Source organism: Hemiscyllium ocellatum, unplaced genomic scaffold, assembly GCF_020745735.1.
Source record: "Hemiscyllium ocellatum isolate sHemOce1 unplaced genomic scaffold, sHemOce1.pat.X.cur. scaffold_861_pat_ctg1, whole genome shotgun sequence".
NCBI lineage: Eukaryota > Metazoa > Chordata > Chondrichthyes > Orectolobiformes > Hemiscylliidae > Hemiscyllium > Hemiscyllium ocellatum.
This window is the reverse complement of record NW_026869275.1, coordinates 1-71,430: the sequence shown is the minus strand read 5'-3', so window position 1 is coordinate 71,430 and position 71,430 is coordinate 1. Positions and strand designations below refer to the sequence as shown.

The following is a 71,430-nucleotide window of genomic DNA, read 5'->3' as shown; positions in this document are numbered from 1 at the left end:
ATTCCTCCGGGTGCTCCGGTTTCCTCCTACAGTCCAAAGATGTGTAGGTTAGGGTGAATTGGCCATGCTAAATTGCCCATAGTGTTAGGTGCCTTAGTCAGAGGGAAATGTAGGGTACTCTTCGGAGGGTCGGTGTGGACTTGTTGGGCCGAAGGGCCTGCTTCCATATTGTAGGGAATCTAATTTAATCTAATCTGAAAGTAAAACTGCTAATGGAGACCATAGGTGGGTAAACATGGGTTAGCTGTAATGATAGCAGTCCATGTGATGACAAATTCTGGGATTTGGGAGCGGGTCAAGGACAAGGAGGAAGTTGTTCAGGCCTTAAAATAATTGAACTCGATACTGCAGGCTGTAGGGTGCTCAAGCGAAAGATGGGATGTTGTTCCTCCAGCTTTGCTGAAGCACTTCTGAGAAACAGGTTTTAGCCGGGGAACATGGTGGTGTGTTGAACTGGCAGGCAACCAGAAGCTGGGGGTCATTTTGTGGGTGGACTATAGGTGTTCTGCCAAGCGATCACCCAGTCTGCATGTTTGTGGGTGCCGTGCCAATCAAGCGGGCCTCTTTGTCCTGGACGGGGTCACGCTTCTTGGGCGTTGTTGGGCTGCCCTCATCCAGTCAAGAGGGGAGCATTCCATCGTGTCCTGTAAAATGGCGGACAGGCTTATGGGAGACAGGAGATGAATACTCTGCACAGAATTCCTAACCTTTGAGCTGTTCTTGTCACCGCATTATTTATATGGCTGGTCCAGTTCAGTTTCTGGTCAGCGGGAATTCCTAGGATTGTGGGGAATTCAGAGATGTTAATGCCATTGAATGTTCTTCAACGTGTGTCTCAGAGAGTTTCAGGAATGATTATGTTTGTTCTACATCTTTCGCTGCTTTTTTTGAAGCTTTGAAATGTAAAGATAAACAATTAATGAGTGACATGGTGGTTTATTGGTGGAACCCCACTGTTCGGGAGACTTGCTTACATCCTGTCTTCCCCAATCTGCCCTCATCCCCCAACCAACCCTCCACAAGCACACATTCCCAGTGGAGTCACTTTGCTCTGCTTAGATACCCATTGGTGCAAGGTTTGTGAAGGTTTTTTTTAAGATTAGATTACTTACAGTGTGGAAACAGGCCCTTCGGCCCAACAAGTCCACACCGACCTGCCACCCACCCACACACACATCTACCCCTTTACCTAACACTAAGGGCAATTTATCCTGGCCAATTCACCTAACCTGCACATCTTTGGACTGTGGGAGGAAACTGGAGCACCTGGAGGAAACCCACGCAAACACGGGGAGAACGTGCAAACTCCACACAGTCAGTTGCCTGAGTCGGGAATTGAACCCGGGTCTCCGGCGCTGTGAGGCAGCAGTGCTAACCACTGTGCCACCGTGCCGCCCACGAATAGCTCAGGTTGAGGTTTAGGGTGTAGGTTTGCTCGCTGAGCTGTAGGTTTGATATCAAGACGTTTCATTACCTGGCTCGCTAACATCATCAGTGGTGACCTCCAAGTGAAGCGAAGCTGTTGTCTCCTGCTTTCTATTTAGATCTTTCTCCTGGATGGGGGGTTCCTGGGGTTTGGGGTGATGTCATTTCCTGTTTGTTTTCTGAGGGGTTCCAGACAAAGACATGCCAGAGAATTCCTGGAGGCCTGGCCCTCCAACCACAACGCCATAAACAAACACGTAGATCTAGGTACCATCTATCAACCCCTTAGAAAACAAACAGGAAATGACATCACCCCAAACCCCAGGACCCCCATCCAGGAGAAAGATACAAATAGAAAGTAGGAGACAACAGCTTCGCTTCACTTGGAGGTCGCCACTGATGATGTTACCGAGGTAGGTAATGAGACGTCTAGATATCAAACCTACAGCTCAGTGAGCAAACCTACATCCTATACCCATTGGTGTCCTAACTCAATTTGCTCACCACCATTTCTAGCTTTGCTATTCTACTGCATGTGTCTTCACTTCCTCACCTCTCTATTCGTATGTAATTTGATTCACCAAGGGCTTTAAAAAAATTCACTCCTGGGACGAGGATGTTGCTGGCTGGATCAGCATTTACTGCCCATCTCTAATTGCCCAGAGAGTGGTTAAGAGTCAACCCATCCCTGCGGGTCTGCAGCCACATGTAGGCCAGACCAGGTAAGGATGACAGATTCCTTCCCTGTCTGATGACAATCATGAACCCCTGGCTGATTTCAACTGCATTCACCTCCACCCACTCCCTCCTAATCTATCGGAGGTACCCGAGGTCCAGTCTGTCAGAGTGTTTTCCCCTGACAGGGAATGAAGACTCAGGAGGTAGGCAGAACTCGGGCAGGTTGAAATGTATTCATGCAGACACCAGTTAAAGCAGGGAGAGGGCCAAAGAATCCTCCCCTGAGCACCAGCCCCCAAAGGGAGATTCATAACACACTCTGAATTTACAATAAAAAGCAATATTTTTATATACTTGCTGTTAACAATCACATGCAACATGGGTGGCACAGTGGCTCAGTGGTTAGCACTGCTGCCTCACGGCGCCACGGTCCCAGGTTCGATTCCAGCCTTGGGCGACTGTCTGTGTAGAGTTTGTACATTCTCCCTGTGTCTGCGTGGGTGTGCTCCGGTTTCCTCCCACAGTCTAAAGATGTGCAGGTTAGGGTGGATTGGTCATGCTAAATTACCTGTAGTGTTAGGTGTATTAGTCAGAGGGAAATGGTCTGGGTGGGTTACTCTTTGTGGGTCGGTGGGGACTTGTTAGGCCGAAGGGCCTGTTTCCACACTGTAGGAAGTCTAATCAATCTAAAAAAAACCTGATCACTATGTTCCTCCCTCTTACTTTGTACAATCAATCCTATGAGACCCCTAACCAATGATGGGCATTCCTGTGGACAGCCCCAATGATCTCATGGTGTTTAACAAACCCTATAAACCTTTGGGATTTTTCTATGTATCCGATTCATCCACATTCCAAAGTTAATAGTTCCTTTGGGCCTCTCAGGCTGGTTTTATCTTTAGGGATAGTTTGAATTCTGTTATTTATTCTACCTCATGTGCTGTCTTTATCAAATTCAGTTATTCCTCTTATATTTGAATTAAATTGAATTGAATTCATTATCACGTGTACCGAGGCACAGTGAAAAGCTTTGTCTTGTGAGCAATACAGGCAGGTCACAGTGTTAAATAATAGGTAAACAGCGGCAAAAACAAACACACAGGTACAGACAAAAGCACAGAAACAGGTGAATGTAATGAGTTTGTGAGTCCACTCAGTATTCTAACAACATTAGGGTAGAAACTGTTCCTAAACCGGCTGGTGTGTGTGTGTTCAGGCTCCTGCACCTTCTCACCCGATGGTAGAGGTTGGAGAAAAACATTGCCAGGGTGGGATGGATCTTTGAGAATGCTGGCGGCCTTTCCCTGACAGCGGGGCCTGGGAGATGGATTCTCCAGATGGGAGGTTGGCCTTTGTGACTGTCCGGGCTGAGTGCATCGCTCTCTGTAACCGTCTCTGATCTTGAATGATACAGTTACTACACTAAGTAGTGATACACCCAGACAGGATGCTCTCAATGGCGCACCTATAAACATTGGTAAGGGTATTCGCCGTCACGCCAAATCTCCTCAGCTGCCTGAGGAAGAGGAGACATTGTTGGACCTTTGTAACCAGTGCGTCCACATGAAGAATCCAAGAAAGCTGGTTGTGGATGACTACTCCCAGATGCGTGACACTGTCCACTCACTCCACCTCGGTGCTGTTAATGTGTAGGGGGAGCATGAGTAACATCCTGCCGAAAGTCAATAATGAGTTCCTTGGTTTTGCCGGCATTGAGAGCTAGGTTGTTCTCAGTGCACCATGTTTCCAGGTCTTCCACCTCCCATCTATAGTCTGTTTCGTCGCCATCAGAGATTTGACCCTATGGTGGTGTCATCAGTAAACTTGTAAATGGCAATAGTCTGGTATTTGGCGACGCAGTCACGAGTATACAGTGAGTACAGTGGTATTTCCCACTGTCCTAGTTATGTGTGTAAAAATGCTAAAGATATTTAGTTTTAACAAGTTGCTATAAGATTTGCAATATTGCAGATTAATTAAGAAACATTAATTTACTGTGAAATAGCTAACTGCTGTGGGAGTTATATAGGGAGTTTAGTGTGCCAAATCTTTCACCTGGTGATTAGTGGCCTAATTACTCTTTCATTCGTGAGCTGAGAATATTCGCTTATTTGTCTCGTAGGCATGTTCTTATCATAACTGTCTAGGATAGTTGCTGGCTTTGGAGTAGTTTTGTTCAAAGGTATCATTGTTTTATTTATTTAAAGGCTGGTACTGTAAGTCTCATTGATCTCCTTTCAGCCATCTTGTTTTTTTTAGTTCCAAGGCAGGCTGCCTCTTTCAGTTTGTCAGGCATTTTGTCTGAGCAGACACAGGGTCATTTTGTTATAAGTGGGTAGGGGTCACCCCTACAAGTGTCCATGCTTGATTAGCCCTTGTTGGGCACCATCTCTACTTCAGTGCCAACCCTGGTGGAAGGGTTAGAGGCTATTGGAACCTGGGATCTTTCTGGGCTTGTCTGTGTGTGCCTGTGTATAGGCCTCACTTCCATTACAGAGTGGATCCTTTTCTTCGAATTCCCATCATTCCTGCCCTAAACTCAATGATCTCTTGCCCTCATTCCTGCTATCCCAGGTTGGGTGGACATTGCCATAGTCTCCCACAACCAGGAGCCTCTCAGCCAACGAAAGTGGGTTCCAAGTATTGGCCTTCACCACACAAAGATGTTTTCCTCGATGCTGCTCATTTCTTCTGAATGCGGATTGTACCACTATGAGATCGAGTGTAACCCCAAAAGGTACCAAGAGAGATGGGAGTTTTGATGACTCTACAAACGGAAAAGGAAGTATTTCACTTACGTTAATGCAAATTGCAAATGCAATGGAATACACTTTCCACTTACCAACTCCTTTGTCCTGTGTGAATAACTGTATCTCTGTGGTCAACAACACGTGATTCAAGGTCGACCGGCCAATCGCAGAGTCTCTTGACAGTCGGTGTCATCATCCATCTGTGTTGCCTCATCGCGTGCATCTGACAGTTGACCTCGCCACTGACCTGCATGTCTCACCTTGATCGTTATGATATCCTCTTCCAGGAGCATGTCCCCAGAGAAAACTGCATGCTCTTAACAGGCTTTGCCAGCATGGTGTTTATGTTTGGTCCAAATGGACGAATATTGAAGTTTAAAGTAGGTTTATTTTGATGGTTAGACTCCCTACAGCGTGCAAACAGGCCCTTCAGCCCAACCAGTTCACACCAACCCTGACCCACTTCCCTCTGACTAATGCACCTAGCACTATGGGGTAATTTAGCATGGCCAATCCACCCTAACCTACACATCCCTGAACACTATGGGGTAATTTAGCATGGCCAATCCACCCTAACCTACACATCCCTGAACACTATGGGGTAATTTAGCATGGCCAATCCACCCTGACCTACACATCCTTGAGCACTATGGGTAATTTAGCATGGCCAATCCACCCTAACCTACACATCCCTGAGCACTATGGGTAATTTAGCATGGCCAGTCCACCCTAACCTACACATCCCTGAACACTATGGGGTAATTTAGCATGGCCAATCCACCCTGACCTACACATCCCTGAACACTATGGGGTAATGTAGCATGGCCAAGCCACCCTGACCTACACATCCCTGAACACTATGGGGTAATTTAGCATGGCCAAGCCACCCTAACCTACACATCCCTGAACACTATGGGGTAATTTAGCATGGCCAAGCCACCCTGACCTACACATCCCTGAACACTATGGGGTAATTTAGCATGGCCAAGCCACCCTAACCTACACATCCCTGAACACTATGGGGTAATTTAGCATGGCCAAGCCACCCTAACCTGCACATCTTTGGACTGCAGGAGGATACCAGAGCACCCGGAGGAAACCTACACAGACACAGGGAGAATGTGCAAACTCCACACAGACAGTTGCCTTGAGGCTGGAATCGAACCTGGGACCCTGGTGCTGGGAGGCAGCAGCGCCACCACTGAGCCACTGTGCTGCCCTTTGTGGTGGTGGAAAAGTTCATTTAAAAAACTATGAGTAAATGACGTGTGAAGCCAGTAGATTGCAGAAATATAAGCGAGCCATCATCTCCCTGAAGACCCAATGCAAGAGCAGCTCAGCTCGTCCTGCTCCTCTGCTCCCTCTGGATGGACCTGCAGCTGCTAATCTGATATATCCAGGCGGAACGTAGAAAGCTTACCGAGAATGCTGCTGTACAGGAAGCAGGGAACCGACAGCCGAGCAGAGCAACACGGTCTGCCCGGGACTCTGGGAATAATTGGCGGACACAGAAGTGACTCCCTGAGTGCAGCCAGCGGCATTCAGGGTGTGCCAGAGGTGTAGATCCAGAGTCCTCCCTGCAGTGTCACCAAGTACAAGGTGAAGCTATAGCATGGATCAATTGAAAAAAAAACAGAAATGTATACTTGCCACTCGGAATGGGAAATCATTTCCAATTCACAACGAGAGAAGATTAGAGCTTTATCCTGACATGTCACCAAAGGGTAATGTTGAACAACACACAACAATACACCGAAAATGCAATTATACTTTTCTTTCGAACAACACGCTTTGGACAGAGAGATTCGTTGTGCTGAAGGCCATTTTGATCAGTCGATAGTCATTTCTTTTTCTCTAAACTAGCAACAGACGACAAAGTAATTCGGATTGGAACAAGGATTGTTCCACAGGCCTGTGACCAGTGGAGTGCCACAAGGATCGGTGCTGGGCCCTCTACCTTTCATCATTTACATAAATGATTTGGATGCGAGCATAAGAGGTACAGTTAGTAAGTTTACAGATGACCCCAAAATTGGAGGTGTAGTGGACAGCGAAGAGGGTTCCCTCAGATTACAACAGGATCTGGGCCAGATGGGCCATTGGGCTGAGAAGTGGCAGATGGAGTTTAATTCCGATAAATTCGAGGTGCTGCATTTTGGGAAAGCAAATCTTAGCAGGACTTATACACTTAATGGTAACGTCCTATGTAGTGTTGCTGAAAAAAGAGACTTGGAGTGCAGGTTCATAGCTCCTTGAAAGTGGAGTCGCAGGTAGATAGGATAGTGAAGGCAGCGTTTGGTATGCTTTCCTTTATTGGTCAGAGTATTGAGTACAGGAGTTGGGAGGTCATGTTTCCTATCGGAAAGATGTTGTGAAACTTGAAAGGGTTTAGAAAAGATTTACAAGGATGTTGCCAGGGTTGGAGGGTTTGAGCTACAGGGAGAGGCTGAACAGGCTGGGGCTGTTTTCCCTGGAGCGTCGGAGGCTGAGGGGTGACCTTATGGAGGTTTACAAAATTATAAGGGACATGGATAGGATAAATAGACAAGGTCTTTTCCCTGGGGTGGGGGAGTCCAGAACTAGAGGGGCATAGGTTCAGGGTGAGAGGGGAAAGATATAAAAGGGACCTAAGGGGCAACTTTTTCCCCCAGAGGGTGGTACGTGTATGGAATGAGCTGCCAGAGGAAGTGGTGGAGGCTGGTACAATTACAGCATTTAAGAGGCATCTGGATGGGTATATGAATAGGAAGGGTTTGGGGGGATATGGGCCGGGTGCTGGCAGGTGGGACTAGATTGGGTTGGGATATCTGGTCGGCATGGACAGGTTGGGCCGAAGGGTCTGTTTCCGTGCTGTCCATCTCTATGACTCTATATTTCACAGAAAGAAAGGCACTCCTGAGGGCTGTGTAGGTACTTGGGGCCACACCTTTGATCTGAAGACAGCGCGAGAAATTAAGGGCGAAATTGTTCAAAATGAGGAGGAGCTCGGCCAAACAGAGAACAAACGTATTCACGTTCCCCACGACCACTTTCCTTTCTCTGTGGCACCTGCTTTCTGAGCTCCATCTCTGCCGATCTGGTCAGCCCTTTCCCTTACCCCCTCCCCCCCCACCCCCGCCCACCTCCTGTCTTCAGCATGTGGAGCATCCTTTCCTAGCCATGATCACTTCCAAAGAAAGATCGCTGGATTCCAAATATTTCTCTCCGCTGCCAGACCTGCTGAATATCTCCAGCAATTTCTGCCTTTGTTTCAAGATTTTCAGCATCTGCAGTTCTTTATTATATATTCAGAGGTGTGGACCAAAGGCAGGGAGACGGAGTTAGGCCAGAGATCAGCCATGATCTCACTGAATGGTGGGACAGGTTCGAGGGGCTGAATGGCCCACCTGTGTTCCTGTGTATTTTAGCTCCACATAGACCTGTGAGATGGCAACGTCGCAAATGAAAATTCAACTATTGTACCCATCTCCATCTGACTGTGTATGACGGTCTCATCGAAACCATAAATTTCAGGGCATCGGCAGATAAGAATGTAGTCATTGAGACTTAGTGAGGAGAGGACAAAATGAATGCTGAGTTTTAGATTTAGATAGCACAATTGGAGCAGGCCAGACACCCCCTTCAAATCATTTCAAGAAGGTTGACCAAACACTGACTTTGCGAATTGTTTCAAGTAGGTGTCAGTGGATACTCCAGGAGGGATACAGCTGGTCAAACCAATTGGTTTTGAACAAAACAGAATTTATTGACAATATCACCGAATGAAACACAAACAAGAGAGAACAGGACACAGAATATGCTCTGTGAAAATCCTTCAGACTATCCGAACTTAATGAAGGTGTTTGGAACAATCCCAGTAAACAGCCCTTGGCAAGAAAGGAAAAATAAAACTCTCAGATTCTTACAGGAGAGAGAGAGAGAGAGAGAGGGAGAGAGAGAGAGAGAGAGAGAGAGAGAGAGAGAGAGAGTTCTTACAGAACACTGTTTCTTGGAAAAAGCAGCCTCAAAAAAAACCAAACCAAACCAGAGAGGAGCTGAGCTGGGAGAAATGGCATCTCCCCTTTCATTACATGTGCACTTATTTAATTAGAAAGCGTTTTTCCTGAGCAATTATCTCTTAGGTATAAACAAACTGGCCCTCAAACCCGTCAAACGTAGACTTTACAGAGTCGTTACTTTTACAACAGGATAAAAAGACAAGGACAGCACAACATGATTAAAGGAGAAGTATTGACACATGCAGAAACTAAATAGTTCATATCAAACAAAAGATACAATACCTTCAGGGTTGTGTGAAAAATCAAGAGTGATGTCTTGTTTAAAAAGGTTGCAGACAACTGCAGTATCCCTCCTGATGTTAATCCAGCTCCCTCACACTGTCACTCAGTAACCCCTCTCACCCCAGCGCCCTGTGTTACTGACTGTATCTCTCCTGATGTTAATCCAGCTCCCTCACACTGTCACTCAGTAACCCCTCTCCCCCCAGTGCCCTGTGTTACTGACTGTATCTCTCCTGATGTTAATCCAGCTCCCTCACACTGTCACTCAGTAACCCCTCTCCCCCCAGTGCCCTGTGTTACTGACTGTATCTCTCCTAATGTTAATCCAGCTCCCTCACACTGTCACTCAGTAACCCCTCTCCCCCCCCAGCGCCCTGTGTTACTGACTGTATCTCTCCTGATGTTAATCCAGCTCCCTCACACTGTCACTCAGTAACCCCTCACCCCCCCAGTGCCCTGTGTTACTGACTGTATCTCTCCTGATGTTAATCCAGCTCCCTCACACTGTCACTCAGTAACCCCTCTCCCACCCAGCGCCCTGTGATACTGACTGTATCTCTCCTGATGTTAATCCAGCTCCCTCACACTGTCACTCAGTAACCCCTCTCCCCCCCAGCGCCCTGTGTTACTGACTGTATCTCTCCAGATGTTAATCCAGCTCCCTCACACTGTCACTCAGTAACCCCTCTCCCCGCAGTGCCCTGTGTTACTGACTGTATCTCTCCTGATGTTAATCCAGCTCCCTCACACTGTCACTCAGTAACCCCTCTCCCCCCAGTGCCCTGTGTTACTGACTGTATCTCTCCTGATGTCAATCCAGCTCCCTCACACTGTCACTCAGTAACCCCTCTCCCGCCAGCGCCCTGTGTTACTGACTGTATCTCTCCTAATGTTAATCCAGCTCGCTCACACTGTCACTCAGTAACCCCTCTCCCCCCCAGCGCCCTGTGTTACTGACTGTATCTCTCCTGATGTTAATCCAGCTCCCTCACACTGTCACTCAGTAACCCCTCCTCCCCCCAGTGCCCTGTGTTACTGACAGTATCTCTCCTGATGTTAATCCAGCTCCCTCACACTGTCACTCAGTAACCCCTCTCCCCCCCAGTGCCCTGTGTTACTGACAGTATCTCTCCAGATGTTAATCCAGCTCCCTCACACTGTCACTCAGTAACCCCTCTCCCCCCCCCAGTGCCCTGTGTTACTGACTGTATCTCTCCTGATGTTAATCCAGCTCCCTCACACTGTCACTCAGTAACCCCTCTCCCCCCCAGTGCCCTGTGTTACTGACTGTATCTCTCCTGATGTTAATCCAGCTCCCTCACACTGTCACTCAGTAACCCCTCTCCCCCCAGTGCCCTGTGTTACTGACTGTATCTCTCCTGATGTTAATCCAGCTCCCTCACACTGTCACTCAGTAACCCCTCTCCCCCCCAGCGCCCTGTGTTACTGACTGTATCTCTCCTGATGTTAATCCAGCTCCCTCACACTGTCACTCAGTAACCCCTCTCCCCCCCAGTGCCCTGTGTTACTGACTGTATCTCTCCTGATGTTAATCCAGCTCCCTCACACTGTCACTCAGTAACCCCTCTCCCCCCCAGCGCCCTGTGTTACTGACTGTATCTCTCCAGATGTTAATCCAGCTCCCTCACACTGTCACTCTGTAACCCATCTCCTTGGCATTCGCAATAAGAGGCATTTGGATGAGTGTATGAATAGGATCACTTCAACACTTCAACTGCATCGATGTGGACTTTAACATTTTCCTCATTTCCCCTTCCCCCACCTCACCCTAGTATCCAAACTTCCAGCTCAACACTATCCCCATGACTTGTCCACACTTGTCCTACCTGCCTGTCTTCTTTTCCACCTCCCTGACGTATCACCTCCATCCTCTCCCCCACTCACCTATTGTACTCTCTGCTACTTTCTCCCCACCCCCACCCTCCTCTAGCTTATCTCTCCACCCTTCAGACCCTCCACCATTGATCTAGCACATGCAAAAGTCCCATAGTGTTCAGGGATGTGTAGGTTAGGGTGGATTGGCCATGCTAAATTACCCAATAGAGTTCAGGGATGTGTAGGTTAGGGTGCATTGGCCATGCTAAATTACCCCATAGTGTTCAGGGATGTGTAGGTTAGGGTGGATTTGCCATGCTAAATTACGCCGTAGTGCTCAGGGATGTGTAGGTTAGGGTGGATTGGCCATGCTAAATTACCCCATAGTGTTCAGGGATGTGTAGGTTAGGGTGGATTGGCCATGCTAAATTACCCCATAGTGTTCAGGGATGTGTAGGTTAGGGTGGATTGGCCATGCTAAATTACCCCATAGTGTTCAGGGATGTGTAGGTTAGGGTGGATTGGCCATGCTAAATTCCCAATATTGTTCAGGGATGTGCAGGTTAGGTTGCTTTGGCCATGATAAATTACCCCATAGTGTTCAGGGATGTGTAGGTTAGGGTGGATTGGCCATGCTAAATGACCCCATAGTGTTCAGGGATGTGTAGGTTAGGGTGGATTGGCCATGCTAAATTACCCCATAGTGTTCAGGGATGAATAGTTTAGGGTGGATTGGCCATGCTAAATTCCCAATATTGTTCAGGGATGTGCAGGTTAGGTTGCTTTGGCCATGATAAATTACCCCATAGTGCTCAGGGATGAGTAGGTTAGGGTGGATTGGCCATGCTAAATTACCCATAGTGCTCAGGGATGTGTAGGTTAGGGTGGATTGGCCATGCTAAATTCCCAATATTGTTCAGGGATGTGCAGGTTAGGTTGCTTTGGCCATGATAAATTACCCCATAGTGATCAGGGATGAGTAGGTTAGGGTGGATTGGCCATGCTAAATTCCCAATATTGTTCAGGGATGTGCAGGTTAGGTTGCTTTGGCCATGATAAATTACCCATAGTGCTCAGGGATGTGTACAGCTGCAAATGTGTTGCTGGTCAAAGCACAGCAGGTTAGGCAGCATCTCAGGAATAGAGAATTCGACGTTTCGAGCATAAGCCCTTCATTTTTACTCAGGGATGTGTAGGTTAGGGTGGATTGGCCATGCTAAATTCCCAATATTGTTCAGGGATGTGCAGGTTAGGTTGCTTTGGCCATGATAAATTACCCCATAGTGCTCAGGGATGTGTAGGTTAGGGTGGATTGGCCATGCTACATTACCCCATAGTGTTCAGGGATGTGTAGGTTAGGGTGGATTGGCCATGCTAAATTACCCCATAGTGTTCAGGGATGTGTAGGTTAGGGTGGATTGGCCATGCTAAATTCCCAATATTGTTCAGGGATGTGCAGGTTAGGTTGCTTTGGCCATGATAAATTACCCCATAGTGTTCAGGGATGTGTAGGTTAGGGTGGATTGGCCATGCTAAATGACCCCATAGTGTTCAGGGATGTGTAGGTTAGGGTGGATTGGCCATGCTAAATTACCCCATAGTGTTCAGGGATGAATAGTTTAGGGTGGATTGGCCATGCTAAATTCCCAATATTGTTCAGGGATGTGCAGGTTAGGTTGCTTTGGCCATGATAAATTACCCCATAGTGCTCAGGGATGAGTAGGTTAGGGTGGATTGGCCATGCTAAATTACCCATAGTGCTCAGGGATGTGTAGGTTAGGGTGGATTGGCCATGCTAAATTCCCAATATTGTTCAGGGATGTGCAGGTTAGGTTGCTTTGGCCATGATAAATTACCCCATAGTGCTCAGGGATGAGTAGGTTAGGGTGGATTGGCCATGCTAAATTCCCAATATTGTTCAGGGATGTGCAGGTTAGGTTGCTTTGGCCATGATAAATTACCCATAGTGCTCAGGGATGTGTACAGCTGCAAATGTGTTGCTGGTCAAAGCACAGCAGGTTAGGCAGCATCTCAGGAATAGAGAATTCGACGTTTCGAGCATAAGCCCTTCATTTTTACTCAGGGATGTGTAGGTTAGGGTGGATTGGCCATGCTAAATTCCCAATATTGTTCAGGGATGTGCAGGTTAGGTTGCTTTGGCCATGATAAATTACCCCATAGTGCTCAGGGATGTGTAGGTTAGGGTGGATTGGCCATGCTACATTACCCCATAGTGTTCAGGGATGTGTAGGTTAGGGTGTTGTCGGACGCCATTACACATGTGGCCTCCACAGCGCCCGCGGCACCAAAGGCCGCCGCCGACCGTGACGTCACTTCCTCGGAGCACCTCGGAGCCCCCGCGATCGCCGCCCCTACAACTGCCCCGGTGACCACCACACACACAACCGCTTCCACGATCGCCGACGGACCCGCGACCCACGCGGCCACCGGGAATGACCACCACTCCTCCGTCGCCGCAACCATTTCCGCCCCTCCGGTTGCCGTCGACGCAGCCACTTCCGCCCCCACTGACATCACTAACCTGCGGGAGCACAAATCCTCAGGTTTCCCCGCCCCCACGCCGTCTTTCGTCACTACGCATAACCCCGCCCCCACGCCATCTCCCGTCGCTTCACGTAACCCCGCCCCCACGCTTATTTCCGTCACGACGCATGACCCCGCCCCCACGTCGAGCAACGTCACCACGTCTAACTCCGCCCCTACTTCGATCTCTGTCCCCGCCCCCAGCCCCAGCCCCAGCTCCAGTCCCACACCAGGTCCTAGCTCCCACTCTTGCCGGATCTTCACCATCCTTCCAGACCTCCCCCTCTCTGAGGATGAAAGATCAGTCCTCAGCAGGGGCCTCACCTTCATTCCCCTACGCCCTCGGATTAATGAGTTCAACACGCGGCGAGATATTGAACTATTCTTCCGCTGCCTTCGCCTCTGGGCCTACTTTCACAACCAAGACTCCCGCCCACCCTCTGACGACCCCTTCTCCCACCTCCAACACACCCCATCCACCTGGACACCCCACCCTCCAACACACCCCATCCACCTGGACACCCCACCCTCCAACACACCCCATCCACCTGGACACCCCACCCTCCAACACACCCCATCCACCTGGACACCCCACCCTCCAACACACCCCATCCACCTGGACACCCCGTGCTGGCCTCCTACCCGCCCTCGACCTCTTTATAGCCAACTGCCGCCGTGACATCAACCGACTCAACCTGTCCACCCCTCTCACCCACTCCAACCTCTCACCCTCGGAACGTGCAGCCCTCCACTCCCTCCGCTCCAACCCCAACCTCACCATCAAACCGGCAGACAAGGGAGGCGCGGTGGTAGTTTGGCGCACTGACCTGTATACCGCTGAAGCCAAACGCCAGCTCGCGGACGCCTCCTCTTATCGCCCCCTTGACCACGACCCCACCTCCCACCACCAAACCATCATCTCCCAGACCATCCATGACCTCATCACCTCAGGGGATCTCCCATCCACCGCCTCCAACCTCATAGTCCCACAACCCCGCACCGCCCGTTTCTACCTCCTGCCCAAAATCCACAAACCTGCCTGCCCCGGCCGACCCATTGTCTCAGCCTGCTCCTGCCCCACCGAACTCATCTCCCAATACCTCGACACGGTCCTGTCCCCTTTAGTCCAAGAACTCCCCACCTACATTCGGGACACCACCCACGCCCTCCACCTCCTCCAGGATTTTCGCTTCCCCGGTCCCCAACGCCTTATTTTCACTATGGACATCCAGTCCCTGTACACCTCCATCCCCCATCACGAAGGACTCAAAGCCCTCCGCTTCTTCCTTTCCCGCCGCACCAACCAGTACCCTTCCACTGACACCCTCCTTCGACTGACTGAACTTGTCCTCACCCTGAATAACTTCTCTTTTCAATCCTCCCACTTCCTCCAAACTAAAGGAGTTGCCGTGGGCACCCGCATGGGCCCCAGCTATGCCTGTCCCTTCGTCGGATATGTGGAACAGTCCATCTTCCGCAACTACACTGGCACCACCCCCCACCTTTTCCTCCGCTACATCGATGACTGTATCGGCGCTGCCTCGTGTTCCCACGAGGAGGTTGAACAGTTCATCAACTTTACTAACACCTTCCATCCCGACCTGAAATTCACCTGGACTGTCTCAGACTCCTCCCTCCCCTTCCTAGACCTTTCCATTTCTATCTCGGGCGACCGACTCAACACAGACATCTATTATAAACCGACTGACTCCCACAGCTACCTGGACTACACCTCCTCCCACCCTGCCCCCTGTAAAAACGCCATCCCATATTCCCAATTCCTTCGTCTCCGCCGCATCTGCTCCCAGGAGGACCAATTCCAACACCGCACAGCCCAGATGGCCTCCTTCTTCAAGGACCGCAGATTCCCCCCAGACGTGATCGACGATGCCCTCCACCGCATCTCCTCCACTTCCCGCTCCTCCGCCCTTGAGCCCCGCTCCTCCAACCGCCACCAAGACAGAACCCCACTGGTTCTCACCTACCACCCCACCAACCTCCGCATACAACGTATCATCCGCCGCCATTTCCGCCACCTCCAAACGGACCCCACCACCAAGGATATATTTCCCTCCCCTCCCCTATCAGCGTTCCGCAAGGACCACTCCCTTCGTGACTCCCTTGTCAGATCCACACCCCCCACCAACCCAACCTCCACCCCCGGCACCTTCCCCTGCAACCGCAGGAAATGTAAAACTTGCGCCCACACCTCCACACTCACTTCCCTCCAAGGCCCCAAGGGATCCTTCCATATCCGCCACAAGTTCACCTGTACCTCCACACACATCATCTATTGCATCCGCTGCACCCGATGTGGCCTCCTCTATATTGGTGAGACAGGCCGCTTACTTGCGGAACGCTTCAGAGAACACCTCCGGGCCGCCCAAACCAACCAACCCAATCACCCCGTGGCTCAACACTTTAACTCCCCCTCCCACTCCACCGAGGACATGCAGGTCCTTGGACTCCTCCACCGGCAGAACACAACTACACGACGGCTGGAGGAGGAGCGCCTCATCTTCCGCCTGGGAACCCTCCAACCACAAGGTATGAATTCAGATTTCTCCAGCTTCCTCATTTCCCCTCCCCCCACCTTGTCTCAGTCGGTTCCCTCAACTCAGCACCGCCCTCCTAACCTGCAATCCTCTTCCTGACCTCTCCCACCCCACCCCACTCCGGCCTATCACCCTCACCTTGACCTCCTTCCACCTATCCCACCTCCATCGCCCCTCCCCCTAGTCCCTCCTCCCTACCTTTTATCTTAGCCTGCTTGGCTCTCTCTCTCTTATTCCTGATGAAGGGCTTATGCTCGAAACGTCGAATTCTCTATTCCTGAGATGCTGCCTAACCTGCTGTGCTTTGACCAGCAACACATTTGCAGCTGTGATCTCCAGCATCTGCAGACCTCATTTTTTACTCGAAGATTTTAACCTACTGCGAATCCTCTTACATGGATTGGCCATGCTAAATTACCCATAGTGTTCAGGGATGTGCAGGTTAGGGTGGATTGACCGCGGGAAATGATTCCTTGGTGTTAACTGCATTAGTCAGGTGTAAATGTAGGAATTGGGTATGTGTCTGTGCGGGTTACTCTTTGGCAGGTCAGTGTGGGTATTCTTTGGAGGGTCAGTGTGGGCTTGTTGGGCCCACGGGCTTGTTTCCAATCGATCGGGGAATCTATCGTGATGTAAACACAGAGCGGAACAATGAAACAATGGATGGCAGGTCAAAGTTCGAAGGGCAGAGGGAGAGCGAGACTTTAGATTAGATTAGACTTACAGTGTGGAAACAGGCCCTTCGGCCCAACAAGTCCACACCGACCCGCCGAAGCGCAACCCACCCATACCCCTACATTTACCCCTTACCTAACACTATGGGCAATTTAGCATGGCCAATTCACCTGACCCGCACATCTTTGTGACTGTGGGAGGAAACCGGAGCACCCGGAGGAAACCCACGCAGACACGGGGAGAACGTGCAAACTCCACACAGTCAGTCGCCTGAGGCGGGAATTGAACCCGGGTCTTCAGGCGCTGTGAGGCAGCAGTGCTAACCACTGTGCCACCGTGCCGCCCACTAACTTCAGCGGCCTGTTTCCACACAGCTCCCCGGCTGCACGTCCCAATCGGGCGTTCTGAGCTGAGAGCTGGCCACTTTCCCTCTCACCCCCTCGACTTACCCTCGAGAAACAGAAAAGCTGAAAGACTCCCCCGTTGATTTACAGGAACAAAGATGGCCTTTCACCTCGGGGGGAGAAGCCCAGCCGTTTCGGAGCCCGGCCTGGTTTCCCACCCGCCCCTCTCTGAGAGATACCGAGGGGACAGTATCCCGCTTTGGGACGGGCTATTGGAAGTGTCTGTCAGGGATACCTCTGCAGGTGTTCCTTCAGGGGCAGTATGGGAGACCCCCAAACACCTCCAGGTGCTTCATCGACGGCCTTTCCCCCGCCACCCCACTCTCTCCATGAGGTGGGTGGGTGCATGTCCCCCAGTAGGGGCAATGGGGACCTGTTCGGTTCAGGAAGGCAGTGGGGCAGGAACACGATGGGCTGAAGGGTCTACCTCCGCACTGACGTCTCCCTGGGTCTTGGGAACCCAGCCCGGTCTCATTTCGGAGGTAAAAGGTCATGGGGGGGACATCAACAAAGGCTGGAGTGGTTTTCCCATCAGACACTGGGAAGGGGCGTGGTGAACAGATGACAGACGCCATCTTCAGAGAGAGAGTCACATGGCCCTTCCCATCAGCCCCCTTGGGGTGGAGAGGGTGGGGGTAGGAGGGCGCTATGCCAATGCAAGCCCCCTTTGTCCAGCGGAGTGTCTGTGAGGCGCCTCCCCAGAGTTTCTGCTCTCGGGGCAGGAGAGGAGAGGGAGCCTGGGTTTGTCACCATCAGCAGGAGATCAGAGACAGATTAGGGACAGCTCTGTGTCACACCCTCACCCTCCCACCCTCCCTCCATCACCCAGCGAGGTGCAGCAACTCACACGTTCCATCCCCAATAAGACCCTTTCTGCCGTCTCCCTCCATTGGGAGGGACCCTATGCTCTCTCTCCCCTTCCCGGGACAGACATTCACTCCCCGCACCGACCCCCATCCCCCACACCATTAATCTGCTGGCTGATGTTTTGCACAGTCATTGAAGTGATCAATATCTCTCCCTCTCTCTGTCTCTCTCTCTGTCTCTCTCTCTCTCTGTCTCTCTCTCTGTCTCTCGCTTTCTGTCTGTCTATCTTTCTCTGTTTGTCTCTATCACTCTGTCTCTCTCTGTCTCTCTCTCTCTGTCTCTGTCTGACTCTGTGTGTGTCTCTCTCTGTCTCTCTCTGTCTCTCTCTGTCTCTCTCTCTCTCTCTGTCTCTCGCTTTCTGTCTGTCTATCTTTCTCTGTTTGTCTCTATCACTCTGTCTCTCTCTCTGTCTCTGTCTGACTCTGTGTGTGTGTCTCTCTCTGTCTCTCTCTCTCTCTCTGTCTCTGTTTCTCTGTCTCTGTCTGACTCTGACTCTCTCTGTGTCTTTCTCTCTCTCCCCTTCCCGGGACAGACATTCACTCCCCGCACCGACCCCCATCCCCCACACCATTAATCTGCTGGCTGATGTTTTGCACAGTCATTGAAGTGATCGATATCTCTCCCTCTCTCTGTCTCTCTCTCTGTCTCTCTCTGTCTCTCTCTCTCTCTCTCTCTCTCTCACTCACTCTGTCTCTCTCTCTCACTCTGTCTCTCTCTCTCTCTGTCACTCTCTGTCTCTCTCTCTCTCTCTCACACTCTCTGTCTCTCTCTGTGTGTGTCACTCTCTGTCTCTCTCTCTCTCTGTCTCTGTCTCTCTGTCTCTGTCTCTCTCTCTCTCTGTCTCTCTCTCTCTGACTCTCACTCTCTCTCTCTCTGCGACGTCTCTCCATTTCACACCCTGGCCTCAGCCTCCATCCTGGAGCCGCTTGCAAACTGATTCTGGTTGCACCTGGTTCTGATGCCCAGTTTGTAATGCAGTGTAACCTGTCATGGGGCGGCGTTTCAGTGGGATGAGGCAGGAGGCTGGCACTGAGTTATAGAGATGGACAGCACAGAAACAGACCCTTCGGCCCAACCCGTCCATGCCGACCAGATATCCCAACCCAATCTAGTCCCACCTGCCAGCACCCGGCCCATATCCCCCCAAACCCTTCCTATTCATATACCCATCCAGATGCCTCTTAAATGCTGTAATTGTACCAGCCTCCACCACTTCCTCTGGCAGCTCATTCCATACACGTACCACCCTCTGGGGGAAAAAGTTGCCCCTTAGGTCCCTTTTATATCTTTCCCCTCTCACCCTAAACCTATGCCCCTCTAGTTCTGGACTCCCCCACCCCAGGGAAAAGACTTTGTCTATTTATCCTATCCATGCCCCTCATGATTTTATAAACCTCTATAAGGTCACCCCTCAGCCTCCGACGCTCCAGGGAAAACAGCCCCAGCCTGTTCAGCCTCTCCCTGTAGCTCAGACCCTCCAACCCTGGCAACATCCTTGTAAATCTTTACTGAACCCTTTCAAGTTTCACAACATCTTTCTGATAGGAAGGAGACCAGAATTGCACACAATATTCCAACAGTGGCCTAACCAATGTCCTGTACAGCCGCAACATGACCTCCCAACTCCTGTACTCAATACTCTGACCAGTAAAGGAAAGCATACCAAACGCTGCCTTCACTATCCTATCCACCTGCGACTCCACTTTCAAGGAGCTATGAACCTGCACTCCAAGGTCTCTTTGTTCAGCAACACTCCCTAGGACCTTACCATTAAGTGTATAAGTCCTGCTAAGATTTGCTTTCCCAAAATGCAGCACCTCGCATTTATCAGAGTTAAACTCCATCTGCCACTTCTCAGCCCATTGGCCCATCTGGTCCAGATCCTGTTGTAATCTGAGGGAACCCTCCTCTCTGTCCACTACACCTCCAATTTTGAGGTCATCTGCAAACTTACTAACTGTACCTCTTATGCTCGCATCCAAATTATTTATGTAAATGACGAAAAGTAGAGGGCCCAGCTCCGATCCTTGTGGCACTCCACTGGTCACAGGCCTCCAGTCTGAAAAACAACCCTCCACCACCACCCTCTGTCTTCTACCTTTGAGCCAGTTCTGTATCCAAATGGCTAGTTCTTCCCTGTGTTGTGCAGCCCACAGAGCTAGGGGCACGGGCGACTGGCCGAATGGTCAAAGTTAGCAGGGGAAGATTCTGTACGAGCACGCCTCAGCAGCACATTGAGCTGTGGGGAGAGTCACTTCCTGCTTCTCGTCTGGAAATATCAGGACACTGACTGGTGTCTCTCAGTCCCCTCTCTCTCCCATGGTGATATGTGTACACTGACTGGTGTCTCTCAGTCCCCTCTCTCTCTCATGGAGATATGTGTACACTGACTGGTGTCTCTCAGACCCCTGTCTCTCTCAGGGAGATATCTGTACACTGACTGGTGTCTCTCAGTCCCCTCTCTCTCTCAGGGAGATATCTGTACACTGACTGGTGTCTCACAGTCCCTTGTCTCTTAGAGAGATATGTGTACACTGACTGGTGTCTCTCAATCCCCTCTCTCTCCCAGGGAGATATCTGTGCACTGACTGGTGTCTCTCAGTCCCTCTCTCCCTCTCGGGGAGATATCTGTACACTGACTGGTGTCTCTCAGTCCCTCTCTCTCTCTCAGGGAGGTATCTGTGCACTGACTGGTGTCTCTCAGTCCTCCCTCTCTCTAAGGGAGATATCTGTACACTAACTGGTGTCTCACAGTCCCTTGTCTCTTAGAGAGATATGTGTACACTGACTGGTGTCTCTCAATCCCCTCTCTCTCCCAGGGAGATATCTGTACACTGACTGGTGTCTCTCAGTCCCTCTCTCTCTCAGGGAGGTATCTGTGCACTGACTGGTGTCTCTCAGTCCTCCCTCTCTCTAAGGGAGATATCTGTACACTAACTGGTGTCTATCAGTCCCCTCTCTCTCTCAGGGAGATATATGTACACTGACTGGTGTCTCTCAGTCCCTCTTTCTCTCTCAGGGAGATATCTGTACACTAACTGGTGTCTATCAGTCCCCTCTCTCTCTCAGGGAGATATCTGTACACTGACTGGTGTCTGTCAGTCCCCTCTCTCTCTCAGGGAGATTACTGTACACTGAATGGTGTCTCTCAGTCCCCACTCTCTCTCAGGGAGATATCTGTACACTGACTGGTGTCTCTCAGTCCCCTCTCTCTCGCAGGGAGATAACTGTCCACTGACTGCTGTCTCTCAGTCCCCTCTCTCTCTCTCTCTCTCTCTCTCTCTCTCAGGGAGATATCTGTACACTGACTGGTGTCTCTCAGTCCCCTCTCTCTCAGGGAGATATGTGTACACTGACTTGTGTCTCTCAGTCTCCTCTCCCTCTCAGGGAGATAACTGTACACTGACTGGTGTCTCTCAGTCCCCACTCTCTCTCAGGGAGTTATCTGTACACTGACTGGTGTCTCTCAGTCCCTCTCTCTCTCAGGGAGATATCTGTACACTGACTGGTGTCTCTCAGTCCCCTCTCCCGCTCTCAGGGAGATATCTGTACACTGACTGGTATCTCTCAGTCCCTCTCTGTCTCTCAGGGAGATAGATGTACACTGACTGGTGTCTCTCAGTCCCCTCCCTCAGAGGGAGTTATCTGTACACTGACTGGTGTCTCCCAGTCCCTCTTTCTCTCTCAGGGAGATATCTGTGTATTGACTGGTGTCTCTCAGTCCCTCTCCCGCTCTCCGGGAGATATCTGTACACTGACTGGTGTCTCTCAGTCCCCTCTCTCTCCCTCAGGGATATAACTGTCCACTGACTGGTGTCCCTCTGTCCCCCCTCTCTCTCTCTCTCAGGGAGGTATCTGTACACTGACTGGTGTCTATCAGTCCCCTCCATCTCAGGGAGAAAACTGTGCACTGACCGGTGTCTCTCAGTCCCCTCTCTCTCACAGGGAGATTTCTGTACACTGACTCGTATTGCTTAGTCCCCTCTCTCTCTCTCTCTCAGGGAGGTATCTGTACACTGACTGGTGTCTCTCACTTCCCTCTCTCTCAGGGAGGTATCTGTACACTGACTGGTGTCTCTCACTCCCCTCTCTCTCCCTCAGGGAGGTATCTGTACATTGACTGGTGTCTCTCAGTCCCTCTCTCTCTCAGGGAGATATCTGTACACTGGCTGGTGTCTCTCAGTCCCACTCTCTCTCAGGGAGATATCTGTACACTGACTGGTGTCTCTCAGTCCCTCTCTCTCTCAGGGAGATATCTGTACACTGACTGGTGTCTCTCAGTCCCTCTCTCAGGGAGATATCTGTACACTGACTGGTGTCTCTCAGTCCCTCTCTCAGGGAGATATCTGTACACTGACTGGTGTCTCTCAGTCCCCTCTCTCTCAGGGAGATATCTGTACACTGACTGGTGTCTCTCAGTCCCTCTCTCTCTCAGGGAGATATGTGTACACTGACTGGTGTCTCTCAGTCCCTCTCTCTCTCAGGGAGATATCTGTACACTGACTGGTGTCTCTCAGTCCCCTCTCTCTCTCTCTCACTGTGAGCAGGGTAATATTTCTTGGTCACACACTGCCTTTATTTGTTGAGACGTGGCGACAGCCACTTCCTGTTTCTCGTCTTTAAATGGACGCTGACTTTCGGCATTTCCCGTTTCCTGTCTCTCTCTCCCCTCCCCGGGCACGGAGTGATTTCCACCCGGAACGTTCCTCCGTTCCCCCTCCCCCCTCCGCCCCGGGTGTTTCCTCGGGACTGGAGCCAGCTTACCCCCACATCTCCCCCTCCCCCGGGCGTCACTGTCAATGGACTCCATGATGTTGGAGTTGCCGGGCTTTCTGTTCCTCGTCTGCTCCGTGTCTGGTAGGTTCCCATCCCCCTCAGCTCCCCTCCCCCTCACCCCCCTCACCCTCTCATCCCCCTCCCCTCGGACAGTCCCCTCCCCCTCACCCACCTCCCCTCGGACAGAACCCACCCCCTCACTCCCCTCCCCTCCGACAGTGCGACACTCCCTCAGCACTGACTCTCCGACAGTGCAGCACTCCCTCAGCACTGACCCTCCGACAGTGCGACACTCCCTCAGCACTGACTCTCCGACAGTGCAGCACTCCCTCAGTACTGACCCTCCGACAGTGCAGCACTCCCTCAGCACTGACCCTCCGACAGTGCGGCACTCCCTCAGCACTGACCCTCCGACAGTGCGGCCCTCCCTCAGTACTGACCCTCCGACAGTGCGGCACTCCCTCAGCACTGACCCTCCGACAGTGCGGCACTCCCTCAGCACTGACCCTCCGACAGTGCGGCACTCCCTCAGCACTGACCCTCCGACAGTGCGGCCCTCCCTCAGTACTGACCCTCCGACAGTGCGGCGCTCTCTCAGTACTGACCCTCCGACAGTGCAGCGCTCCCTCAGTACTGACCCTCCGACAGTGCAGCGCTCCCTCAGTACTGACCCTCCGACAGTGCAGCACTCCCTCAGTACTGACCCTCCAACAGTGCGGCGCTCCCTCAGCACTGAACCTCCAACATGCAGCACTCCCTCAGTACTAACAGCTGATATCTGTGTCTTATCTCGCTGAGAGATAGAGACATCGAGAGTGAGAGAGGAGTGAGAGGAGTGAGAGAGGAGTGATATATTGTGAGGAGAGACGGAGTGTGTTCCGTGGTTAGAACGTGAGCTGGTTAATGTGCAGGGTCTGTTGGCCTTTGAGAGAGACAGAGGGAGTGAGAAATGGAGATATGTAGGGAGTGAGACAGGGAATTGGACAGGGAGAGAGTCACTAACATTTCTATCTTTTCCATTTGAAGGTCAGGGTGTGGTGGATATTAAAACTCCAGCTTTCCCTGTGAATGGGACTGTGGGACGCTCTGCCTGGTTACCTGTGGAAATAAACCCCATCCCAGAGAAAACAGAAATCACCTGGAGATTCACTGAAATTGGTCGTGCAGCATCTATCGCTCGATTGGACACCAGTGACGGGAAAATTAAAATATTTGAAGACACGGGGTTTGAAGGAAGGGTCACAGTGCACGGGAACCTGACCCTTCAGATAGACAACCTGACGATGGGTGACGGAGGGATTTACACAGTGACTCTAACAGGAGAAGGAAGAGATTATACAGGAAAGGTTACTCTGCAAGTTTGTGGTGAGTTTATTCATCACAATCACACAGTCCCTGTCCCTCAGTGAGGGGGAGGTGTGTTTCTCTGTGTCCCTGTCCCTCAGTGAGGGGGTGTGTGTCTCTCTGTGTCCCTGTCCCTCAGTGAGGGGGGGGGGGCGGGGAGTCTCTCTGTGTCCCTGTCCCTCAGTGAGGAGGAGGTGGGAGACAGTGGGATGTTTCTGGGAGTTACTCACAGCCTGTCCTTGTCCATACAGAGCCCGTGTCTGTACCCACTGTGGAGCTGGTTGAGAACATCACTGCTGAGAGCTGTAATGTCACCCTGCTGTGCTCTGTGGAGATGGGGAGTCACATCATCTATACCTGGACATCGCTGGGAACCACCCAGACAGATGGGGAGGTGGAACAGCTCTCCGGGAGCACGGGGGAACTGAAACTGTCAGTGGGAATGTCTGAGCCCATCCACTATCGGTGTACGGTGTGGAACGCAGTCAGTGAGGAGAGCGGGGAGATCAGGGTAGACCCACCCTGTACAGGTTAGTGTCTGTCCTACAGTCCACATCAACAGCAGGACAGGGCGAGAGAGAGAGAGAGAGAGAGAGAGAGAGAGTGCAGGAGAGAAGGAGGGATGTGCAGACTGAGGGGACAGAGTCGAACAGAACAGTGCCAGACTCAGGTGATTGGGTGGTGATGGGGGGGAAGCAAAGTGATTTTCTTCCACGGGAGGGGTTTGTATCAAATGGAATGCTTATTTCAGAGAGTACAGAGTTTCAAGGTGGGGGGGTTTTGCGAAAACGATGCCAGATACTAGTCAGAGCGTGGCTGGACCACTGTGAGCAGTTTTGGGGCCCTGTATCTGAGGGAGGGCAGACTGAGGACAGTCCCAGGGACGGTTCACTCGGCCGATCCTGGGGGATGGAGGGACTCCCTGATGGAGGGGAACTTGAGTAGGTTGCGCCCGCACGCATGGGAGCCGAGAGGAATGAGAGGCGTCCTCAGTGAAACGTACAAGAGGGGAACTGGGCAGGGGCAGAGGCGAGGAGGTCGTTTCCCCCTGGTGTGGGTAGCGGGGAGGGGGGTGGAGTGTAGGACCCAGAGGGGAATCATCTCAGAGTAAGGGGGCTCCCATCGGAGACAGAGACAGAGAAGGCATTCCTTCTCTCACCGAGGGGAGGGGATCTGGGGGATCCTATCCTGCAGAGGGCTGGCGAGGCCAGGTCAGTCAAGGCCGAGACTGAGAGACAGACAGAGAGACAGAGGGAAAGTGACAGAGAGAGAGAGAGAGAGAGAGAGGTATTTAATCAGGTAAGGTAGGGAGGGTGGATGGGGAAAAGGCAGGATAAAGGTGTTGGAGGATTATCACACCAGCTACAATCTCATCGATGGACACAGTAGAGTTGATGGGCCATACAGGATGGATCGGGGGATCAGTGGTTAGCACCGCTGCCTATCGACGCCAGAGACCCTGGATCGATCCCAGACTCAGGGTGACTGTCTATGTGAAGTTTGCACGTTCTCCCTGTGTCTGCGTGGGACTCCTCCGGGTGATCCGGTCTCCTTCCACAGTCCCAAAGATGTGGGGGTCAGGTGAATTGGCCATGCTAAATTACCCCATAGTGTTCAGGGATGTGTAGGTTAGGGTGAATTGGCCATGCTAAATTATCCCATAGTGTTCAGGGATGGGCAGGTTAGTGTGGATTGGCCATGCTAAATTACCCCATAGTGTTCAAGGATGTTAAGATTAGGGTGGATTGACCATGCTAAATTACCCCATAGTGTTGAGGGATGTGCACGTTAGGGTGGATTGGCCATGCTAAATTACCCCATAGTGTTCAGGGATGTGTAGGTTAGGGTGGATTGGCCATGCTAATTGACCCATAGTGTTCTGGGATGTGGAGGTTAGGGTGGATTGGCCATGCTAAATTGCCCATAGTGCTCAGGGATGTTTAGGTTTGGATGGATTGGCCATGCTAAATTATCCATAGTGCTCAGGGAAGTTTAGGTTAGGGTGGATTGGCCATGCTAAATTACCCATAGTGCTCAGGGATGTGTACGTTAGGGTGGATTGGCCATGCTAAATTACCCCATAGTTTTCAGGGATGTGTAGGTTAGGGTGAATTGGCCATGCTAAATAACCTATCGTGTTCAAGGATGTGTAGGTTAGGGTGGATTGGCCGTTCTAAATTACCCTTTAGAGTTCAGGGATGTGCAGGTTTGGGTGGATAGGCCATGCTAAATTACCCATAGTGTTCAGGGATGTGCAGGTTAGGGTGGATTGGCCATGCTAAATTACCCATAGTGTTGAGGGATGTGCACGTTAGGGTGGATTGGCCATACTAAATTACCCCATAGCGTTCAGGGATATGCAGGTTAGGGTGAATTGGCCATGCTAAATTACCCCATAGTGTTCAGGGATGTGTAGGTTAGGATGGATTGGCCATGCTAAATTACCCCATAGTGTTCAGGGATCTGTAGGTTAGGGTGGATTGGCCATGCTAAATTACCCATACTGCTCTGGGATGTGTAGGTTAGAATGAATTAGCCATGCTAAATTACCCCATAGTGTTCAGGTTTGTGTAGGTGAGAGTGGGTTGGCCATGCTAAATTCCCGATAGTGTTCAGTGATGTGCAGGTTAGGGTGGTTTGGCCATGCTAAATAGCCTATAGTGTTCTGGGATGTTTAGGTTTGGGTGGATTGGCCATGCTAATTTACCCCATAGTGTTCAGGGATGTGCAGGTTAGGGTGAATTGGCCATGCTAAATTACCCCATAGTGTTCAGGGATGTGCAGGTTAGGGTGGATTGGCCATGCTAAATTACCCATAGTGTTCAGGGATGTGTAGGTTAGGGTGGATTGGCCATGCTAAATTACCCATAGGGATCAGGGATGTGCAGGTTAGGGTGAATTGGCCATGCTAAATTATCCCATAGTTTTCAGGGATGTGCAGGTTAGTGTGGATTGGCCATGCTAAATTATCCCATAGCGTTCAGGGATGTTTAGGTTAGGGTGGATTGACCATGCTAAATTACCCATAGTGTTCAGGGATGTGTAGGTTAGGGTGGATTGGCCATGCTAAATTACCCATAGTGTTGAGGGATGTTCACGTTAGGGTGGATTGGCCATACCAAATTACCCCATAGTGTTCAGGGATATGCAGATTAGGGTGAATTGGCCATGCTAAATTACCCCATAGTGTTCAGGGATGTGTAGGTTAGGGTGGAGTGGCCATGATAATTGACCCACAGTGTTCAGGGATGTGTAGGTTCGGGTGGATTGGCCATGCTAAATTACCCCATAGTGTTCAGGGATGTGCAGGTTAGGGTGGATTGGCCATGCTTAATTACCCATAGTGTTCAGGGATGTGCAGGTTAGGGTGGATTGGCCATGCTAAATTACCCCATAGTGCTCAGGGATGTGCAGGTTAGGGTGGATTGGCCATGCTAAATTCCCCATACTGCTCTGGGATGTGTAAGTTTGGATGGATTGGCCATGCTAAATTACCCATAGTGCTCAGGGATGTTTAGGTTAGGGTGGATTGGCCATGCTAAATTACCCCATAGTGATTCGGGATGTGTAGGTTAGGGTGGATTGGCCACGCTAAATTACCCGATAGTGTTCAGGGATGTGTAGATTAGGGTGAATTGGCCATGCTAAATAACCTATCGTGTTCAAGGATGTATCGGTTAGGGTGGATAGGCCATGCTGAATTACCCATAGTGTTCAGGGATGTGCAGGTTAGGGGGAATTGGCCATGCTATATTACCCACAGTGTTCAGGGATGTGTACGTAAGGGTGGATTTGCCATACTAAATTACCCATAATGTTCAGGGATGTGGAGGTTACGGTGGATTTGCCATGCTAATTGACCCATAGTGTTCAGGGATGTGGAGGTTAGGGTGGATTGGCCATGCTAAATTACCCATAGTGATCAGCGATGTTTAGCTTAGGATGGATTGGCCATGCTAAATGACCCATAGTGCTCAGGGATGTTTTGGTTAGGATGGATTGGCCATGCTAAATTCCCCCATAGTGTTGAGGGATGTGCAGGTTAGGGTGGATTGGCCATACTAAATTACCCCATAGTGTTCAGGGATATGCAGGTTAGGGTGAATTGGCCATGCTAAATTAGCCCATCGTGTTCAGGTTTGTGCAGGTTAGGGTGGATTGGCCATGCTAAATTACCCCATAGTGTTCAGGGATGTGCAGGTTAGGGTGGATTGGCCATGCTAAATAGCCTATAGCATTCTGGGATGTGTAGGGTTAGGGTGGATTGGCCATGCTAAATTACCCAGAGTGTTCAGGGATGCGTAGGTTAGGGTGGATTGGCCATGCTATATGACCCATAGTGTTCAGGGATGTGTACATTAGGGTGGATTGGCCATGCTAAATTACCCATAATGTTCAGGGATGTGGAGGTTAGGGTGGATTGGCCATGCTAATTACCCCATAGTGTTCAGGGATGTGTGGGTTAGGGTGGATTGGCCATGCTAAATTTCCCCATAGTGTTCAGGGATGTGTAGGTTAGGGTGGATTGGCCATGCTAAATTACCCCATAGAGTTCAGTGATGTGCAGGTTAGGGTGGTTTGGCCATGCTAAATTACCCCATAGTGTTCAGGGATATGCAGGTTAGGGTGAATTGGCCATGCTAAATTACCCCATCGTGTTCAGGTTTGGGCAGGTTAGGGTGGATTGGCCATGCTAAATTACCCCATAGTGTTCAGGGATGTGCAGGTTAGGGTGGATTGGCCATGCTAAATTATCCCATAGCGTTCAGGGATGTTTAGATTAGGGTGGATTGACCATGCTAAATTACCCATAGTGTTCAGGGATGTGTAGGTTAGGTTGGATTGGTCATGCTAAATTACCCATAGTATTGAGGGATGTGCACGTTAGGGTGGATTGGCCATACTAAATTACCCCATAGTGTTCAGGGATATGCAGGTTAGGGTGAATTGGCCATGCTAAATTACCCCATAGTGTTCAGGGATGTGCAGGTTAGGGTGGTTTGGCCATGCTAAATAGCCTATAGTGTTCTGGGATGTTTAGGTTTGGGTGGATTGGCCATGCTAATTTACCCCATAGTGTTCAGGGATGTGCAGGTTAGGGTGAATTGGCCATGCTAAATTACCCCATAGTGTTCAGGGATGTGCAGGTTAGGGTGGATTGGCCATGCTAAATTACCCATAGTGTTCAGGGATGTGTAGGTTAGGGTGGATTGGCCATGCTAAATTACCCATAGTGATCAGGGATGTGCAGGTTAGGGTGAATTGGCCATGCTAAATTATCCCATAGTGTTCAGGGATGTGCAGGTTAGTGTGGATTGGCCATGCAAAATTATCCCATAGCGTTCAGGGATGTTTAGGTTAGGGTGGATTAGCCATACCAAATTACCCCATAGTGTTCAGGGATATGCAGATTAGGGTGAATTGGCCATGCTAAATTACCCCATAGTGTTCAGGGATGTTTAGGTTAGGGTGGATTGGCCACGCTAAATTACCCGATAGTGTTCAGGGATGTGTAGATTAGGGTGAATTGGCCATGCTAAATAACCTATCGTGTTCAAGGATGTATAGGTTAGGGTGGATAGGCCATGCTAAATTACCCATAGTGTTCAGGGATGTGCAGGTTAGGGTGGATTGGCCATGCCAAAATATCCATAGTGTTCAGGGATGTGTAGGTTAGGGGGAATTGGCCATGCTATATTACCCACAGTGTTCAGGGATGTGTACGTAAGGGTGGATTTGCCATACTAAATTACCCATAATGTTCAGGGATGTGGAGGTTACGGTGGATTTGCCATGCTAATTGACCCATAGTGTTCAGGGATGTGCAGGTTAGAGTGGATTGGCCATGCTAAATTACCCATAGTGATCAGCGATGTTTAGGTTAGGATGGATTGGCCATGCTAAATTCCCCCATGGTGTTGAGGGATGTGCAGGTTAGGGTGGATTGGCCATACTAAATTACCCCATAGTGTTCAGGGATATGCAGGTTAGGGTGAATTGGCCATGCTAAATTAGCCCATCGTGTTCAGGTTTGTGCAGGTTAGGGTGGATTGGCCATGCTAAATTACCCCATAGTGTTCAGGGATGTGCAGGTTAGGGTGGATTGGCCATGCTAAATAGCCAATAGCATTCTGGGATGTGTAGGGTTAGGGTGGATTGGCCATGCTAAATTACCCAGAGTGTTCAGGGATGCGTAGGTTAGGGTGGATTGGCCATGCTATATTACCCATAGAGTTCAGGGATGTGTACATTAGGGTGGATTGGCCATGCTAAATTACCCATAATGTTCAGGGATGTGGAGGTTAGGGTGGATTGGCCATGCTAATTACCCCATAGTGTTCAGGGATGTGTGGATTAGGGTGGATTGGCCATGCTAAATTTCCCCATAGTGTTCAGGGATGTGTAGGTTAGGGTGGATTGGCCATGCTAAATTAACCCATCGTGTTCAGGGATGTTTAGGTTAGGATGGATTGGCCATGCTAAATTACCCCATAGTGTTCAGTGATGTGCAGGTTAGAGTGGTTTGGCCATGCTAAATTATCCCATAGTGTTCAGGGATGTGCAGGTTAGTGTGGATTGGCCATGCTAAATTATCCCATAGCGTTCAGGGATGTTTAGATTAGGGTGGATTGACCATGCTAAATTACCCATAGTGTTCAGGGATGTGTAGGTTAGGGTGGATTGGCCATGCTAAATTACCCCATAGTTTTCAGGGATGTGTAGGTTAGGGTGAATTGGCCATGCTAAATAACCTATCGTGTTCAAGGATGTGTAGGTTAGGGTGGATTGGCCGTTCTAAATTACCCTTTAGAGTTCAGGGATGTGCAGGTTTGGGTGGATAGGCCATGCTAAATTACCCATAGTGTTCAGGGATGTGCAGGTTAGGGTGGATTGGCCATGCTAAATTACCCATAGTGTTGAGGGATGTGCACGTTAGGGTGGATTGGCCATACTAAATTACCCCATAGCGTTCAGGGATATGCAGGTTAGGGTGAATTGGCCATGCTAAATTACCCCATAGTGTTCAGGGATGTGTAGGTTAGGATGGATTGGCCATGCTAAATTACCCCATAGTGTTCAGGGATCTGTAGGTTAGGGTGGATTGGCCATGCTAAATTACCCACGGTGTACAGGGATGTGAAGGTTAGGGTGGATTGGCCATGCTAAATTCCCCATACTGCTCTGGGATGTGTAGGTTGGAATGAATTAGCCATGCTAAATTACCCCATAGTGTTCAGGTTTGTGTAGGTGAGAGTGGGTTGGCCATGTTAAATTCCCGATAGTGTTCAGTGATGTGCAGGTTAGGGTGGTTTGGCCATGCTAAATAGCCTATAGTGTTCTGGGATGTTTAGGTTTGGGTGCATTGGCCATGCTAATTTACCCCATAGTGTTCAGGGATGTGCAGGTTAGGGTGAATTGGCCATGCTAAATTACCCCATAGTGTTCAGGGATGTTTAGGTTAGTGTGGATTGGCCATGCTAAATTATCCCATAGCGTTCAGGGATGTTTAGGTTAGGGTGGATTGACCATGCTAAATTACCCATAGTGTTGAGGGATGTGCACGTTAGGGTGGATTGGCCATACTAAATTACCCCATAGCGTTCAGGGATATGCAGATTAGGGTGAATTGGCCATGCTAAATTACCCCATAGTGTTCAGGGATGTGTAGGTTAGGGTGGAGTGGCCATGATAATTGACCCACAGTGTTCAGGGATGTGTAGGTTCGGGTGGATTGGCCATGCTAAATTACCCCATAGTGTTCAGGGATGTGCAGGTTAGGGTGAATTGGCCATGCTAAATTACCCCATAGTGTTCAGGGATGTGCAGGTTAGGGTGGATTGGCCATGCTAAATTACCCATAGTGTTCAGGGATGTGTAGGTTAGGGTGGATTGGCCATGCTAAATTACCCATAGTGATCAGGGATGTGCAGGTTAGGGTGAATTGGCCATGCTAAATTATCCCATAGTGTTCAGGGATGTGCAGGTTAGTGTGGATTGGCCATGCTAAATTATCCCATAGCGTTCAGGGATGTTTAGGTTAGGGTGGATTGACCATGCTAAATTACCCATAGTGTTCAGGGATGTGTAGGCTAGGGTGGATTGGCCATGCTAAATTACCCATAGTGTTGAGGGATGTTCACGTTAGGGTGGATTGGCCATGCTAAATTACCCCATAGTTTTCAGGGATGTGTAGGTTAGGGTGAATTGGCCATGCTAAATAACCTATCGTGTTCAAGGATGTGTAGGTTAGGGTGGATTGGCCGTTCTAAATTACCCTTTAGAGTTCAGGGATGTGCAGGTTTGGGTGGATAGGCCATGCTAAATTACCCATAGTGTTCAGGGATGTGCAGGTTAGGGTGGATTGGCCATGCTAAATTACCCATAGTGTTGAGGGATGTGCACGTTAGGGTGGATTGGCCATACTAAATTACCCCATAGCGTTCAGGGATATGCAGGTTAGGGTGAATTGGCCATGCTAAATTACCCCATAGTGTTCAGGGATCTGTAGGTTTGGGTGGATTGGCCATGTTAAATTACCCACGGTGTACAGGGATGTGAAGGTTAGGGTGGATTGGCCATGCTAAATTACCCACGGTGTACAGGGATGTGTAGGTTAGAATGAATTAGCCATGCTAAATTACCCCATAGTGTTCAGGTTTGTGTAGGTGAGAGTGGGTTGGCCATGCTAAATTCCCGATAGTGTTCAGTGATGTGCAGGTTAGGGTGGTTTGGCCATGCTAAATAGCCTATAGTGTTCTGGGATGTTTAGGTTTGGGTGGATTGGCCATGCTAATTTACCCCATAGTGTTCAGGGATGTGCAGGTTAGGGTGAATTGGCCATGCTAAATTACCCCATAGTGTTCAGGGATGTGCAGGTTAGGGTGGATTGGCCATGCTAATTTACCCATAGTGATCAGGGATGTGCAGTTTAGGGTGAATTGGCCATGCTAAATTATCCCATAGTGTTCAGGGTTGTGCAGGTTAGGGTGAATTGGCCATGCTAAATTATCCCATAGTGTTCAGGGATGTGCAGGTTAGTGTGGATTGGCCATGCTAAATTATCCCATAGCGTTCAGGGATGTTTAGGTTAGGGTGGATTGACCATGCTAAATTACCCATAGTGTTCAGGGATGTGTAGGTTAGGGTGGATTGGCCATGCTAAATTACCCATAGTGTTGAGGGATGTTCACGTTAGGGTGGATTGGCCATACCAAATTACCCCATAGTGTTCAGGGATATGCAGATTAGGGTGAATTGGCCATGCTAAATTACCCCATAGTGTTCAGGGATGTTTAGGTTAGGGTGGATTGGCCTTGCTAAATTACCCCATAGTGATTCGGGATGTGTAGGTAAGGTTGTTAGGCCACGCTAAATTACCCGATAGTGTTCAGGGATGTGTAGATTAGGGTGAATTGGCCATGCTAAATAACCTATCGTCTTCAAGGATGTATAGGTTAGGGTGGATAGGCCATGCTAAATTACCCATAGTGTTCAGGGATGTGCAGGTTAGGGTGGATTGGCCATGCCAAAATATCCATAGTGTTCAGGGATGTGTAGGTTAGGGGGAATTGGCCATGCTATATTACCCACAGTGTTCAGGGATGTGTACGTAAGGGTGGATTTGCCATACTAAATTACCCATAATGTTCAGGGATGTGGAGGTTACGGTGGATTTGCCATGCTAATTGACCCATAGTGTTCAGGGATGTGCAGGTTAGAGTGGATTGGCCATGCTAAATTACCCATAGTGATCAGCGATGTTTAGGTTCGGATGGATTGGCCATGCTAAATGACCCATAGTGTTCAGGGATGTTTTGGTTAGGATGGATTGGCCATGCTAAATTCCCCCATGGTGTTGAGGGATGTGCAGGTTAGGGTGGATTGGCCATACTAAATTACCCCATAGTGTTCAGGGATATGCAGGTTAGGGTGAATTGGCCATGCTAAATTAGCCCATTGTGTTCAGGTTTGTGCAGGTTAGGGTGGATTGGCCATGCTAAATTACCCCATAGTGTTCAGGGATGTGCAGGTTAGGGTGGATTGGCCATGCTAAATAGCCTATAGCATTCTGGGATGTGTAGGGTTAGGGTGGATTGGCCATGCTAAATTACCCAGAGTGTTCAGGGATGCGTAGGTTAGGGTGGATTGGCCATGCTATATTACCCATAGTGTTCAGGGATGTGTACATTAGTGTGGATTGGCCATGCTAAATTACCCATAATGTTCAGGGATGTGGAGGTTAGGGTGGATTGGCCATGCTAATTACCCCATAGTGTTCAGGGATGTGTGGGTTAGGGTGGATTGGCCATGCTAAATTTCCCCATAGTGTTCAGGGATGTGTAGGTTAGGGTGGATTGGCCATGCTAAATTACCCCATCGTGTTCAGGGATGTTTAGGTTAGGATGGATTGGCCATGCTAAATTACCCCATAGTGTTCAGTGATGTGCAGGTTAGGGTGGTTTGGCCATGCTAAATTATCCCATAGTGTTCAGGGATGTGCAGGTTAGTGTGGATTGGCCATGCTAAATTATCCCATAGCGTTCAGGGATGTTTAGATGAGGGTGGATTGACCATGCTAAATTACCCATAGTGTTCAGGGATGTGTAGGTTAGGGTGGATTGGTCATGCTAAATTACCCATAGTGTTGAGGGATGTGCACGTTAGGGTGGATTGGCCATACTAAATTACCCCATAGTGTTCAGGGATGTTTAGGTTTGGATGGATTGGCCATGCTAAATTACCCCATATTTTTCAGGGATGTGTCGGTTAGTGTGAATTGGCCATGCTAAATAACCTATCGTGTTCAAGGATGTGTAGGTTAGGGTGGATTGGCCGTTCTAAATTACCCTTTAGAGTTCAGGGATGTGCAGGTTTGGGTGGATTGGCCATGCTAAATTACCCATAGTGTTCAGGGATGTGCAGGTTAGGGTGGATTGGCCATGCTAAATTACCCATAGTGTTGAGGGATGTGCACGTTAGGGTGGATTGGCCATACTAAATTACCCCATAGCGTTCAGGGATATGCAGGTTAGGGTGAATTGGCCTTGCTAAATTACCCCATAGTGTTCAGGGATGTGTAGGTTAGGATGGATTGGCCATGCTAAATTACCCCATAGTGTTCAGGGATGTGGAGGTTACGGTGGATTGGCCATGCTAAATTACCCATAGTGATCAGGGATGTTTAGGTTAGGATGGATTGGCCATGCTTAATTACCCATAGTGTTCAGGGATGTTTGGGTTAGGATGGATTGGCCATGCTAATTTCCCCCTTAGTGTTCAGGGATGTGCAGGTTAGGGTGAATTGGCCATGCTAAATTACCCATAGTGTTCAGGGATGTGTAGATTAGGGTGGATTGGCCATGCTAAATTACCCCATAGTGCTCAGGGATGTGTAGGTTTCGGTGAATTGGCCATGCTAAATTACCCCATAGTGTTCAGGGATGTGCAGGTTAGGGTGGATTGGCCATGCTAAATTACCCCATAGTGTTCAGGGATGTGCAGATTAGGGAGGATTGGCCATGCTAAATTACCCCATAGTGTTCAGGGATGTGCAGGTTAGGGTGGATTGGCCATGCTAAATAGCCTATAGCATTCTGGGATGTGTAGGGTTAGGGTGGATTGGCCATGCTATATTACCCATAGTGTTCACGGATGTGTACGTTAGGTTGGATTGGCCATGCTAAATTACCCATAATGTTCAGGGATGTGCAGGTTTGGGTGGATTGGCCATGCTAAATTACCCCATAGTGTTCAGGGATGTGTAGGTTAGGGTGAATTGGCCATGCTAAATAACCTATCGTGTTCAAGGATGTGTAGGTTAGGGTGGATTGTCCATTCTAAATTACCCTTTAGAGTTCAGGGATGCGCAGATTTGGGTGGATAGGCCATGCTAAATTACCCATAGGGTTTAGGGATGTGCAGGTTAGGGTGGATTAGCCATGCTAAATTACCCCATAGTGTTCAGGGAGGTGTAGGTTAGGGTGGATTGGCCATGCTAAATTACCGCATAGTGCTCAGGGATGTGTAGGTTAGGGTGGATTGGCCATGCTATATTACCCATAGTGATCAGGGATGTGTACGTTAGGGTGGATTGGCCATGCTAAATTACCCATAATGTTCAGGGATGTGGAGGTTACGGTGGATTGGCCATGCTAAATTACCCATAATGTTCAGGGATGTGGAGGTTATGGTGGATTGGCCATGCTAATTGATCCATAGTGTTCAGGGATGTGTAGGTTAGGGTGGATAGGCCATGCTATATTACCCATAGTGTTCAGGGATGTGTACGTTAGGGTGGATTGGCCATGCTAATTGACCCATAGTGTTCAGGGATGTGGAGGTTAGGGCGGATTGGCCATGCTAAATTACCCATAGTGTTCAGGGATGTGTGGGTTAGGGTGGATTGGCCATGCTAAATTACCCCATAGTGATTAGGGATGTGTAGATTAGGGTGGATTGGCCATGCTAAATTACCCCATACTGATTAGGGATGTGTAGGTTTGGGTGGATTGGCCATGCTAAATTACCCATAGGGTTTAGGGATGTGCAGGTTAGGGTGGATTAGCCATGCTAAATTACCCCATAGTATTCAGGGAGGTGTAGGTTAGGATGGATTGGCCATGCTAAATTCCCGATAGTGTTCAGTGATGTGTAGGTTAGGGCGGATCGGCCATGCTAAATTACCCATAGTGTTCAGGGATGTGCAGGTTAGGGTGGTTTGGCCATGCTAAATAGCCTATAGTGTTCTGGGATGTTTAGGTTTGGGTGGATTGGCCATGCTAATTCACACCATAGTGTTCAGGGATGTGCCGGTTAGGGTGGATTGGCCATGCTAAATTACCCCTTAGTGCTGAGGGATGTGTAGGTTAGGGTGGATTGGCCATGCTAAATTACCCATAGTGATCAGGGATGTGCAGGTTAGGGTGGATTGGCCATGCTTAATTACCCCATAGTGTGTTGGGATGTGCAGGTTAGGGTGGATTGGCCATGCTAAATTACCCATAGTGATCAGGGATGTGCAGGTGAGGGTGGATTGGCCATGCTAAATTACCCATAGTGATCAGGGATGTGCAGGTTAGGGTGAATTGGCCATGCTAATTTACCCCATAGTGTTCAGGGATGTGTAGGTCAGGGTGGACTGGCCATGCTAAATTACCCCTTCGTGCTCAGGGATGTGCAGGTCAGGGTGGACTGGCCATGCTAAATTACCCCGTAGTGCTCAGGGATGTGTAGGTTAGGGTGGATTGGCCATGCTAAATTACCCATCGTGTTCAGGGATGTGCAGGTTACGGTGGATTAGCCATGCTAAATTACCCATAGTGTTCAGGGATGTTTAGGTGAGGGTGGATTGGCCATGCTAAATTACCCATAGTGCTCAGGGATGTTTTGGTTAGGATGGATTGGCCATGCTAAATTCCCCCATAGTGTTGAGGGATGTGCAGGTTAGGGTGGATTGGCCATACTAAATTACCCCATAGTGTTCAGGGATATGCAGGTTAGGGTGAATTGGCCATGCTAAATTTCCCCATCGTGTTCAGGTTGCGCAGGTTAGGGTGGATTGGCCATGCTAAATTACCCCATAGTGTTCAGGGATGTGCAGGTTAGGGTGGATTGGCCATGCTGAATAGCCTATAGCATTCTGGGATGTGCAGGGCTAGGTTGGATTGGCCATGCTAAATTACCCAGAGTGTTCAGGGATGTGTAGGTTAGGGTGGATTGGCCATGCTATATTCCCCCATAGTGTTGAGGGATGTGCATGTTAGGGTGGATTGGCCATACTAATTTACCCCATAGTGCTCAGGGATGTGCAGGTTAGGGTGAATTGGCCATGCTACATTACCCCATAGTGTTCAGGGATGTGTAGGTTAGGGTGGAGTGGCCATGCTAAATTACCCAATAGCGTTCAGGGATGTTTAGGTTAGGGTGGATTGGCCATGCTAATTGACCCACAGTGTTCAGGGATGTGGAGGTCAGGGTAGATTGGCCATGCTAAATTACCCTTTAGAGTTCAGGGATGTGCAGGTTAGGGCAGATTGGCCATGCTAAATTACCCCATAGTGCTCAGTGATGTGCAGGTTAAGGTGGATTGGCCATGCTAAATTACCCCATAGTGTTCAGGGATGTGTAGGTTAGGGTGGATTGGCCATGCTAAATTCCCCATACTGCTCTGGGATGTGTAGGTTAGAATGAATTAGCCATGCTAAATTACCCCTTAGTGTTCAGGTTTGTGTAGGTGAGAGTGGGTTGGCCATGCTAAATTCCCGATAGTGTTCAGTGATGTGCAGGTTAGGGTGGTTTGGCCATGCTAAATAGCCTATAGTGTTCTGGGATGTTTAGGTTTGGGTGGATTGGCCATGCTAATTTACCCCATAGTGTTCAGGGATGTGCAGGTTAGCGTGAATTGGCCATGCTAAATTATCCCATAGTGTTCAGGGATGTGCAGGTTAGGGTGGATTGGCCATGCTAAATTACCCATAGTGTTCAGGGATGTGCAGGTGAGGGTGGATTGGCCATGCTAATTTACCCATAGTGATCAGGGATGTGCAGTTTAGGGTGAATTGGCCATGCAAAATTATCCCATAGTGTTCAGGGATGTGCAGGTTAGTGTGGATTGGCCATGCTATATTATCCCATATCGTTCAGGGATGTTTAGGTTAGGGTGGATTGACCATGCTAAATTACCCATAGTGTTCAGGGATGTGTAGGTTCGGGTGGAATGGCCATGCTAAATTACCCATCGTGTTGAGGGATGTGCACGTTAGGGTGGATTGGCCATACCAAATTACCCCACACTGTTCAGCGATATGCAGGTTAGGGTGAATTGGCCATGCTAAATTACCCCATAGTTTCAGGGATGTGTAGGTTGGGGTGGAGTGGCCATGCTAAATTCCCCCATAATGTTCAGGGATGTTTAGGTTAGGGTGGATTGGCCATGCTAATTGACCCACAGTGTTCAGGGATGTGGAGGTTAGGATGGATTGGCCATGCTAAATTACCCATAGTGCTCAGGGATGTTTAGGTTTGGATGGATTGGCCATGCTAAATTACCCATAGTGCTCAGGGATGTTTAGGTTAGGGTGAATTGGCCATGCTAAATTACCCCACAGTGTTCAGGGATGTGCAGGTTAGTGTGGATTGGCCATGCTAAATAGCCTATAGCATTCTGGGATGTGTAGGGTTAGGTTGGATTGGCCATGCTAAATTACCCATCGTGTTCAGGGATGTGCAGGTGAGGGTGGATTGGCCATGCTAAATGACCCATAGTGCTCAGGGATGTTTTGGTTAGGATGGATTGGCCATGCTAAATTACACCATCGTGTTCAGGTTTGCGCAGGTTAGGGTGGATTGGCCATGCTAAATTACCCCATAGTGTTCAGGGATGTGCAGGTTAGGGTGGATTGGCCATGCTGAATAGCCTATAGCATTCTGGGATGTGCAGGGCTAGGTTGGATTGGCCATGCTAAATTACCCAGAGTGTTCAGGCATGTGTACGTAAGGGTGGATTGGCCATGCTAAATTCCCCCATAGTGTTGAGGGATGTGCATGTTAGGGTGAATTGGCCATGCTACATTACCCCATAGTGTTCAGGGATGTGTAGGTTAGGGTGGAGTGGCCATGCTAAATTTCCCACGGTGTACAGGGATGTGAAGGTTAGAATGGATTGTCCATGCTAAATTCCCCAATAGCGTTCAGGGATGTTTAGGTTAGGGTGGATTGGCCATGCTAATTGACCCACAGTGTTCAGGGATGTGGAGGTCAGGGTAGATTGGCCATGCTAAATTACCCTTTAGAGTTCAGGGATGTGCAGGTTAGGGCAGATTGGCCATGCTAAATTACCCCATAGTGCTCAGTGATGTGCAGGTTAAGGTGGATTGGCCATGCTAAATTACCCCATAGTGTTCAGGGATGTGTAGGTTAGGGTGGATTGGCCATGCTAAATTCCCCATACTGCTCTGGGATGTGTAGGTTAGAATGAATTAGCCATGCTAAATTACCCCTTAGTGTTCAGGTTTGTGTAGGTGAGAGTGGGTTGTCCATGCTAAATTCCCGATAGTGTTCAGTGATGTGCAGGTTAGGGTGGTTTGGCCATGCTAAATAGCCTATAGTGTTCTGGGATGTTTAGGTTTGGGTGGATTGGCCATGCTAATTTACCCCATAGTGTTCAGGGATGTGCAGGTTAGGGTGAATTGGCCATGCTAAATTACCCCATAGTGTTCAGGGATGTGCAGGTTAGGGTGGATTGGCCATGCTAAATTACCCCACAGTGTTCAGGGATGTGCAGGTTAGTGTGGATTGGCCATGCTAAATAGCCTATAGCATTCTGGGATGTGTAGGGTTAGGTTGGATTGGCCATGCTAAATTACCCATAGTGTTCAGGGATGTGTAGGTTAGGGTGGATTGGCCATGCTATATTACCCATAGTGATCAGGGATGTGTACGTTAGGTTGGATTGGCCATGCTAAATTACCCATAATGTTCAGGGATGTGGAGGTTAGGGTGGATTGGCCATGCTAAATTACCCATAGTGATCAGGGATGTTTAGGTTAGGATGGATTGGCCATGCTAAATTACCCATAGTGCTCAGGGATGTTTGGGTTATGATGGATTGGCCATGCTAATTTCCTCCTTAGTGTTCAGGGATGTGCAGGTTAGGGTGGATTGGCCATGCTAAATTACCCCATAGTGTTCAGGGATGTGCAGGTTAGCGTGGATTGGCCATGCTAAATTACCCCATAGTGTTCAGGGATGTGCAGGTTAGGGTGGATTGGCCATGCTAAATTACCCCATAGTGTTCAGGGATGTGCAGATTAGGGTGGATTGGCCATGCTAAATTACCCCATAGTGTTCAGGGATGTGCAGGTTAGGGTGAATTGGCCATGCTAAATTACCCCATAGTGTTCAGGGATGTGCAGGTTAGGGTGAATTGGCCATGCTAAATTACCCATAGTGTTCAGGGATGTGCAGGTGAGGGTGGATTGGCCATGCTAATTTACCCATAGTGATCAGGGATGTTTAGGTTAGGGTGGATTGACCATGCTAAATTACCCATAGTGTTCAGGGATGTGTAGGTTCGGGTGGAATGGCCATGCTAAATTACCCATAGTGCTCAGGGATGTTTAGGTTAGGGTGGATTGGCCATGCTAAATTACCCCATAGTGATTAGGGATGTGTCGGTTAGGGTGAATTGGCCATGCTAAATTACCCCTTAGTGCTCAGTGATGTGCAGGTTAGGGTGGATTGGCCATGCTAAATAACCTATGTGTTCAAGGATGTAAAGGTTAGGGTGGATTGGCCATGCTAAATTACCCATAGTGTTCAGGGATGTGCAGGTTAGGGTGGATTGGCCATGCCAAAATATCCATAGTGTTCAGGGAAGTTTAGTTTAGGATGGATTGGCCATGCTAAATTAACCCACAGTGTTCAGGGATGTGCAGGTTAGGGTGAATTGGCCATGCTAAATTACCCATAGTGTTCAGGGATGTGTAGATTAGGGTGGATTGGCCATGCTAAATTACCCCATAGTGCTCAGGGATGTGTAGGTTTCGGTGAATTGGCCATGCTAAATTACCCCATAGTGTTCAGGGATGTGCAGGTTAGGGTGGATTGGCCATGCTAAATTACCCCATAGTGTTCAGGGATGTGCAGATTAGGGAGGATTGGCCATGCTAAATTACCCCATAGTGTTCAGGGATGTGCAGGTTAGGGTGGATTGGCCATGCTAAATAGCCTATAGCATTCTGGGATGTGTAGGGTTAGGGTGGATTGGCCATGCTATATTACCCATAGTGTTCACGGATGTGTACGTTAGGTTGGATTGGCCATGCTAAATTACCCATAATGTTCAGGGATGTGCAGGTTTGGGTGGATTGGCCATGCTAAATTACCCCATAGTGTTCAGGGATGTGTAGGTTAGGGTGAATTGGCCATGCTAAATAACCTATCGTGTTCAAGGATGTGTAGGTTAGGGTGGATTGTCCATTCTAAATTACCCTTTAGAGTTCAGGGATGCGCAGATTTGGTTGGATAGGCCATGCTAAATTACCCATAGGGTTTAGGGATGTGCAGGTTAGGGTGGATTAGCCATGCTAAATTACCCCATAGTGTTCAGGGAGGTGTAGGTTAGGGTGGATTGGCCATGCTAAATTACCGCATAGTGCTCAGGGATGTGTAGGTTAGGGTGGATTGGCCATGCTATATTACCCATAGTGATCAGGGATGTGTCCGTTAGGGTGGATTGGCCATGCTAAATTACCCATAATGTTCAGGGATGTGGAGGTTACGGTGGATTGGCCATGCTAAATTACCCATAATGTTCAGGGATGTGGAGGTTATGGTGGATTGGCCATGCTAATTGATCCATAGTGTTCAGGGATGTGTAGGTTAGGGTGGATAGGCCATGCTAAATTACCCATAGTGTTCAGGGATGTGTGGGTTAGGGTGGATTGGCCATGCTAAATTACCCCATAGTGATTAGGGATGTGTAGATTAGGGTGGATTGGCCATGCTAAATTACCCCATACTGATTAGGGATGTGTAGGTTTGGGTGGATTGGCCATGCTAAATTACCCATAGGGTTTAGGGATGTGCAGGTTAGGGTGGATTAGCCATGCTAAATTACCCCATAGTATTCAGGGAGGTGTAGGTTAGGATGGATTGGCCATGCTAAATTCCCGATAGTGTTCAGTGATGTGTAGGTTAGGGCGGATCGGCCATGCTAAATTACCCATAGTGTTCAGGGATGTGCAGGTTAGGGTGGTTTGGCCATGCTAAATAGCCTATAGTGTTCTGGGATGTTTAGGTTTGGGTGGATTGGCCATGCTAATTCACACCATAGTGTTCAGGGATGTGCCGGTTAGGGTGGATTGGCCATGCTAAATTACCCCTTAGTGCTGAGGGATGTGTAGGTTAGGGTGGATTGGCCATGCTAAATTACCCATAGTGATCAGGGATGTGCAGGTTAGGGTGGATTGGCCATGCTTAATTACCCCATAGTGTGTTGGGATGTGCAGGTTAGGGTGGATTGGCCATGCTAAATTACCCATAGTGATCAGGGATGTGCAGGTGAGGGTGGATTGGCCATGCTAAATTACCCATAGTGATCAGGGATGTGCAGGTTAGGGTGAATTGGCCATGCTAAATTATCCCATAGTGTTCAGGGATGTGCAGGTTAGGGTGAATTGGCCATGTTAAATTACCCATAGTGCTCAGTGATGTGCAGGTTAGGGTGGATTGGCCATGCTAAATTATCCATAGTGTTCAGGGATGTGTAGGGTAGCGTGGATTGGCCATGCTAAATTACCCCATAGTGTTCAGGTATGTGTAGGGTAGGGTGGATTGGCCCTGCTAAATTACCCCATAGTGTTCAGGGATGTGTAGGTTCGGGTGGATTGGCCATGCTAAATTACCCCATTGTGTTCAGGGATGTGCAGGTTAGGTTGGATTGGCCATGCTAAATTACCCATAGTGTTCAGGGATGTGTAGGTTAGGGTGGAGTGGCCATGCTAAATTACCCCATAGTGTTCAGGGATGTTTAGGTTAGGGTGGATTGGCCATGCTAATTGACCCATAGTGTTCAGGGATGTGCAGGTTAGGGTGGATTGGCCATGCTAAATTCCCCATACTGCTCTGGGATGTGTAGGTTAGAATGGGTTAGCCATGCTAAATTACCCATAGTGTTCAGGTTTGTGTAGGTGAGAGTGGGTTGGCCTTGCTAGTTCCACGATAGTGTTCAGTGATGTGCAGGTTAGAGTGGTTTAGCCATGCTAAATTGCCTATTGTGTTCTGGGATGTTTAGGTTTGGGTGGATTGGCCATGCTAAATTACCCCATAGTGTTCAGGGATGTGTAGGTCAGGGTGGACTGGCCATGTTAAATTACCCATAGTGATCAGGGATGTGCAGGTGAGGGTGGATTGGCCATGCTAATTTACCCATAGTGATCAGGGATATGCAGGTTAGGGTGAATTGGCCATGCTAAATTATCCCATAGTGTTCAGGGATGTGCAGGTTAGTGTGGATTGGCCATGCTAAATTATCCCATAGTGTTCAGGGATGTGCAGGTTAGGGTGGATTGACCATGCTAAATTACCCATAGTGTTCAGGGATGTGCACGTTAGGGTGGATTGGCAATGCTAAATTCCCGATAGTGTTCAGTGATGTGCACGTTAGGGTGGATTGGCCATACTAAAGTACCCCATAGTGTTCAGGGATATGCAGGTTATGGTGGATTGGCCATGCTAAATTACCCCATAGTGTTCAGGGACATGTAGGTTAGGGTGGAGTGGCCATGCTAAATTACCCCATAGTGTTCAGGGATGTGCAGGTTAGGGTGGATTGGCAGTGCCACATAGCCTATAGCATTCTGGGATGTGTATGGTTAGGGTGGATTGGCCATGGTAAATTACCCCATATTGCTCAGGGATGTGCAGGTTCGGGTGGATTGGCTATGCTATATTACCCATAGTGTTCAGGGATGTGTAGGTTAGTGTGGATTGGCCATGCTAAATTATCCCATAGTGTTCAGGGATGTGCAGGTTAGGGTGGATTGGCCATGCTAAATTACCCCATACTGCTCTGGGATTTGTAGGTTAGAATGGATTAGCCATGCTAAATTACCCCATAGTGTTCAGGTTTGTTCAGGTGAGAGTGGGTTGGCCATGCTAAATTCCCGATAGTGTTCAGTGATGTGCAGGTTTGGGTGGTTTGGCCATGCTAAATAGCCTATAGTTTTCTGGGATGTTTAGGTTTGGGTGGATTGGCCATGCTAATTTACCCCATAGTGTTCAGGGATGTGTAGGTCAGGGTGGACTGGCCATGCTAAATTACCCCTTCGTGCTCAGGGATGTGCAGGTCAGGGTGGACTGGCCATGCTAAATTACCCCGTAGTGCTCAGGGATGTGTAGGTTAGGGTGGATTGGCCATGCTAAATTACCCATCGTGTTCAGGGATGTGCAGGTTACGGTGGATTAGCCATGCTAAATTACCCATAGTGTTCAGGGATGTTTAGGTGAGGGTGGATTGGCCATGCTAAATTACCCATAGTGCTCAGGGATGTTTTGGTTAGGATGGATTGGCCATGCTAAATTCCCCCATAGTGTTGAGGGATGTGCAGGTTAGGGTGGATTGGCCATACTAAATTACCCCATAGTGTTCAGGGATATGCAGGTTAGGGTGAATTGGCCATGCTAAATTTCCCCATCGTGTTCAGGTTGCGCAGGTTAGGGTGGATTGGCCATGCTAAATTACCCCATAGTGTTCAGGGATGTGCAGGTTAGGGTGGATTGGCCATGCTGAATAGCCTATAGCATTCTGGGATGTGCAGGGCTAGGTTGGATTGGCCATGCTAAATTACCCAGAGTGTTCAGGGATGTGTAGGTTAGGGTGGATTGGCCATGCTATATTACCCACAGTGTTCAGGCATGTGTACGTAAGGGTGGATTGGCCATGCTAAATTCCCCCATAGTGTTGAGGGATGTGCATGTTAGGGTGGATTGGCCATACTAATTTACCCCATAGTGCTCAGGGATGTGCAGGTTAGGGTGAATTGGCCATGCTACATTACCCCATAGTGTTCAGGGATGTGTAGGTTAGGGTGGAGTGGCCATGCTAAATTACCCACGGTGTACAGGGATGTGAAGGTTAGAATGGATTGTCCATGCTAAATTCCCCAATAGCGTTCAGGGATGTTTAGGTTAGGGTGGATTGGCCATGCTAATTGACCCACAGTGTTCAGGGATGTGGAGGTCAGGGTAGATTGGCCATGCTAAATTACCCTTTAGAGTTCAGGGATGTGCAGGTTAGGGCAGATTGGCCATGCTAAATTACCCCATAGTGCTCAGTGATGTGCAGGTTAAGGTGGATTGGCCATGCTAAATTACCCCATAGTGTTCAGGGATGTGTAGGTTAGGGTGGATTGGCCATGTTAAATTCCCCATACTGCTCTGGGATGTGTAGGTTAGATTGAATTAGCCATGCTAAATTACCCCTTAGTGTTCAGGTTTGTGTAGGTGAGAGTGGGTTGGCCATGCTAAATTCCCGATAGTGTTCAGTGATGTGCAGGTTAGGGTGGTTTGGCCATGCTAAATAGCCTATAGTGTTCTGGGATGTTTAGGTTTGGGTGGATTGGCCATGCTAATTTACCCCATAGTGTTCAGGGATGTGCAGGTTAGCGTGAATTGGCCATGCTAAATTACCCCATAGTGTTCAGGGATGTGCAGGTTAGGGTGGATTGGCCATGCTAAATTACCCCATAGTGTTCAGGGATGTGCAGGTGAGGGTGGATTGGCTATGCTAATTTACCCATAGTGATCAGGGATGTGCAGTTTAGGGTGAATTGGCCATGCAAAATTATCCCATAGTGTTCAGGGATGTGCAGGTTAGTGTGGATTGGCCATGCTATATTATCCCATATCGTTCAGGGATGTTTAGGTTAGGGTGGATTGACCATGCTAAATTACCCATAGTGTTCAGGGATGTGTAGGTTCGGGTGGAATGGCCATGCTAAATTACCCATCGTGTTGAGGGATGTGCACGTTAGGGTGGATTGGCCATACCAAATTACCCCACACTGTTCAGCGATATTCAGGTTAGGGTGAATTGGCCATGCTAAATTACCCCATAGTTTCAGGGATGTGTAGGTTGGGGTGGAGTGGCCATGCTAAATTCCCCCATAATGTTCAGGGATGTTTAGGTTAGGGTGGATTGGCCATGCTAATTGACCCACAGTGTTCAGGGATGTGGAGGTTAGGATGGATTGGCCATGCTAAATTACCCATAGTGCTCAGGGATGTTTAGGTTTGGATGGATTGGCCATGCTAAATTACCCATAGTGCTCAGGGATGTTTAGGTTAGGGTGGATTGGCCATGCTAAATTACCCCATAGTGATTAGGGATATGCAGGTTAGGGTGGATTGGCCATGCTAAATAACCTACGTGTTCAAGGATGTAAAGGTTAGGGTGGATTGGCCATGCTAAATTACCCTTCAGAGTTCAGGGATGTGCAGGTTTGGGTGGATAGGCCATGCTAAATTACCCATAGTGTTCAGGGATGTGCAGGTTAGGGTGGATTGGCCATGCCAAAATATCCATAGTGTTGAGGGAAGTTTAGTTTAGGATGGATTGGCCATGCTAAATTAACCCACAGTGTTCAGGGATGTGTAGGTTAGGGTGGTTTGGGCATGCTAAATTACCCATAGTGCTCAGGGATGTTTGGGTTATGATGGATTGGCCATGCTAATTTCCTCCTTAGTGTTCAGGGATGTGCAGGTTAGGGTGGATTGGCCATGCTAAATTACCCCATAGTGTTCAGGGATGTGCAGGTTAGCGTGGATTGGCCATGCTAAATTACCCCATAGTGTTCAGGGATGTGCAGGTTAGGGTGGATTGGCCATGCTAAATTACCCCATAGTGTTCAGGGATGTGCAGATTAGGGTGGATTGGCCATGCTAAATTACCCCATAGTGTTCAGGGATGTGCAGCTTAGGGTGGATTGGCCATGCTAAATAGCCTATAGCATTCTGGGATGTGTAGGGTTAGGGTGGATTGGCCATGCTATATTACCCATAGTGTTCAGGGATGTGTACGTTAGGTTGGATTGGCCATGCTAAATTACCCATAATGTTCAGGGATGTGGAGGTTACGGTGGATTGGCCATGCTAAATTACCCATAATGTTCTGGGATGTGTAGGTTAGGGTGGATTCGCCATGCTATATTACCCATAGTGTTCAGGGATGTGTAGGTTAGGGTGGTTTGGCCATGCTATATTACCCATAGTGTTCGGGGATGTGTACGTTAGGGTGGATTGGCCATGCTAAATTACCCATAATGTTCAGGGATGTGGAGGTTACGGTGGATTGGCCATGCTAAATTACCCATAATGTTCAGGGATGTGTAGGTTAGGGTGGATTGGCCATGCTATATTACCCATTGTGTTCAGGGATGTGTGGGTTAGGGTGGATTTGCCATTCTAAATTACTCCATAGTGATTAGGGATGTGTAGGTTAGGGTGGATTGGCCATGCTAAATTACCCCATAATGATTAGGGATGTGTAGGTTTGGGTGGATTGGCCATGCTAAATTACCCCATAGTGTTCACGGTATTTGCAGGTTAGGGTGAATTTGCCGTGCTAAATTACCCCATAGTGTTCAGGGATGTGCAGATTAGGGTGGATTGGACATGCTAAATTAACCCATCGTGTTCAGGGATGTGCAGGTTAGGGTGGATTGGCCATGCTAAATAGCCTATAGCATTCTGGGATGTGTAGGGTTAGGGTGGATTGGCCATTCTAAATTACCCAGAGTGTTCAGGGATGTGTTGGTTAGGGTGGATTGGCCATGCTTCATTACCCATAGTGTTCAGGGATGTGTACGTTAGCTTGGATTGGCAATGCTAAATTACCCATAATGTTCAGGGATGTGGAGGTTATGGTGGATTGGCCATGCTAATTGACCAATAGTGTTCAGTATGTGGAGGTTAGGGTGGATTGGCCATGCAAATTACCCATAGTGATCAGGGATGTTTAGGTTAGGATGGATTGGCCATGCTAAATTACCCCATAGTGTTCAGGGATGTGCAGGTTCGGGTGAATTGGCCATGCTAAATAACCTATCGTGTTCAAGGATGTGTAGGTTGGGGTGGATTGGCCATGCTAAATTACCCCATAGTGATTTGGGATGTGAAGGTTAGGGTGGATTGGCCATGCTAAATTACCCCATAGTGTTCAGGGATGTGTAGGTTAGGGTGAATTGGCCATGCTAAATAACCTATCGTGTTCAAGGATGTGCAGGTTAGGGTGGATTGGCCATGCTAAATTACCCATAGTGATCAGGGATATGCAGGGTAGGGTGAATTGGCCATGCTAAATTATCCCATAGTGTTCAGGGATGTGCAGGTTATGGTGGATTGGCCATGCTAAATTACCCCATAGTGTTCAGGGATGTGTAAGTTAGGGTGGAGTGGCCATGCTAAATTACCCCATAGTGTTCAGGGATGTGCAGGTTTGGGTGGATAGGCCATGCTAAATTACCCATAGGGTTCAGGGATGTGCAGGTTAGGGTGTATTAGCCAGGCTAAATTACCCCATAGTGTTCAGGGATGTGTAGGGTAGCGTGGATTGGCCATGCTAAATTACCCCATAGTGTTCAGGGATATGTAGGGTAGGGTGGATTGGCCCTGCTAAATTACCCCATAGTGTTCAGGGATGTGTAGGTTCGGGTGGATTGGCCATGCTAATTTACCCCATAGTGTTCAGGGATGTGCAGGTTAGGGTGGATTGGCCATGCTAATTGACCCATAGTGTTCAGGGATGTGCAGGTTAGTGTGGATTGGCCATGCTAAATTCCCCATACTGCTCTGGGATGTGTAGGTTAGAATGGGTTAGCCATGCTAAATTACCCATAGTGTTCAGGTTTGTGTAGGTGAGAGAGGGTTGGCCTTGCTAATTTCCCGATAGTGTTCAGTGATGTGCAGGTTAGAGTGGTTTGGCCATGCTAAATTGCCTATAGTGTTCTGGGATGTTTAGGTTTGGGTGGATTGGCCAGGCTAAATTACCCCATAGTGTTCAGGGATGTGTAGGTAAGGGTGGACTGGCCATGCTAAATTACCCTTTAGTGCTCAGGGATGTGTAGGTTAGGGTGGATTGGCCGTGCTAAATTACCCATAGTGATCAGGGATGTGCAGGTGAGGGTGGATTGGCCATGCTAAATTACCCATAGTGATCAGGGATATGCAGGTTAGGGTGAATTGGCCATGCTAAATTATCCCATAGTGTTCAGGGATGTGCAGGTTAGTGTGGATTGGCCATGCTAAATTATCCCATAGCGTTCAGGGATGTTTAGGTTAGGGTGGATTGACCATGCTAAATTTCCCATAGTGTTCAGGGATGTGCACGTTAGGGTGGATTGGCAATGCTAAATTCCCGATAGTGTTCAGTGTTGTGCACGTTAGGGTGGATTGGCCATACAAAAGTACCCCATAGTGTTCAGGGATGTTTAGGTTAGGGTGGATTGGCAGTGCTAAATAGCCTATAGCATTCTGGGATGTGTAGGGTTAGGGTGGATTGGCCATGGTAAATTACCCCATATTGCTCAGGGATGTGCAGGTTTGCGTGGATTGGCTATGCTAAATTACCCATGGTGTTCAGGGATGTGTAGGTTAGGGTGGATTGGCCATGCTAAATTACCCAGAGTGTTCAGGGATGTGAAGGTTAGTGTGAATTGGCCATGCTAAATTACCCCATAGTGTTCAGGTTTGTTCAGGTGAGAGTGGGTTGGCCATGCTAAATTACCCCATAGTGTTCAGTGATGTGCAGGTTTGGGTGGTTTGGCCATGCTAAACAGCCTATAGTTTTCTGGGATGTTTAGGTTTGGGTGGATTGGCCATGCTAATTTACCCCATAGTGTTCAGGGATGTGTAGGTCAGGGTGGACTGGCCATGCTAAATTACCCCTTAGTGCTCAGGGATGTGTAGGTTAGGGTGGATTGGCCATGCTAAATTACCCCATAGTGTTCAGGGATGTTTAGGTTCGGGTGGATTGGCCATGCTAAATAGCGTATAGCATTCTGGGATGTGTAGGGTTAGGGTGGATTGGCCATGGTAAATTACCCCATATTGCTCAGGGATGTGCAGGTTCGCGTGGATTGGCTATGCTATATTACCCATAGTGTTCAGGGATGTGTAGGTTAGGGTGGATTGACCATGCTAAATTACCCAGAGTGTTCAGGGATGTGAAGGTTAGTGTGAATTGGCCATGCTAAATTACACCATAGTGTTCAGGTTTGTTCAGGTGAGAGTGGGTTGGCCATGCTAAATTACCCCATAGTGTTCAGTGATGTGCAGGTTTGGGTGGTTTGGCCATGCTAAATAGCCTATAGTTTTCTGGGATGTTTAGGTTTGGGTGGATTGGCCATGCTAATTTACCCCATAGTGTTCAGGGATGTGTAGGTCAGGGTGGATTCGCCATGCTAAATTACCCATAGTGATCAGGGATATGCAGGTTAGTGTGAATTGGCCATGCTAAATTATCCCATAGCGTTCAGGGATGTTTCGGTTAGGGTGGATTGGCCATGCTAAATTACCCCATAGTGTTCAGGGATGTGTAGGTTAGGGTGGATTGGCCATGCTAAATTACCCATAGTGTTCAGGGATGTTTAGGTTAGGGTGGATTGAACATGCTAAATTACCCATAGTGCTCAGGGATGTGCACGTTAGGGTGGATTGGCCATGCTAAATTACCCCATCGTGTTCAGTGATATGCAGGTTAGGGTGTATAAGCCAGGCTAAATTACCCCATTGTGTTCAGGGATGTGTTGGTTAGGGTGGATTGACCATGCCAAATTACCCAGAGTGATCAGGGATGTGTAGGTTAGGGTGGATTGGCCATGCTAAATTACCCATAGTGTTCAGGGATGTGCAGGTGAGGGTGGATTGGCCATGCTAAATTATCCCATAGTGCTCAGGGATGTGCAGGTTAGGATGGATTGGCCATGCTAAATTACCCCATAGTGTTCAGGGATGTGCAGGTTAGGGTGGATTGGCCATGCTAAATTAGCCATATTGTTCAGGGAATGTAGGTTAGGGTGGATTGGCTATGCTAAATTACCCCAAAGTGCTCAGGGATGTGCAGCTTAGGGTGGATTGGCCATGCTAAATTACCCCATAGTGTTCAGGGATGTGTAGGTGAGGGTGGATTGGCCATGCTAAATTACCCATTGTGGACAGGGATGTGAAGGTTAGAGTGGATTGGCCATGCTAAATTACCCCATAGCATTCTGGGATGTGTAGGGTTAAGGTGGATTGGCCATGCTAAATTCCCCATACTGCTCAGGGATGTGTAGATTAGGGTGGATTGGCCATGCTAAATTACCCATAGTGTTCAGGGATGTGAAGGTTTGGGTGAATTGGCCATGCTAAATTGCCCATAGTGTTCAGGGATGTGTAGGTTAGGGTGGATTGGCCATGCTAAATTACGCCATAGTGCTCAGGGTTGTGTAGGTTAGGGTGGATTGGCCATGCTAAATTACCCAGAGTGTTCAGGGATGTGAAGGTTCGGGTGAATTGGCCATGCTAAATTACCCCATAGTGTTCAGGTTTGTGCAGGTTAGGGTGGATTGGCCATGCTAAATTACCCATAGTGCTCAGGGATGTGCAGGTTAGAATGGATTGGCCATGCTGAATTACCCAGAGTGTTCAGGGATGTGTAGCTTAGGGTGGATTGGCCATGCTAAATTACCCCATAGTGTTCAGGGATGTGTAGGTTAGAGGGGATTGGTCATGCTAAATTATCCCATAGTGTTCAGGGATGTGTAGGTTAGGGTGGATTGGCCATGCTAAATCACCCCATAGTGTTCAGGGATGTGTAGGTTAGGGTGGATTGGCCATGCTAAATTACCCATAGTGCTCAGGGATGTGTAGGTTAGGGTGGATTGGCCATGCTAAATTACCCCATAGTGTTCAGGTTTGTGCAGGTTAGGTCGGTTTGGCCATGCTAAATAGCCCCATAGTGCTCAGGGATGTGTAGGTTAGGGTGGATTGGCCATGCTAAATTACCCCATAGTGTTCAGCGATGTGTAGGTTAGAGGGGATTGGTCATGCTAAATTACCCATAATGTTCAGGGATGTGTAGGTTAGGGTGGATTGGCCATGCTACATTACCCATAGTGCTCAGGGATGTGCAAGTTAGGGTGGATTGGCCATGCTAAATTACCCCATAGTTCCTCCCCGTACCTGTCTCTCCATGTACCTGTCCCACCCCCTACCTGTCCTTCCCCGTACTTGTCATTCTCCGTACCGGTCCCTCCCCGTACCTGTCCCACCCTGTACCTGTCCCATCTCGTACCTGTCCCTCCCCGTAACTATCCCTCCCTGTACCTGTCCCGCCCCGTACCTGTCCCATCCCGTACCTGTCCCTCCCCGTACCTGTCCCTTCCCCCTACCTGTCCCACCCTGTACCTGTCCCTCCCCGTACCTGTCCCTCCCCGTACCTGTCCCTTCCCCCTACCTGTCTTACCCCGTACCTGTCTTACCCCGTACCTGTCTTACCCCGTACCTGTCCGTCCCCGTACCTGTCCCACACCGTACCTGTCCATCCCCGTACCTGTCCCTCCCCGTACCTGTCCCACCCCGTACCTGTCCCACCCCGGACCTGTCCCTCCTCGCACCTGTCCCACCTCGTACCTGTCCCACCCCGTACCTGTCCCTCCCCGTACCTGTCCCTCCCCGTACCAGTCCCACCCCGTACCAGTCCCGCCCTGTACTAGTCCCGCCCCGTAACTGTCCCCCCTCGCACATTTCCCTGCCCGAACCTGTCCCTCCCCGTACCTGTCCCACCCCGTACTGGTCCATCCCCGTAGCTGTCCCTCCCTGTACCTGTCCCTCTCGCACCTGTCCCTCTCGCACCTGTCCCTCCCCGTACCTGTCCCTCCCCGTACCTGTCCCTCCCCGTACCTGTCCCTCCCCGTACCTGTCCCACCCCGTACTTGTCCGTCCCCGTAGCTGTCCCTCCCAGTACCTGTCCCTCTCGCACCTGTCCCACCCCGTACTTGTCCCTCCCCGTACCTGTCCCCCCTCGCACCTGTCCCACCATGTACCTGTCCCACCATGTACCTGTCCCACCCCGTACCTGTGCCACCCTGTACCTGTCCCACCCCGTACCTGTCCCTCCCTGTACCTGTCCCTCCCTGTACCTGTCCCTCCCCGTACCTGTCCCACCCCGTACCTGTCTTACCCCGTACCTGTGCCTCCCCGTACCTGTCCCACCCCGTATCTGTCCGTCCCCGTACCTGTCCCTCCTCGCACCTGTCCCACCTCGTACCTGTCCCACCCCGTACCTGTCCCACCCCGTACCTGTCCGTCCCCGTACCTGTCCCACCCCGTACCTGTCCCACCCCGTACCTGTCCCACCCCGTACCTGTCCATTCCCGTACCTGTCCATCGCTGTACCTGTCACACAGCGTACCTGTCCCTCCACGTACCTGTCCCGCCCCGTACCTGTCCCTCTCACACCTGTCCCTCCCCGCACCTGTCCCTCCCCGCACCTGTCCCTCCCCGCACCTGTCCCTCCCCGCACCTGTCCCACCCCGCACCTGTCCCTCCCCGTACCTGTCCCTCCCCGTACCTGTCCCTCTCGCACCTGTCCCTCCCCGTACCTGTCCCACCCCGTACTTGTCCGTCCCCGTAGCTGTCCCTCCCTGTACCTGTCCCTCTCGCACCTGTCCCACCCTGTACCTGTCCCTCCCCGTACCTGTCCCTCCCCGTACCTGTCCCCCCTCGCACCTGTCCCACCATGTACCTGTCCCTCTCCGTACCTGTCCCTCCTCGAACCTGTCCCCCCTCGCACATTTCCCTGCCCGAACCTGTCCCACCCCGTACTTATCCGTCCCCGTAGCTGTCCCTCCCCGTAGCTGTCCCTCCCCGTACCTGTCCCTCCCCGTACCTGTCCCTCCCCGCACCTGTCCCTCCCCGTACCTGTCCCTCTCGCACCTGTCCCACCCCGTACCTGTCCCTCCCCGTACCTGTCCCTCCCCGTACCTGTCCCACCCCGTACCTGTCCCTCCCCGTACCTGTCCCCCCTCGCACGTGTCCCACCTCGTACCTGTCCCACCCCGTACCTGTCCCACCCCGTACCTGTCCCTCCCCGTACCTGTCCCTCCCCGTACCTGTCCCACCCCGTACTTGTCCGTCCCCGTAGCTGTCCCTCCCAGTACCTGTCCCTCTCGCACCTGTCCCACCCCGTACCTGTCCCTCCCCGTACCTGTCCCCCCTCGCACCTGTCCCACCATGTACCTGTCCATCCCCGTACCTGTCCCACCCCGTACCTGTGCCACCCTGTACCTGTCCCACCCCGTACCTGTCCCTCCCTGTACCTGTCCCTCCCTGTACCTGTCCCTCCCCGTACCTGTCCCACCCCGTACCTGTCTTACCCCGTACCTGTGCCTCCCCGTACCTGTCCCACCCCGTATCTGTCCCACCCCGTATCTGTCCGTCCCCGTACCTGTCCCTCCTCGCACCTGTCCCACCTCGTACCTGTCCCACCTCGTACCTGTCCCACCCCGTACCTGTCCCACCCCGTACCTGTCCGTCCCCGTACCTGTCCCACCCCGTACCTGTCCCACCCCGTACCTGTCCCACCCCGTACCTGTCCATTCCCGTACCTGTCCATCGCTGTACCTGTCACACAGCGTACCTGTCCCTCCACGTACCTGTCCCGCCCCGTACCTGTCCCTCTCACACCTGTCCCTCCCCGCACCTGTCCCTCCCCGCACCTGTCCCTCCCCGCACCTGTCCCTCCTCGTACCTGTCCCTCCTCGTACCTGTCCCTCCTCGTACCTGTCCCTCCCCGTACCTGTCCCTCCCCGTACCTGTCCCTCTCGCACCTGTCCCTCCCCGTACCTGTCCCACCCCGTACTTGTCCGTCCCCGTAGCTGTCCCTCCCTGTACCTGTCCCTCTCGCACCTGTCCCACCCTGTACCTGTCCCTCCCCGTACCTGTCCCCCCTCGCACCTGTCCCACCATGTACCTGTCCCTCTCCGTACCTGTCCCTCCTCGAACCTGTCCCCCCTCGCACATTTCCCTGCCCGAACCTGTCCCTCCCCGTACCTGTCCCACCCCGTACTTGTCCGTCCCCGTAGCTGTCACTCCCTGTACCTGTCCCTCTCGCACCTGTCCCACCCCGTACCTGTCCCTCCCCGTACCTGTCCCTCTCGCACCTGTCCCTCCCCGTACCTGTCCCACCCCGTACTTGTCCGTCCCCGATGCTGTCCCTCCCTGGACCTGTCCCTCTCGCACCTGTCCCACCCCGTACCTGTCCCTCCCCGTACCTGTCCCCCCTCACACCTGTGCCACCCTGTACCTGTCCCTCCCCGTACCTGTCCCTCCCCGTACCTGTCCCTCCCCGCACCTGTCCCACCCTGTACCTGTGCCACCCTGTACCTGTCCCTCCCCGTACCTGTCCCTCCCCGTACCTGTCCCTCCCCGTACCTGTCTTACCCCGTACCTGTGCCTCCCCGTACCTGTCCGTCCCCGTACCTGTCCGTCCCCGTACCTGTCCGTCCCCGTACCTGTCCCTCCCCGTACCTGTCCCTCCTCGCACCTGTCCCTCCTCGCACCTGTCCCACCACGTACCTGTCCCACCTCGTACCTGTCCCTCCCCGTACCTGTCCCACCCTGTACCTGTCCCTCCCCGTACCTGTCCCACCCCGTACCTGTCCCACCCTGTACCTGTCCCACCCTGTACCAGTCCCTCCCCGTACCAGTCCCGCCCTGTATCAGTCCCGCCCCGTAACTGTCCCCCCTCGCACATTTCCCTGCCCGAACCTGTCCCTCCCCGTACCTGTCCCTCCCCGTACCTGTCCCTCCCCGTACCTGTCCCTCTCGCACCTGTCCCTCCCCGTACCTGTCCCTCTCGCACCTGTCCCTCCCCGTACTTGTCCGTCCCCGATGCTGTCCCTCCCTGTACCTGTCCCTCTCGCACCTGTCCCACCCCGTACCTGTCCCTCCCCGTACCTGTCCCCCCTCACACCTGTCCCACCATGTACCTGTCCCACCCCGTACCTGTGCCTCCCCGTACCTGTCCGTCCCCGTACCTGTCCGTCCCCGTACCTGTCCCACCCCGTACCTGTCCCTCCTCGCACCTGTCCCTCCCCGTACCTGTCCCTCCCCGTACCTGTCCCTCCCCGTACCTGTCCCTCCCCGTACCTGTCCCACCCCGTACCTGTCCCTCCTCGCACCTGTCCCTCCCAGTACCTGTCCCTCTCGCACCTGTCCCACCATGTACCTGTCCCTCCCCGTACCTGTCCCACCCCGTACCTGTGCCTCCCCGTACCTGTCCCACCCTGTACCTGTCCCTCCCCGTACCTGTCCCTCCCCGTACCTGTCCCTCCCCGTACCTGTCCCACCCTGTACCTGTCCCACCCTGTACCTGTCCCTCCCGGTACCAGTCCCGCCCTGTACCAGTCCCGCCCTGTACCAGTCCCGCCCCGTAACTGTCCCCCCTCGCACATTTCCCTGCCCGAACCTGTCCCTCCCCGTACCTGTCCCACCCCGTACTGGTCCGTCCCCGTACCTGTCCCTCCCTGTACCTGTCCCTCTCGCACCTGTCCCTCCCCGTACCTGTCCCTCCCCGTACCTGTCCCTCCCCGTACCTGTCCCTCTCGCACCTGTCCCTCCCCGTACCTGTCCCACCCCGTACTTGTCCGTCCCCGTAGCTGTCCCTCCCAGTACCTGTCCCTCTCGCACCTGTCCCACCATGTACCTGTCCCACCCTGTACCTGTCCCACCCCGTACCTGTACCACCCCGTACCTGTCCCTCCCTGTACCTGTCCCTCCCTGTACCTGTCCCTCCCTGTACCTGTCCCTCCCTGTACCTGTCCCTCCCCGTACCTGTCCCTCCCCGTACCTGTCCCACCCCGTACCTGTCTTACCCCGTACCTGTCCCTCCTCGCACCTGTCCCACCTTGTACCTGTCCCACCCCGTACCTGTCCCACCCCGTACCTGTCTTACCCCGTACCTGTCTTACCCCGTACCTGTCCCTCCCCGTACCTGTCCCACCCCGTATCTGTCCGTCCCCGTACCTGTCCCACCCCGTACCTGTCCCACCCCGTACCTGTCCCACCCCGTACCTGTCCCTCCCCGTACCTGTCCCTCCCCGTACCTGTCCCACCCCGTATCTGTCCGTCCCCGTATCTGTCCGTCCCCGTATCTGTCCGTCCCCGTACCTGTCCGTCCCCGTACCTGTCCCTCCCCGTACCTGTCCCACCCCGTACCTGTCCCACCCCGTACCTGTCCCTCCTCGCACCTGTCCCTCCTCGCACCTGTCCCTCCTCGCACCTGTCCCTCCCCGTACCTGTCCCGCCCCGTACCTGTCCCACTCTGAACCTGTCCCTCCTCGTACCTGTCCCACCCCGACCTGTCCCTCCCCGTACCTGTCCCACCCCCTACCTGTCGTTCCCCGTACCTATCCCTCCCGGTACCTGTCATTCTCCGTACCTGTCCCTCCCCGTACCTGTCCCACCCTGTTCCAGTCCCATCTCGTACCTGTCCCTCCCCGTACCTATCCCTCCCCTGTACACCTCCCTTTCCCGTACCTGTCCCACCCCGTACCTGTCCCTCCCCGTACCTGTCCCTCTCGTACCTGTCCCTCTCGTACCTGTCCCTCCCCGTACCTGTCCCTCCCCGTACCTGTCCCACCCCATACCTGTCCCTCCCCGTACCTGTCCCCCCTCGCACCTGTCCCACTCCGTACGTGTCCCACCCAGTACCTGTCCCTTCCCGTAGCTGTCCCTTCCCGTACCTGTCCCTCCCCGTACCTGTCCCACCCCATACCTGTCCCCCCCGTACCTGTCCCTCCCCGTACCTGTCCCTCCCCGTACCTGTCCCACCCCGTACCTGTCCCACCCCGTACCTGTCCCACCCCGTACCTGTCCCTCCCCGTACCTGTCCCTCCCCGTACCTGTCCCACCCCGTACCTGTCCCTCCACGTACCTGTCCCACGTCCTACCTGCCCCACCCCGTACCTGTCCCTCCCCGTACCTGTCCCTCCCCGTACCTGTCCCACCCCGTACCTGTCCCTCCACGTACCTGTCCCACGTCCTACCTGCCCCACCCCGTACCTGTCCCACCCCGTACCTGTCCCACCCCGTACCTGTCCCTCCCCGTACCTGTCCCTCCCCGTACCTGTCCCACCCCGTACCTGTCCCTCCACGTACCTGTCCCACGTCCTACCTGCCCCACCCCGTACCTGTCCCTCCCCGTACCTGTCCCTCCCCGTACCTGTCCCTCTCGCACCTGTCCCTCTCGCACCTGTCCCTCCCCGGTACCTGTCCCTCCCCGTACCTGTCCCTCCCCGTACCTGTCCCTCCCCGTACCTGTCCCTCCCTGTACCTGTCCCTCTCGCACCTGTCCCTCCCTGTACCTGTCCCCCCTCACACCTGTCCCTCCCCGTACTTGTCCCATCCCGTACCTGTCCTTCCCCGTACCTGTCCCACTCAGTACCTGTCCCTCCCCGTACCTGTCCCACTCCGTACCTATGCCTCCCCCTACCTGTCCCTCCCTGTACCTGTCACTCCCCGTTCCTGGCCCTCCCCGTACCTGTCCCACCACGTACTTGTCCTTCCCTGTACCTGTCCCCTCTCGTACCTGTCCCCTCTCGTACCTGTCCCTCCCCGTACCTGTCCCTCCCCGTACCTGTCCCTCCCCGTACCTGTCCCCCCTCGCACCTGTCCCCCCTCGCACCTGTCCCTCCCCGTACCTGTCCTTCCCCGCACCTGTCCCACCCCGTACATGTCCCTCCCCGTACCTGTCCCACCCCATCCCTGTCCCTCCCCGTACCAGTCCCACCCCGTACCTGTGCCTCCCGGTACCTGTCCCACCCCGTACCTGTCCCTCCCCGTACCTGTCCCTCCCCGTACCTGTCCCTCCCCGTACCTGTCCCTCCCCGTACCTGTCCATTCCCGTACCTGTCCATTCCCGTACCTGTCCATCCCTGTACCTGTCTCACAGCGTACCTGTCCCTCCACGTACCTGTCCCTCCACGTACCTGTCCCACCCCGTACCTGTCCCACCCCGTACCTGTCCCTCCCCGTACCTGTCCCTCCCCGAACCTGCCCCTCCCCTACCCACCCCGTTCCTGTCCCTCCCCGTTCCTGTCCCTCCCCGTTCCTGTCCCTCCCTGTACCTGTCGCTCCCTGTACCTGTCCCTCGTTGCACGTGTCCCTCCCCGTACCTGTCCCTCCCCGTACCTGTCCCTCTCCGTACCTGTTTCACCCCGTACCTGCCCCACTCGGTACATGTCCCTCCCCGTACCTGTGCCTCCCCGTACCTGTGCCTCCCCGTACCTGTCCCTCACCGTACCTGTCCAATCCCGCACCTGTCTCTCTCGCACCTGTCCCACTCCTTACCTGTCCCTCCCCGTACCTGTCCCTCACCGTACCTGTCCCCCCTCGCACCTGTCTCTCCCCGTACCTGTCCCTCCCCGTACCTATCCCTCCTCGCACCTGTCCCTCCCCATACCTGTCCCTCCCCGTACATGTCCCTCCCCGTACCTGTCCCACCCCGTACCTGTCCCCCCTCGCACCTGACCTTCCCCGTACCTGTCCCGCCCCGTGCCTGTCCCTCCCCGTACCTGTCCCTCTCGCACCTGTCCCTCCCCGTACCTGTCCCTGCCCGTACCTGTCCCCCTCGCACCTGTCCCTCCCCGCAACTGTCCCACCCCGTACCTGTCCCTCCCCGTACCTGTCCCTCCCCGTACCTGTCCCTCCCCGTACCTGTCCCCCTGCACACCTGACCCCCCTCGCACCTGTCCCTCCCCGCACCTGTCCCACCCAGTACCTGTCCCTCCACGCACCTGTCCCTCCCCGTACCTGTCGCTCCCGGTACCTGTCCCTCCCCGTACCTGTCCCTCCCCGTACCTGTCCCTCCCCGTACCTGTCCCTCCCCGTACCTGTCCCATCCCGTACCTGTCCCACCCCGTACCTGTCCCACCCCGTACCTGTCCCTCCCCGTACCTGTCCCTCCCCGTACCTGTCCTTCCCCGCACCTATCCCACCCCGTACATGTCCCTCCCCGTACCTGTCCCTCCCCGAACCTGCCCCACCCCCTACCCACTCCGTACCTGTCCTTCCCCGCACCTGTCCCACCCCGTACATGTCCCTCCCCGTACCTGTCCCTCCCCGAACCTGCCCCACCCCCTACACTCCGTACCTGTCCCTCCCCGTACCTGTCGCACCTACTTCCTGTCCCTCCCCGTACCTGTCCCCTCTTGCACCTGTCCATCCGTGTACCTGTCCGTCTCCGCACCTGTCCCTCTCCGTACCTGTCCCTCCCCGTACCTGTCCCTCTCGGTACCTGTGCCACCCCGTACCTGTCCCACCCCGTACCTGTCCCCTCTTGCACCTGTCCCTCCCCGTACCTGTCCCTCCCCGTACCTGTCCCTCCCCGTACCTGTCCCTCCCCGTACCTGTTTCACCCCGTACCTGTCCCTCCCCGTACCTGTCCCTCCCCGTACCTGTCCCTCCTCGCACCTGTCCCACCCCGTACCTGTCCCTCCCCGTACCTGTCCCCCTCGCACCTGTCCTTCCCCGTACCTGTCCCCCCTCGCACCTGTCCCTCCCCGTACCTGTCCCTCCCCGTACCTGTCCCTCCCCGTACCTGTCCCCCCTCGCACCTGTCCCTCCCCGTACCTGTCCCTCCCCGTACCTGTCCCTCCCCGTACCTGTCCATGCCCGTACCTGTCCCCCCTCGCACCTGTCCCCCCTCGCACCTGTCCCTCCCCGTACCTGTCCCTCCCCGTACCTGTCCCCCCTAGCACCTGTCCCTCCCCGTACCTGTCCCTCCCCGTACCTGTCCCACCCCGTACCTGTCCCCCCTAGCACCTGTCCCTCCCCGTACCTATCCCTCCCCGTACCTGTCCCACCCCGTACCTGTCCCCTCTTGCACCTGTCCCTCCCCGTACCTGTCCCTCCCCGTACCTGTCCCTCCCCGTACCTGTCCCTCCCCGTACCTGTTTCACCCCGTACCTGTCCCTCCCCGTACCTGTCCCTCCCCGTACCTGTCCCTCCTCGCACCTGTCCCACCCCGTACCTGTCCCTCCCCGTACCTGTCCCCCTCGCACCTGTCCTTCCCCGTACCTGTCCCCCCTCGCACCTGTCCCTCCCCGTACCTGTCCCTCCCCGTACCTGTCCCTCCTCGCACCTGTCCCTCCCCGTACCTGTCCCTCCCCGTACCTGTCCCTCCCCGTACCTGTCCCCCCTCGCACCTGTCCCCCCTCGCACCTGTCCCCCCTCGCACCTGTCCCCCCTCGCACCTGTCCCCCCTCGCACCTGTCCCTCCCCGTACCTGTCCCTCCCCGTACCTGTCCCCCCTAGCACCTGTCCCTCCCCGTACCTGTCCCTCCCCGTACCTGACCCCCTCACACCTGTCCCACCCCGTACCTGTCCCTCCCCGTACCTGACCCCCTCACACCTGTGCCTCCCCGTACCTGTCCGCTCCCGGACCTGTCCCTCCCCGTACCTGTCCATCCCCGTACCTGTCTCACACCGTACCTGTCTCACACCGTACCTGTCTATCCCGTACCTGTCCCACCCCGTACCTGTCCCTCCCCGCACCTGTCCCTCCCCGCACCTGTCCCTCCCCGCACCTGTCCCTCCCCGTACCTGTCCCTCCCCGTACCTGTCCCTCCCCGTACCTGTCCCTCCACGAACCTGCCCCTCCCGTACCTGTCCCACCCCGTACCTGTCCCTCCCCGTACCTGTTCCCCCAGCACCTGTCCCACCCCGTACCTCTCCCACCCCGTACCTCTCCCACCCCGTACCTGTCCCTCCCCGTACCTCTCCCTCCCCGTACCTGTCCTTCCCCGTACCTGTCCTTCCCCGTACCTGTCCTTCCTCGCACCTGTCCCTCCCCGCACCTGTCCCTCCCCGTACCTGTCCCTCCCCGTACCTGTCCCACCCCGTACCTGTTCCTCCCTGTACCTGTCCCACCCCGTACCTGTCCCTCCCCGTACCTGTCCCTCCCCGTACCTGTCCCTCCCCGTACCTGTCCCGCCTCGCACCTGTCCCTCCCAGTACCCGTCCCGCCCCGTACCTGTCCCTCCCCGTACCTGTCCCTCCCCGCACCTGTCCCTCCCCATTCGTGTCCCTCCCCGCACCTGTCCCACCCCGTACCTGTCCCCCCTCGCACCTGTCCCTCCCAGTACCTGTCCCACCCCGTACCTGTCCCACCCCGTACCTGTCCCACCCCGTACCTGTCCCTCCCCGCACCTGTCCCCCCTCGCACCTGTCCCTCCCAGTACCTGTCCCTCCCAGTACCTGTCCCACCCCGTACCTGTCCCTCCCCGTACCTGTCCCTCCCCGTACCTGTCCCTCCCCGTACCTGTCCCACCCCGTACCTGTCCCACAGCGTACCTGTCCCTCCCCGCACCTGTCCCTCCCCGCACCTGTCCCTCCCCGCACCTGTCCCTCCCCGCACCTGTCCCACCCCGCACCTGTCCCTCCCCGCACCTGTCCCTCCCCGCACCTGTCCCTCCCCGCACCTGTCCCTCCCCGTACCTGTCCCACCCCGTACCTGTTCCTCCCTGTACCTGTCCCACCCCGTACCTGTCCCTCCCCGTACCTGTCCCTCCCCGTACCTGTCCCGCCTCGCACCTGTCCCTCCCAGTACCCGTCCCGCCCCGTACCTGTCCCTCCCCGTACCTGTCCCTCCCCGCACCTGTCCCTCCCCGTTCGTGTCCCTCCCCGCACCTGTCCCTCCCCGTACCTGTCCCCCCTCGCACCTGTCCCTCCCAGTACCTGTCCCACCCCGTACCTGTCCCACCCCGTACCTGTCCCACCCCGTACCTGTCCCTCCCCGCACCTGTCCCCCCTCGCACCTGTCCCTCCCAGTACCTGTCCCTCCCAGTACCTGTCCCACCCCGTACCTGTCCCTCCCCGTACCTGTCCCTCCCCGTACCTGTCCCTCCCCGTACCTGTCCCTCCCCGTACCTGTCCCACCCCGTACCTGTCCCACAGCGTACCTGTCCCACAGCGTACCTGTCCCTCCCCGTACCTGTCCCTCCCCGTACCTGTCCCTCCCCGTACCTGTCCCTCCCCGTACCTGTCCCACCCCGTACCTGTCCCCCCATGCACCTGTCCCTCCCCGTACCTGTCCCACCCCGTACCTGTCCCTCCCCGTACCTGTCCCCCCATGCACCTGTCCCTCCCCGAACCTGCCCCACCCCGTACCTGTCCCTCCCCGTACCTGTCCCTCCCCGTACCTGTCCCCCTCGCATCTGTCCCACCCCGTACCTGTCCCCCTCGCACCTGTCTCTCCCCGTACCTGTCCCTCCCCGCACCTGTCCTACCCCGCTCCTGTCCCTCCCCGTACCTGTACCACCCCGTACCTGTCCCTCCCTGTACCTGTCCCTCCCTGTACCTGTCCCTCCCTGTACCTGTCCCTCCCTGTACCTGTCCCTCCCCGTACCTGTCCCTCCCCGTACCTGTCCCTCCCCGTACCTGTCCCACCCCGTACCTGTCCCACCCCGTACCTGTCCCACCCCGTACCTGTCCCTCTCCGTACATGTCCCCCCTCACCTGTCCCACCCCGCACCTGTCCCACCCCGTACCTGTCCCACCCCGTACCTGTCCCACCACGTACCTGTCCCTCCCCGTACCTGTCCCCCCTCGCACTTGTCCCTCCCCGTACCTGTCCCTCCCCGTACCTGTCCCCCTCGCACCTGTCCCACCCCGTACCTGTCCCCCTCGCACCTGTCTCTCCCCGTACCTGTCCCTCCCCGTACCTGTCCCCCCTCGCACTTGTCCCTCCCCGTACCTGTCCCTCCCCGTACCTGTCCCCCCTCGCACCTGTCCCTCCCAGTACCTGTCCCTCCCCGTACCTGTCCCTCCCCGTACCTGTCCCTCCCCGTACCTGTCCCCCCATGCACCTGTCCCTCCCCAAACCTGCCCCACCCCGTACCTGTTCCTCCCCGTACCTGTCCCTCCCCGTACCTGTCCCCCTCGCACCTGTCTCTCCCCGTACCTGTCCCTCCCCGCACCTGTCCCACCCCGCTCCTGTCCCTCCCCGTACCTGTACCACCCCGTACCTGTACCACCCCGTACCTGTCCCTCCCTGTACCTGTCCCTCCCCGTACCTGTCCCTCCCCGTACCTGTCCCTCCCCGTACCTGTCCCCCCTCGCACCTGTCCCTCCCCGTACCTGTCCCCCCATGCACCTGTCCCTCCCCAAACCTGCCCCACCCCGTACCTGTTCCTCCCCGTACCTGTCCCTCCCCGTACCTGTCCCCCTCGCACCTGTCCCACCCCGTACCTGTCCCCCTCGCACCTGTCCCTCCCCGTACCTGTCCCTCCCCGCACCTGTCCCACCCCGCTCCTGTCCCTCCCCGTACCTGTACCACCCCGTACCTGTACCACCCCGTACCTGTCCCTCCCTGTACCTGTCCCTCCCCGTACCTGTCCCTCCCCGTACCTGTCCCTCCCCGTACCTGTCCCTCCCCGTACCTGTCCCACCCCGTACCTGTCCCACCCCGTACCTGTCCCTCTCCGTACATGTCCCCCCTCACCTGTCCCACCCCGCACCTGTCCCACCCCGCACCTGTCCCACCCCGCACCTGTCCCACCCCGTACCTGTCCCACCCCGTACCTGTCCCACCCCGTACCTGTCCCTCCCCGTACCTGTCCCCCCATGCACCTGTCCCTCCCCAAACCTGCCCCACCCCGTACCTGTCCCTCCCCGTACCTGTCCCTCCCCGTACCTGTCCCCCTCGCACCTGTCCCACCCCGTACCTGTCCCCCTCGCACCTGTCTCTCCCCGTACCTGTCCCTCCCCGCACCTGTCCCACCCCGCTCCTGTCCCTCCCCGTACCTGTACCACCCCGTACCTGTCCCTCCCTGTACCTGTCCCTCCCTGTACCTGTCCCTCCCCGTACCTGTCCCTCCCCGTACCTGTCCCACCCCGTACCTGTCCCACCCCGTACCTGTCCCTCTCCGTACATGTCCCCCCTCACCTGTCCCACCCCGCACCTGTCCCACCCCGTTCCTGTCCCACCCCGTACCTGTCCCACCCCGTACCTGTCCCTCCCCGTACCTGTCCCCCCTCGCACTTGTCCCTCCCCGTACCTGTCCCTCCCCGTACCTGTCCCCCCTCGCACCTGTCCCTCCCAGTACCTGTCCCTCCCCGTGCCTGTCCCTCCCCGCACCTGTCCCTCCCCGCACCTGTCCCTCCCCGCACCTGTCCCTCCCGTACCTGTCCATCCCGTACCTGTCCATCCCCGTACCTGTCTCACACCGTACCTGTCCCTCCCCGTACCTGTCCCACCCGTACCTGTCCCCCCTCGCACCTGTCCCACCCCGTACCTGTCCCTCCCCGCACCTGTCCCTCGCCGCACCTGTCCCACCCCGTACCTGTCCCTCCCCGTACCTGTCCCTCCCCGTACCTGTCCCTCCCCGTACCTGTCCCTCCCCGAACCTGCCCCTCCCCGTACCTGTCCCTCCACGAACCTGCCCCTCCCCGTACCTGTCCCTCCCCGTACCTGTCCCTCCCCGTACCTGTCCCTCCCCGTACCTGTCCCTCCCCGTACCTGTCCCACCCCGTACCTGTCCCACCCCGTACCTGTCCCACCCCGTACCTGTCCCTCCCCGTACCTGTCCCTCCCCGTACCTGTCCCTCCTCGTACCTGTCGCTCCCCGTACCTGTCCTTCCCCGCACCTGTCCCACCCCGTACATGTTCCTCCCTGATCCTGTCCCTCCCGGTACCTGTCGCACCTCCTTCCTGTCCCATCCCATACCTGCCCGTTCCTGTACCTGTCCCTCTCCGTACCTGTCCCACCCCGCACCTGTCCCTCCCCGCACCTGTCCCTCCCCGCACCTGTCCCTCCCCGCACCTGTCCCTCCCCGCACCTGTCCCTCCCCGCACCTGTCCCACCCCGTACCTGTCCCACCCCGTACCTGTCCCACCCCTTACCTGTCCCACCCCTTACCTGTCCCACCCCTTACCTGTCCCACCCCGTACCTGTCCCCCCTCGCACCTGTCCCTCCCAGTACCTGTCCCACCCCGTACCTGTCCCACCCCGTACCTGTCCCACCCCGTACCTGTCCCACCCCGTACCTGTCCCTCCCCGTACCTGTCCCACCCCGTACCTGTCCCACCCCGTACCTGTCCCACCCCGTACCTGTCCCACCCCGTACCTGTCCCTCCCCGTACCTGTCCCCCCTCGCACCTGTCCCTCCCAGTACCTGTCCCTCCCCGTACCTGTCCCCCCTCGCACCTGTCCCTCCCAGTACCTGTCCCACCCCGTACCTGTCCCACCCCGTACCTGTCCCACCCCGTACCTGTCCCACCCCGTACCTGTCCCACCCCGTACCTGTCCCTCCCCGTACCTGTCCCCCCTCGCACCTGTCCCTCCCAGTACCTGTCCCACCCCGTACCTGTCCCGCCCCGTACCTGCTCCTCCCTCCCACCATCTCCAAGGCCCAGGTCAGGAGGGGGAGAGAATACTCCCCACTTGTTCCTGGGTGGGGGCAGCTCCAGCAACACTCAAGAAGCACAACCCCATCCAGGAACAAAGCAGCCCCCCCACCCCCTGCGGGATTGGCCCCCCACCCACAAACACCCCCCACCTCCCCCCCACCGACGCTCAGTAGCAGCGGTGTGGACCATCTACAAGGTGCCCTGCAGAAATCCCCCAAAGACCCTCAGGCAGCACCTTCCAAACCCCACGGCCACTTCCATCCAGAAAGACAAGGGGCAGCAGGTACATGGGAACACCAGCCCCCTGCAAGTTCCCCTCCGAGCCCCCTCCCCATCCCGCCTCGGAAATATATCACCGTCCCTTCAGTGTGGCTGGGTCAGAATCCTGGAATCCCCTCCCTCAGGGGCGTTGTGGGTAGTTCAGGGAGCTGTACTCTGTATCTAACCCCGTGCTGTCCCTGTCCCTGGGGGTGTTTGATGGGGGGACAGTGTAGAGGGAGCTTTACTCTGTATCTAACCCCGTGCTGTCCCTGTCCTGGGAGTGTTTAATGGGGGACAGTGTAGAGGGGGCTTTACTCTGTATCTAACCCCGCGCTGTCCCTGTCCTGGGAGTGTTTGATGGGGACAGTGTAGAGGGAGCTTTACTCTGTATCTAACCCCGTGCTGTCCCTGTCCTGGGTGTGTTTGATGGGGGACAGTGTAGAGGGAGCTTTACTCTGTATCTAACCCCGTGCTGTCCCTGTCCCTGGGGGTGTTTGATGGGGGGACAGTGTAGAGGGAGCTTTACTCTGTATCTAACACCGTGCTGTCCCTGTCCTGGGAGTGTTTGATGGGGACAGCGTGGAGGAAGCTTTACTCTGTATCTAACCCCGTGCTGTCCCTGTCCTGGGAGTGTTTGATGGGGGACAGTGTAGAGGGAGCTTTACTCTGTATCTAACCCCATGCTGTCCCTGTCCTGGGTGTGTTTGATGGGGGACAGTGTAGAGGGAGCTTTACTCTGTATCTAACCCCATGCTGTCCCTGTCCTGGGAGTGTTTGATGGGGGACAGTGTAGAGGGAGCTTTACTCTGTATCTAACCCCGTGCTGTCCCTGTCCTGGGAGTGTTTGATGGGGACAGCGTGGAGGAAGCTTTACTCAGTATCTAACTCCGTGCTGTCCCTGTCCTGGGAGTGTTTGATGGGGGACAGTGTAGAGGGAGCTTTACTCTGTATCTAACCCCGTGCTGTCCCTGTCCTGGGAGTGTTTGATGGGGACAGTGTAGAGGGAGCTTTACTCTGTATCTAACCCCGTGCTGTCCCTGTCCTGGGAGTGTTTGATGGGGGACAGTGTAGAGGGAGCTTTACTCTGTATCTAACCCCATGCTGTCCCTGTCCCTGGGAGTGTTTGATGGGGGACAGTGTAGAGGGAGCTTTACTCTGTATCTAACCCCGCGCTGTCCCTGTCCTGGGAGTGTTTGATGGGGGACAGTGTAGAGGGAGCTTTACTCTGTATCTAACCCCATGCTGTCCCTGTCCTGGGTGTGTTTGATGGGGGACAGTGTAGAGAGAGCTTTACTCTGTATCTAACTCCGTGGTGTCCCTGTCCTGGGAGTGTTTGATGGGGGACAGTGTAGAGGGAGCTTTCCTCTGTATCTAACCCCATGATGGGGTATGTTCTCTCTCTTCCAGCTCGGGTCGAGCAGCCGAAACAGTCGAAATGGCTCTCCGTGCTGCAGATCTGTTTGGGTGGATCCGTCCTGATCATCCTCATCGCTCTCCTGGCTGTTTCCAAGTATTGTCCGTGGCTGAATCCCGGGAGGTCAACCGTGCAGCCCTCCCACGCCACCCAACACCCGACAAGCAAGACGTAACTCCCTGCCCTGAGCCTCCTCTCTGCCCCTGAGACGCTCCTGTCGTTGTCACTGTCTGGACCTTCCTTCTGTCCCCTCGATGCCCATCGGTGGGTGTCCCAGGGCGTTGGCGACTCCACCAATGCCGAAACCGTTCCCCCTCCATCCCCTGTCCCTTGGCACCTCCCTCACCCTCCTGCCCACCCTCCGTTCCACTCCCTCGAACTGCAGGAGGTCCACCTTTTGTTCAGAATGTGTTTTTGGCGCTCCGTTTGACCCCCCTCTGCCCGGCCGTGAGGGGGCACCTCGGAGTATTAAGTCACAAAGACCAGTGGAGTTGCGGGTAGTGCCCGAGACGGTGAAACGGGATATTGATCAGTTACGGATCCAGGTGGAGAAAATGGCAGGTGGAGTTTAATCCGGGTGAGTGTGAGGTGCTGCATGTTGGAGGGATCAAACATTGAAGGAAAAGTGTCCCGTTAATGAACAGCGTTGATGTCCAGGGGCAATCTTGGGGTTCAAGGCCATCGCTCCCTGAAAAAGTGGCCCTCACAAGCAGATAGGGCAGGAAAGGAGGGCTATGGCACCCTGGTCTTTATTGGTCGGGGAACTGAGTACAAGAGTCGCGATGTCACGTCGCAGCTTTATCAGGCTTTGGTGAGGTCGCACTGAGAGTATTTAATTCTGGTCGCCGTATTCCAGGGAGGGTGTGGGCGCTTCAGACAGGATGCTGCCTGGATTTGAGGGAATGAGCTGTCAGGAGTGGCTGGAAAAACTCAGGCTGTTTTCTCTGGAGGCTGAGGGGAGACTCGGTCGCGGTTGTGATGCAGGTGTCGGTGGGGCACGCGACCTTTTTTTTCAGCGAATTGAAAAGCGAGCAAGGACTGACTGAAATCACAGCGAGTACTGAACAAGCTAACAACGCCACACTGGGTCAGAACTAATAGCTGGTGCTGCGTTGCCACGGAACTAAAAAAAAACAAATTCAACTTCGGCCAAACCATGGAAATTATGCCCCAAGATACCAAAATCCAATCATGTTCGAAATTTTAACGGTTTTATGATGCTGCTAAAGCCAACGAACTGAGGTGATGCTTTGGGGTCAAGAAACCAGACATTTTGAACAGTTAAGGGGAGACGTGCGATGGACAGCAATAATTCCAGAATGCGAGGTGAACAACTCTCTGAAAGGGAGCCGTCTATCAGAGGTTTGTGCAGCTCAGGGCTGAAGGAGAGACAACTCAGGAACAATCCCAGCGGAAAATCAACCCACAAATCCGACTGGGTTTTGAAACGTGATTCTGTATTTTTTTTTTTATCTGTGTGTCAGTCTTAATCAGGGTGTTTTTTTGGAGTGGGGGCGGGGGGCAGTGTTGTTGAGTGGGAGGCTATAAAGAAAGGAGTTGTGAATAACTGGTGTTTCAATGTTCTCTGCTGGCCTTAAAGAATCGAACAAGTTAATTTTCACTTCACATCGTGCGCGCTCGTTCTCTGCCCCTCGAAATCTGACAGGCGCGAGGTGAGCTTCCCGGGTTTAAAATGAGCAGAGGGGTATTCCCCCAACTCCCCATGTCCCAACAAAGCCGGTAGGGTTGGGAGACACAGGGATAGAGTTGACGGTCAGATTCCCGTCCCCGGAGTCGGAGCGTCTGGCGTTCGGGGAAAGGGGCCATGCTTTTAAGGTGAGACAGGGGGGAAAAGGCCGAGAGAGAGGTGAGGGGCAGGTCTGTCCCACAGAGAGTGGTGGGACACGCAGTCCCGGAGATGGAGGACGCAGACATGAGAGGGGCATTGAAGGGGCTTTTAGATACGGATGCAAGGGCTGGAGGGATAGGACAGGCAGAAGGGATCGGTTGAACGTGGCGTCACCTCTGGCACAACATGGTGGGCTAAAGGGCCTGTTCCCCCTCCCCCTCCCCACACAGTGCTGTGTTATACAAGGCTGTGGTATCCCACAGCATCAGCTCCCTGTCGGTGTAGGGGGCACGCCCAGAGGATTCCCCTCAGCCTCCCCTGGGTCCATGGTCCAAGCCAACGTTAGGATCACTCTTCCCCAATCAGCTCCCCCTACAGCCGCGTCTCTGATCCACTCCCCTCACCCAGGGCGTTACCAAGGAGAGGAACTCGGCTGTGCGGGAATAGCGAATGAAGCACTCAGCCAGGAAATCAATGCCGAAAGATGTTGGGGGGACTCTGAAAGGCACGGGCTGGTGGTCATCCCCACGTAACCACGGTAACGTAGCCCCCACAGAGGAGAACCGTATCTGAGAGGGAACGGGGGTGGGGAGAGAGAGAGAGTCAGGGAGAGAGAGTCGGGGGGGAGGGAGAGAGAGTCGGGGGAGAGGGAGAGAGAGTCGGGGGGGAGAGAGAGAGAGAGAGTCGGGGGAGAGGGAGAGAGAGTCGGGGGAGAGGGAGAGAGAGTCGGGGGGGAGGGAGAGAGAGTCGGGGGGAGAGGGAGAGAGAGTCGGGGGAGAGAGAGAGAGAGTCGGGGGGGAGAGAGAGAGAGAGTCGGGGG

At 53.0% G+C, this 71,430-nt stretch overlaps 1 protein-coding gene across 2 annotated transcripts; it reads left to right on the top strand.

Moving 5' to 3' along the window:
- Nucleotides 1-22,614: 22,614 nt before the first annotated feature.
- On the top strand, nt 22,615-70,325 carry LOC132814587 (SLAM family member 5-like). 2 transcript variants are annotated; one of them, XM_060823527.1, is made up of 4 exons: nt 22,615-22,871; nt 23,817-24,155; nt 24,386-24,664; nt 68,755-70,325. In XM_060823527.1, exons 1-4 carry the CDS (start codon nt 22,814-22,816, stop codon nt 68,934-68,936), a joined length of 858 nt encoding a protein of 285 aa, XP_060679510.1. In that variant the 5' UTR covers nt 22,615-22,813; the 3' UTR covers nt 68,937-70,325. The 2 variants fall into 2 exon arrangements, with proteins under 2 accessions (XP_060679510.1, XP_060679509.1); XM_060823526.1 differs by having other exon boundaries at nt 23,811-24,155.
- The last annotated feature ends 1,105 nt before the right edge of the window (nt 70,326-71,430 follow it).

Excerpts from the sequence above, each read along its gene's own strand:
- LOC132814587 (XM_060823526.1), top strand. The coding sequence starts at position 22,814 with ATGGACTCCATGATGTTGGAGTTGCCGGGCTTTCTGTTCCTCGTCTGC. Across the intron at positions 24,156-24,385 it reads GGTTACTCTGCAAGTTTGTG|AGCCCGTGTCTGTACCCACT; the intron begins GTGAGTTTATTC and ends TTGTCCATACAG. Across the intron at positions 24,665-68,754 it reads GGTAGACCCACCCTGTACAG|CTCGGGTCGAGCAGCCGAAA; the intron begins GTTAGTGTCTGT and ends TCTCTCTTCCAG.